The sequence below is a fragment of the Anguilla anguilla genome, chromosome 6 (genome assembly GCF_013347855.1).
Source record: "Anguilla anguilla isolate fAngAng1 chromosome 6, fAngAng1.pri, whole genome shotgun sequence".
Taxonomy (NCBI): domain Eukaryota; kingdom Metazoa; phylum Chordata; class Actinopteri; order Anguilliformes; family Anguillidae; genus Anguilla; species Anguilla anguilla.
The window spans coordinates 25706263-25777167 of NC_049206.1; the positions used below are offsets into that span (position 1 = coordinate 25706263).

Genomic DNA, 70905 nt, shown 5'->3' on the forward strand with positions numbered 1-70905 from the left:
ACTTTTAAGACAGCGACGTCTGAGGGATCACACACGTATTCAGAAGTGGTTTTCGGCCTTGCCCTTTACGCACTGAGATTTGACCGGATTCCTTGAAACTTTTGAGTATATTGTGCACTATAGAGTGTGAAATGCCCAAAATCTTACCGATATGTCTTTGGGGAACGTTGTTCTCAGAATGCTGTTGACAAATTGGCGAGCCTCGACCCCTTCTTGCCCTTTCTAGGAGGCTCCTTATATACTGTAACACGATTGCCTCACCTGTTTAACATCACCTGTATCACATCACCATGATATTTCAACTTGTCACATCATTATTAGTCCTAAACTGCCCCTGTCCAAACTTTTTTGGAACATGTTGCAGGCATAAATTTCATAATAAACGTATATCTTCAAAAAACAATGAAGTTAATTAGGTAAAACATGAAATACCTTGTGTTTATACTGTTTTTGTTTGCATACAAGTCAAAGTAAATTTACAAATTACTGCTTTCTGTATTTATTTGCATTTCATTTACCGTCCCAACTTTTTTGGAATTGGGGTTGTAAATATTTTTTGTGAACTCACAGCATGTAATGATTCCATCTTTACATTGAAGCCTTGTTACATTATGTCTGGCTCACAGAGATCTAATGTTTAAATTACATTTTATTTGGTCCAGCTACATATTCCAAGAGGATAGAAACAAGGCAAAAATGTCTCTCATTAATTAAATCTGCTGACAATAAATTCTCAATTAGAAATAGATTAAAGTCTGTAGTAGTACAGCAGTTTAGCTAGTAATTTACACAGCAGTACAGTAGAGGATATATCATGGTCATGTCTTTAATTTTGTGTCAGGTATCACAAATGCAATAGAAATGCAGAGCAGTGAAGCAATGATATCCCACACAGCTGCTGGATCAGCACTCCTTTTCCTTCACCCACCACCAACCAAGAGAAATAACAAAAAAGGGAAACAAAAAAGAAAAGAATTTTTAAAATTACCATTCACTTCGGGTAATAAATGTGACAATGGCCTGTTTTAGTGGAAAGCCCTCTCACCACGGCAAGGTACAGGCCCAAGAGAGGGATTTTTTATTTTTTATTTTTAGAAATTTCGCCTGTTTTATTTCGGCCCTTAGACCCTTCCTTCCTAGTCTTAAACGTTTGCAGTTCTGGAACCCTCAGATATAGGCTACAAACCAAAAGGGGGTTGTTGGGTTGTAATGGATTACATGTACTGTAATTAGAGCTTATTAATTAAATTTTAAACATTTGTAATATTTTCCAATTGCACAAATAATCTGCATAACCAACACCAATAGGCTAACTGAAACAGCAACATTAGTAAGGAAACAATGCCAAATTCCAAATCACTTTGTACTTACCACTATGCATATAGATTCTTGTAAATGTACTTTGGAATTGGGCATTTAGTTTGTTAGTGAAGGCTAAGAAGAAGGTACAAAGGGCCAGTAAGGAACTGGGACTTTCAACCAAATGGGTCGATTTCCAATTCATTCCAATAAATTCCAATCAATTCCAATTGAAATCTACACATAAATTCTTTACACATTTATCATAAGATAATAGATAAATAGTAGATAAAAGATATCATAACCTATTTTCTTAATAATAAATAATTATACTCATCATTTACATTTAATACAACTTTCATTTTGAAAATGAAAACAGAACTCAACACAATGAAAATTAACATGCACGAAAGATAACAGTGCATGACGGACATATATACACATCTAAGTTTTTTAAGTTGAGGCAGGACTCATGAAAGGGCCTACTGCATCTCCTGCAGAAGACCAGAGGATCCTTTCCAGTTCGGACAGTCCTTCTGCAGAGGCAGTGTATGTCCACCTCAATTGCGTGGACTGCCTTGGCTGTGGGGCACCTTACAGTACTGGGGAAGGGTGTCAGAATCCCAGCCTGAAAAGCGGCGAAGAGATGAGTCCGCATAGTTGCCTGATGGTACTGGAGCACGGAGGGATCCTCACCTCTGCAGATAGTGAGACTGTTCTAAATAGCAAACAGTCCACAATCTGAGCCACCTGCCTGCTTTTGGACATCAGGCCACTGCAGCTGGACACTCTTCCCTGGAAAGGCAAGAAGGCATGTAACCTGTGCAATAAAATCCTCTGTCTTCTGCTGCCCTAGAGAATCAAAAACATTAACTGTACCTACCTTACAGCTGACGTTACTTACCGTAACCCAGTGATTTGCAGAGACATTAAGAATCTGCACAAACCCCTGAGCTGGTGTAGGTACAGTGGACAGCAGGGCGAGGGAGGTGGTTGCATGGAGCCCTCCTATATATGGATGCTGCACCTTCATAAGAGCCTGGGCGTGGTCGATGACCTTGTAGTCCAACTATGTGTGCTGGCTGAGAACCATGGCCCCGAAGTCTTCCACCCGTCTGTTCAGCAGAGCCGCACAGGCCTTCCCCTGTTGGACACCAGTGATGACAACATCACTGTCCTGAAAGATATTTATTGAGATAAAATATATTAACCTCATGAACAAGCTGAGACAATGTGTTAGCGATTATGGATTTTCTGTTATTGAAAAGTTTACCTCCAGTGCATCCTCCTCCGACCCAGAACTCTGCATTTTGGGGTCTTCTGAATGTCCTGACTCTGGAGAGGATGCACAACTGTCCTGGAGTACAGTGCATGTCACCTGGTAGATGGATAGATAGATATGCAATCAATGGATTGAGCAATAATAAATCTATCAATTGCAACATCAACCCAAATCACAAGCATATACCACTAATAAGGGTAAAGACATGATGATTGTCTTCCATTCATCTGGGATTGATGAAAATAGGCGAGTCTGTAGCTAAAAAAAAGAAGCGGTCAAAAAAGAAGAGACAGTTATGTGAGCAATTTGACATTGTACCTGAAGTGGGTCCTCCCCCGACTCAAAGTTGTGCAATTCGGGGTCACCTGAATGCATTGACTCGGTTGGAGGGGACACAGTTTCCTTGGTTGGTCGGCCAGCTGGTGATCCTACATGTAGAATTTAAAATAATTTAATAAAACCTGCAATACTGTGGCTTTTTTACTTTTGTTGACAGATTAAATAACATGCAGTTGACATACTCATACGTAGGGGCTTCACTGACGCGTAGGGTGTTCTTGTTTTCAGCGGCTTCCCATCCATGGTCACCAGCTGCACCAGGTTGTTGTCCCCAACCTCGGTAACCCTATGAAAACACATAACCACCAAGATATTTTGTGGGTAAAATTGAATTATGACAAGGATATTCTATTGCGGTTGAAGGAAAACTCCAGGCTAAGACAATTACATCATCTGTAAACATGTTGCAGTGGTGTACAGTTCATTCCTGGTTTAATTATTGTGTGATAAATATTTTTTACTTCGCTATTCACAATTTTTCACTTGCTATCCTGTCAGGTTTCTTCTGGATCTGCTCCAGTCTGTTGTTTTCCTAAAGTACCCAAAACTACTACTCCTACTGCATCTGCACGAGTTAATCTGTGAAACACTGAAATACTACAGAAAACAGGAAAATTTAACCTAGGTTATGTTTTACATTACCAATATTCCAATTCTAAAAATATCAAAGTGTTTCAGCTCGGAGTTTTCCTTTAATTTTGTCTAACAGCAAATATTCACCTATATTCGGTTGGCCAATCAGGATCCATCGTGCACCCAGGCCTTCCACGCTTCCTGCTGTCCTTCCTCAGGACCTCCATGCCTCAGGAGATCTCGAAGCGCTTGGTCCCCTTCTTTGTCCTCCTTTGGTAGGCCTCCTTCTGTCTCTCCTGGGCCTTCTCGACATTGGCTCTCACCTTGATCGATTGATTGGTTAATTTCGGAATGTTGTGTAACATATATCTATTTTGATATATGTCATTAACAACACGTGCCTACATCATAATCACCTTGTCAAAAGCCTCTCCATCTTTCTCAGCCCTTGCCTGAACATACTTCTCCAGATCACCCTCATCTGGAGCAGCAACTTCCACCTCAGGAATGTTCCCCGTAATCTGTAAATTATGTTGAAAAAATGGAAATACAAATAAAAAAAAAACAAAAGCAAGTTTATAACAATCAAACCCATGAAATAAAGTTATGGAGTTGCTGTTCTGATGTTCAGTCCCTACTGTACTGTCTGTTCACACCAACCACCACTTCCTCCCTGAAGGATTGAAAATTTGATACTCAAATACTCAAAGCCTAAAACAGACAATCTGATTTTTACATACCTCTGACAACAGTCGTGGCTCTCGTCCATACATCAGGCGATAAGGCGAGTATCTAGTGGAGGCATGGACACAAGAGTTATGGGCAAACAAAATCTCTTTAAGTTTGTCCTCCCACCTCTCTTGGTGCCCATCAAGGGTCTTGCCAATGGCCCACTTCAGGGTCTGGTTGGTCCGCTCGTCCAGTCCATTTGTCTGGGGATGGTACGTGATGCGATGCTTCACCCCAAACTTCTCAAACAAGGTCTGGTGTTAACCTAAATAAAAAAACACAGGTGTCAACAGACTTCTTGCCAGAGTTATTTCATAAATTATTACCATAAACTGAATAGAGAATGAATTTGTGCTAACCACATAACCAAAATATATATTCGATGCAAATGATCTTATTCCAAAACTTGCGACCTTGGTCTGTCAAGACGACCTCAGGTGCACCATGGGTGTAGATGATGTCCATCAAGGCCTGTGTGGTGTCAAAATGACAATACATTTTTTTTTAAACTAATCATATGATGAGATGAGCATGTACCAACATGTATATTGCACCTGCGGTGTTGCCATTGCCGTCTTTTCTTTGATGGGTATAGCTTCCACCCACTCTGTGAAGAAATCTGTTGCTGTCAGACAGTAACGGTTCCCCTTGCTTGAGGCCTTGAACGGTCCAATGAGGTCCACACCTAGGGTCCAATTTGTCAATAATAATTACAGTTCCAATTATATTCCATTTATAAATGTTCTAAACTCTAAATTTGATCATGTTCAGTTGTTTAACAATCTCTTCTCTCATTGATTGACAATGCTTGGTGAAAACATGTCCATATGAAGATCTTTATGGATAGACAGAGTTTGTTATAATTGTTTTTAAAAATGTGACAATTAGCCACTAAATTCTAGAATTAGTCACTTGACTGTGCCATCCGAGTGCCTGCAGGGATGCCTGGAAGATAACAATTCAAATACAAGTTTAAATACCTGAGGGTCACATGATGGAAACAGGCTCTACATATAACTCACCAATCATACGCCATGGTGAAACAGGTTTGATGGGCTTCAAACTCTGGTGCTTCAGTCTTCACCTTGTCAAACCCTGGCAGGCAGTACATGTACTGATCTTAAAGCACAATGTAAAATGCATTTTGTTATGTGACCTTGTAAAATTACAGATATTCTACCCAGTCAAGAGTGTCCTGTGTAATGCCACGTCAGTAGAAGCGTTGCCTGATTTTCTCCTGCATCCGCCTCACTGCAATGGCTGGCACGGGCCTCAGTGAGCACCTCACCCCTTTCCTCTTCAGTTTCGATCACCCTTTTCAATGTCCCTCCATCTTTGTAGTACAGGATCTTGCTTAGAAAGACAGTAGAAAAACACACATCCATGTTGAACCAGGTGCATAGTGTGGCTTGATTAAGTATCCTTTACAATGATGCACAAAACAGTTTAGGAAGGAGGGGCAGTGTGTAAAACAGACGTGACAAGACAAGAGTTGTAAAAAAAAAAACCACAGCAAAAAATGGATTGTGTACCTTGAAGGCAGAATTTTTTGGCAGTTCCATGGATGAGACACTTTTCATTGTCAGAGGTCCCCTTCTCATACTGCTTATTTGCCAGTTAATGACACCATTTTATCAGTCAGTGTGTTACAGTTGGTAGTATATAAATATCTAGCTATCTAATTGTATTTCTACCTTAATTAAGATTGCTAGCTAGCTACCTTGAGCAGTTAATCTACAAAATTATATTGTTAGCTAGGCAATCTTAAAACAATATTCTATAACGACAAACAAGAACTATGGTGGTACTCCCTGCTGCCCCATCTTCTGACACCAATCTGAGGTAAATTCAAAGCAAAGCAGTCTGAGGTACGAAACGTTAACTACGTCACAATTGGAATAACAGCTGTTTTAGAATGTCATTGCGGACCATTTTTGCAGCCCGGATAAAAATTGGCGTGACAGCTGCAGTACTGCCTGCTTCGGGTTTTGATGTCCATTAGCCGTTTGTTGCTGATACTTTTCAAGAATTGTACAGCCCTGAGGATATTGATGAGGGCTTTTTTCATTTACGTTGTTGCTTTAACACCACAGAGGCCCCAGAGCTGTCTTTGCAGGACTTCGGTGTTTTAATCACCAGTCTTGTTTCAGAGACCACAGTGCTGTCTTCATTGGGCAGAGGCATTTCTTTGGCTATGGCACACTCATTAGGCCCGGCTGTCTCTTATCAGCAGAGCTTTCTGTGCTGAGCTGTGCCGTTTCTGCAAGTGAACCAATCTCTGGGCTCTACTGGGCCAATGGCGTTCTCAGTGGAGCCTACCACCTTTGACACATGCCACCTCTGCGGCATTGGTGGTCTCACCTGGTTCTACCATCTTGAGAGCATTGGTGGACTCACTTAGCTCGACCATTTCAGAGGTGGACTCACCAGGCTCTACCATCTCGGAAGCGTTAGTGATCCCCCTGGAGCTTGTCATCTCTGTTGCAACAGTGCTCACAGTGGGCTGTGCCATCTTGGGAGTGACATAATTTGTACTGTGTCCTGCTGCCTCTGGAGTGGCAATGTTCTCATTGGAGCCCACTGCTACTATGGCTCCACTACTGGGCCCTGCCACCTCTGAAGTTGGAGTTTTTTCACTGGGCTCTGCTATCCCCAAGGTAACAGTATTCCCAGTGGGCCCTGCCATCTCCGGTATGATAGTATTGCCACTGCGCTCTGCCACCTCTGGGGTGATAGTATTCCCACTAGGCTCAGCCATCTCCAAGATGATAGTATACCCACAGTGATCTGCTATCTCCTTACTGAAATTGTCAACAGCTGTGGTTGCAGGCCAGCTAAACCAGTACATCTCTGCCTGCAAATGGCGCCCTAACCACACCACCCGTCCACATGAGCCTACAGCATGACTGCTAGAACTAGAACCTGAAATTTCAGGGTCTATGCAATCAGCCCTCTTGCCTGCTGAAGGCAGACTCTTGTGATCATCATCATTTACCTCAGGGCTGATACAGCTGGTAAACAGTGTCTTCAGGCAGCACCGCATTGTCTTCTTCTTAAGTCTTTTTGCTGGTTTCTTTTCTGGCGTATGACCTCTGGGCCACCACTGGGAGAGTTTCTTTGTTCCATGTTGTCCGAACAAAACTATTGATATTATTCTTCTCGGTTCCTGGAAGACTAAACAAACCAGTCAGTTGCATCTACCGAATGATCAAAATTCTGCCAGTTGCACGATTTAAATAAAAAACGTGGCAGGGCGGACAACAGTGACATATTTCTCTTGTGACGTCACGTAAGATCGTAAGTTAACAGAGCCCTAGAGCTGCCGTCTCGTGGGTTTGGTAATCTTTAGGACATAAATAGACGCCATCTCTAAACAATAAACAAGATAGCCGACAAATTGTAGTTTTAATTTCCGGCCGCCAATTTTACATAAAATGTAAGCTTATTGACTTGAGTATTAGTTTGGAGTTTTAGCCAGAACATGTGAACTTTAAATCATCGACGAATTATCTCGATTGAAAGTAATATGCATAACACTAAATGCAGTAGATGGCACCAAAGCAAAGGTTTAAAAGACCTGGCTATGTTCAAGCAAAATAAGGTTGACAATTGACTGATGTATTCAATTTTACGTGGACAGAATTGTACCAAAACATAAGCAAAACACTAAACTATTACATGAGTCAATATTAGCGAAATTAGCATAAAACGACATGATAAAAGACAGTATATGAATAATCCAGGTCAACTAGCTAGATTCTCCAGGTCAGCTATGCTATGAATCTCCATTGACAGCTGGCAGATTTGAGAACCAATCCGGCAACATCCCAGCCAATTCTATAGCTAAAGTAATACATACATTCTTTATATTATCCTTTTACAATATCAACCTTTTGACCAGGAAGGCGCTCGGAATTCCCTCATCGCGACCATTAAGTCTAATCTAATAATTGCAAAGACGCAAACGTTCAACTTCACAGTTTCCAATTCCAACTACTTTCCCAACGGCTGTTTTGATTCCTGCGACGGTTACAACTGTGGATTGCTGATTGGGACCACTCTTTCTTATATCAACCTCAAATAAACGGCTTGCCACACAAGACTCGGATTCTGCTTCGTGGTACAGCCACCTGTAAACCCATATGTGGCATGGACATGTTGGCATAGGTGCACTCACGCTAGACTAGCTAGTAACTATTTAGTTTAGTGGAATATTTTCCCCATTTATATTAAGTTCAGATTACATTTGTCTTTCTATGTTTACTACTACCATTGATTTAACAAATTATTATTTTTGATAGCCTAATAATTATTCCATTGTTTCCATCTTTTATTATTCCATTATAAAGCAATCTATCGGTAGTAAAAAAATGTTTTATTTTTTTCCCTCGGGCTGTGCCATCTTCCTCCAAGCCCTTGCAAAAAACGAAATCACAACATTTTCGTAACTGCTTGCAAAGGTGAAAGTATTTTTTGTGGTTTTACAGCCGGTTCCCTTGACAACGGAACGCAGCCTTTTGTGTTTTCGTTCAAATTCTGTGACGTCAGCACGTTCGTTCCCAGGGTACCGTGCGACTCTGGAGATAACATTCTTGGGGTCCACCATATTGGAGGAGTCGAAAGGAAAAACCTGGAATTTTTGCTAAATCTTTCGTTGCAACGTAGTCAAAAATATTATAAAAGCAAAATCGCAATAGCTAACATTACACGCAAATTATGTGTCTGAAATAAAGCCGGTTACTTTCGTGATCAACTCGCCCCTGTCGAGGAGGTAAGAAGCTAACTTGCTATCCAAATTAGCTGTTTAGCTACACTGTCTAGGGACACCAGCCTCATCTGAATTGGCAAATATGTTTCTTAGCTAGCTAAGCTTGCATTTACACGCTAGTTAGAAATTGGCATGTAGTATGGCATTGCCTTACAGTATATTCCGCGGTTATTCATATCTGTTTGCACACCGTGGCAGGATAAAATATTTTCCTTTCATCGTGTGAATCAAGTTGCATCAAACGAGCAAAGTTAGGCTATTCTAGCTGGGTAGCTAGCCTAGCGTACTCTAGCTATCTAAATAGTAGTAGTAGCCTAATGAAATAGGTGCTAACTCTGTCTGGCAGATTTGAATTATGGCATATCGGATCACTTTGTTTAATCTTCCTTGCTCATTCATAGATAGCGACTAAACAGCCGAATTATGTAAGTAAGCTAGGTGACTGAACACAGGACACTCATGAACACACACCTATCACGACTGTCGTGTCCAAAGCCAAGGCAACATTTATTGGGAAGGTGGCACTCCGTGACTGAATTTTATTAGAATTAGTCTAGTGAGAGATGTTCTTACGAAATATTACGTTGAATTTGAAGATACAAGTAAGATTTATGCCTGCTTATGTATCATGAAATTGGAGGTTGATTTTATCTATAACAATAATTCCCTTTGAATTGTTTGTATTATTTGATTTGTTTGTAGTATTTCTTTGGCTATGTTAGATTTCACATTCGCATGTAGCTGTTGTAGATCGGTTTTGGAACAATTGAAGCCACGAATAGCAGATTGTCTTCATACAAATTTAGTTTGACTTTTGACCAACATGCAGTTTCATTTACTGACCTTAATGCTGAAAAAGGGAGGTACGCTTGGTCTCTACAGACAACTGTGTTCTGCAAGGAGACAGAATTATTTTATTACATTACATTACAACACAGGTTCGATAAAGTACAATACTTATTTTGTACAGCTATTTCTAGCCAAGAACACAGTTTAGTTCACACAGTGAACACTATTCAGGCCTAACCTCTGCAAAGCCAACTAGGCAGAAGAATAAGCTGCAGTATTAGGACAAATACAAATTACCAAAAAGTGCTGGGATGGGGCAACGTGTAACAAGTGTCATGAAAAGGGGGGGGGGGGGGGGGGGGGGTGGGGATTTAGAGTGAAATATACAGCGTGGTGATAGTTAGTCCAGGTATAGTCTGAAGAGATGAGTCTTCAGGCCACGGCGGAAGATGGATAGTGAGGGGGAGGTTCGAAGAGGGATGGGGAGTTCGTTCCGCCACTGGGGAGCTAGGGTGGAGAAGTTCTGTGATCGCTTTGGTCGGGTGGGAGGGGGTACAAGGCGCCCTGCTGCTGCAGAGCAGAGTGGTCGAGCAGGCACATAGGATCGAATCATGTCCTGCAAGTAGATGGTGGCTGTCCTGTTGGCTGCAGTGTAGGCAAGGGTCATTTGGGAATTTGTAGTTCTCGTTATGTTATCATAAAGAAAATGTGTTGTAGATTTGGCATGTGTACAGATTCAAAATATGTGTTAGAATATGTCGTGTGTAATTCTGGTTGGTTCCTTGAATCAGTTTACTTTGGCGTGTTGCCTATTCAAAGAACATGTTCCCCAAAACGTGTATTTAGTATCTGCAGATGATGGAGACACACAGAGCATGATTCATGTAATAACCTGCTTCAAAAGATAGTGCTCCTACGGTGTAGAGTCTAATTACTTTTGGTGATGTAGGTGTGAAGAGCTCCTAGTTTTTATGCAAAAAGTACAGGCCTATGCTATGTGCAAACTCTTGGCTATTTGTCAGTTACAGTTTCAAGGCAATCATCTATTCATATGTGGGTGCTCTTCCTCTGTCAGTCAATCAATTTGGTGTTATGATAATTATCCCACCTTTATATTGAAAGAGGGTGTTTGTAGCCATTTCAGATCGTTCACTCTGCATAATCATTGTCTATTAAGTATGTGATGTTGCCTTATTGCTTCAGGGAATTTATTGCAATTCCAAACTGGTACACCTGTTTTCCAAGCTTTACAGAATTTTACAAAGGTAAAACATGTAATTTATGAAAATCTGTATTTGGTTTGGCCACAAGAAACAGAAGTAGAAGAAACATTAATTTTCTTAAGTGAGGTGAGTTTTGTGAATTGCTAAGGAATTCACCAAAACATGTTATTCTTGAACATATTTGAGACACTTTAGTACCGGAATAACAGACAGATTATTTTTTGCTCTAATGGTTGAATGCTGGTTTTTCCTTCTAAACGTATCTATATAAATTGTATTTCACATTACCAAGCTTTAAACATGATGCATGGAACTTCAAGCATGTCTCAACGATAGGGTTGCTTCAGGGTTGCAACCAGAAAGGCTTACAAGTCTGGAATGTAGCATTAGAAAAAGTACTTGTGGTGTGTAGATAATTTAATTGTTCTTATTTCTTTATCTTATCTTTTCCATATGCGTGCAGACGGTGAGCCTACGTGGACCCTTGTCTGTTCTGCAGCCTTTTCCTCCCTTACCAAACAAAACCATGGACCAGGACTATGAACGCCGGCTGCTTAGGCAGATCAACATCCAGAATGAGAATGCCAGCCCTATCGTGAGTCTCTCACACAGACACCATGCCAGCGCTCACAAACGTTTTCGGCTCCATTTTGCTTTCTCAATCCTGTTTGCTATTCAGGCTCTTCGTAAAATTCCCAGTATCCTTTGTGTTCGTTAATGTTGTTATGTGTTATATTTTATTGTACTGGGTAACCACCATGCACCAACTCAATTAACACTGTTGATTTAGAATAGTCAATTTCTAAAGATAGTTAGCACAAAACAAAGCTTTCACAGTTCTATTAATTATCTTGAGTGTACAAATTTTATTTTGTCAGCGTCAGCCCTCTGTGGCATCTTAAAAATCCAAGGCTCTCTAATATGAAATGATTCATTGAGCACATAAAGCCTCTAAATGGCTAATTTTTGCTGCTGATCGCATGCATTTAAGAGAAATGTTTAGACAAGTTAAGATGTTGCACTGGCTGTAGTTGACTTCGGTTCTTTTTGGGTTTGACCTTCTTGTTGAGAGCCTAGAATCTGGAATGAGACACCTTGGAGAGTTTAACACTGTCAAGTCAAATGATCTCAAGGTCCGAAGGCAAATGTGAGAGTTCACCCCAAAATGAAACTGACACTTTTGCTTTGGGCTATAATGGAGGAAGAAAACTTGTCAAATAAGGCATCCTCACTGTTTAATGGAATAGGATTTTCCCTTGTCTACATAAAAAGGCTGTTTTGTCATTGGAAAAAGAATAAACTTGGATGTTCATTTGTGCCGCTGTCTGTCAGAGAAGGTAACTGGGTGAAAACAGCTTGCTCATTATGTTTCTACTGTTTTTCCCTGGTACTGTCTTTTCCCCAACCCCTGCAGAAAGTAACGGAGGTAATGAGAGCTTTGACTCCCACCAGCTCCCCCTTGTCTTCCCCAAGCAAGCATGGCGACCGGTTCATCCCGTCTCGTGCTGGGGCCAACTGGAGCATCAACTTCCACCGGATCAATGTGAGAGAACGCCCCTAATCGTCATCCTTCTGCATAGCAAATATGCTTGGCACATTTAACTCTTGAAAGTTTTTGAGTATTGACTCAATTCTGACTGAGGTACTTTAAGTCGTACTTTTTATTATTTATCTTGGAGAAAACTTTATTGCCCAGGTGTTGTTAATTGTGTTTTTAGAAACTGATCATAGCTCAGAAACATGGTGCTCAAAATTGACAGTTTCAGGGATAGTGAGGTCAATTTTGAATTTCTTTTTTTATGGTCTGCAAAATTTTTCATGGTGTAAAATTTTCATGGTTCTTTGACTTTTGGGGAATTTGAACAATGAACTCTGTGTTCTTTACTTTTTGCCTTCAGTGCTGTAATAGATTAATCATTGTGCACGCCTAAAAAATCTCCCAACCTTCTGAATTGCTTGTTTTTAGGAGAATGAGAAGTCACCCAGTCAAAACAGAAAGACGAAAGATGCTACATCTGACACTAACAAAGGTAACTTTGTGCACCTGAGTATGCCTTGCTGTATCAGTGACAAATACTCCAGTCCAAAGCTTAAAAGGGCTGGGTCTCTTTCTGGAGTTTTAATTATTTTTTTTATGTACACTATATGATCAAAAGTATCTGGAAACCCCTTGGTCTGGGACTGTTTTCCATGGATTTTGTCATTTTCTAACAAACTACAAACTAAAGCATTTAAACCTATTTTCAACCCAGTTATACACAAGGCAGCTTTGCTACCCATTGGGAAATGTCCACTCCATTTAAATCTGTAACATCGTTCCATTATATATAGCCTTAGACCAACTGGCCCCAGACTTTGCCCCAATGAGTTTTCACATGCAGACGTGAGGATATGCGTTGTGCTGTTCTCCTCCCAGCAGATGGGCTGGCGTATTCCGCCTTGCTGAAGAACGAGCTTCTGGGCGCCGGCATTGAGAAGGTTCAGGACCCGCAGACAGAGGACCGTCGACTGCAGCCCTCAACCCCCGAGCGGAGGAGCCTCTTTAGTGTGGGTGCTTTCATTCTGTTTCTTACGACCGTCTGGAGCGTAGCTGTTTGTCTTGGTAATAACATCTTACGCATCAGTGCGGTATAATGGTGAGGGTTTGCAATTGTATGTTCGATTCCCATGTGGAGCACGGCCATTATATCCTTGAGCAAGGTACTTAATCTGAATTGGTTTAGTATGCAGCCAGCTGTATAAGCTGAATATGTGTAAAAAATAAATGATGCATAAATTGAATATGTTTGATTAAAAAAAAAAAAAAAGGCATAGAAATGTGAGTCTTGGATAAGAGTGTCTATTAAATACCTATGAGAGTATACAAGAAGTTCATTTTTATTATTCTGGGTATATGGGAGAGTTTATTAATGCTGTCTTGAGCGTGAGTTTATCTTTATTACTCTTTTGAGTATTTGGATTTATTATTACTGTCAGGGTATATGAGTTTATTTTTATTACTCGAGTATTTGAGTTGATTTGTTTTATTGTCCGAGTTCAGCGTTGGCTCGTGTTTGACCGCTGCTCTTCTGTTGCACAGTACTCCCTCAGCGCCAAGCGGTCCACGCCAGATGACGGTAACAGCGTCTCTCCTTACTCCTTGTCCCCCGTCAGCAGCAAGAGGTACGTGGCGGGTTTTTTTTGTTTGTCATTTTTATGTTTCTTTCTAATAAGGACTGTAGACTTAACAAGAATAAAATGTGTTTTAATGTGTATCATTGTTAATACTGGTCAGATACACTCTTTCAGAATATTTTCAGCATGCTGGTGATGCAGGAATTCTAAAGATTCAAGTAGAGAAAATCTGCTTCTTTTGAAATCCATGGTGTTGAAATTGGGAGTCGGTTTGAAGGCATTACTCTGCATTGCTCTGTTCTGGCTGTCAGTCCGTTTGAAGGGCCCGCCTTTGAGTCACTGCTCTCGCCTTGCAGTCAAAAGCTGTTGCGGTCACCCCGGAAACCAACGCGTAAGATATCCAAGATTCCCTTCAAAGTGCTGGACGCCCCTGAGCTGCAGGATGACTTCTACCTGAACCTGGTGGACTGGTCCTCTCTGAACGTGCTGAGTGTGGGCCTGGGGACCTGCGTCTACCTGTGGAGTGCCTGCACCAGCCAGGTGTGTGTGTGTGTGTGTGTGTGTTGGTGCATTGGTGAGCGTGTTACTTTAACCAGATCATTTTTGGGTAGAAATGATGCCAAGTTGAGAGAAGATTCATTTCTGTTTTGGAATCGGTTATGATCAGTTCCGGTTTGTTGTGCAAAAAAGCTGTGGGTTAGATGTGGGTGCCAGGCCAAGAAAAAAGCAAAGTGGTTTCAACTGACAGTGCCCTTGCTTCACTCTTGTTAAAAATGATTTTAAACCAGCTTTGATATTCATGCGGATGTGTTTCAGCTCAGTTACTTCCTCAGAGCTCATATTTCATATCAAGAAAAAAACCTTGAATGCCATGTTTGCTTCTGATCTGAAAAATCCTTATTGAAAACCGCCAGGACATCAAGAGTACCTTGGTTAAGCTAGCTTTATTTCAAACATTTCCAGATATAAACGGTTATTTATGTGCATCTAGTTTGGTACCAAGTTTGAACCAACAGATCCTTTTCTATTAGGATATGAAACTACTGCACTGTTTTCTTTGGAAGTGCTGCCTCTTTTCCATTTCTTTAACTTGGAAGAAGGGAAAGTAATCTGGTGATAGTTTTGACAAGGCTTTATTGTCTATTGGAGACGAAACCAAATGGTCTGTGTGTATTTGGGTTTGTGTGCTAACTGAATGTAGATTTTCTGAAAAAACTTTCTTTATGCAACATCCAGTGGTTCTCAGAAGATTGTTGTGCCATTACCGATGGGAAAGATGAGCATGGCTGATGCATTTCTTTACAGGTGACACGGCTGTGCGATCTGTCGGTGGAAGGCGACTCGGTCACATCAGTGGGCTGGTCAGAAAGGGTGGGTCTCGCCTTTACCTGTCTGTGTGTGTGTTTGTGTTTGTGTGCCTGTGTGTCTGTCTGTGTCTGTATCTGTGTCTTGTGTGTGTGTCTGTCTGTCTGTCTGTCTGTCTGTCTGTCTGTGTGGTGTGCGTCTGTGTGTTTACATGTGCAGCTGCTTGACCGTGTCGATGTTTCAGGGTAATCTGGTGGCCGTGGGTACACACAAGGGCTTTGTGCAGATCTGGGATGCGGCTGCTGGTAAGAAGCTTTCCACGCTGGAGGGACACACGGCCAGAGTGGGTGAGTTACTCAGTGTGGTATGCCTGCGCCCATCTGCCTGTCTGTCAGATCAGTAGCACTATCACTCCTCCAAAATATTAAATATTAATGGTGGCACATAGAGACACATTTAGTTGTCATGTATCATTTACTAATAAAGCTAAAATACAGAGTTTGTTGTTTTCACTCATAGTTTGATGCAGGAGTGCTGAATGTCAGAGTTGAGCAATCTTAGGATGCTGTCTGTAAATTAACTACAGCGAAATTGCAGCTACATTTTAAATAAATGACGACGCGCATAACTAGTGGGTTTCAAAATTAACGCTTTATTTTAGTTAGTTAAAATAGTACAAATTCATTCTGCGTGAGATGTAACGCTCAACAATTTTTCTGCAGTGTAATGCGCTTATTATGATTTATATTTTATGTAAAGCTGATGGCAAAATATGGAATATCTGGTAAGGAGGCTATTTGGAAAAACACTGAAACAGTTTCTCTCACCCTCCATGGCTAACAAATTATTTATGGACTGATTCATAGCTATGTCCTCAAGCAGAATGTTGATTCTGTTTGCTTCAGATTACATTAGCTTGTTTGGCTTGTGCTTAGCTATTGCTGTGTGCAGTTTTAGCCTGTTTTATGCAGCAAATTGGCAGTACTCCACTTTTTTGTAGAACGGAAACCGTTTCTGCCATTATTAACTGCAATCACAAAATAACAAACAAGGCATTATGGGTATTTAGTACCATTTAATGCTACTTACAGTACGTCATTGAATGTAATTGTGTTGAAAAGATCATCTAAAAATAAAATACAACAACAAAAAATACAAAGGTATTGTCGACTTTGTCCAGCACATATTTTACGCGGTAATGGGTATTTTGGAGCGGACGATCTGTTCCCCTCTCGTTTTTTGTCATGGAATGGAATGAAACGAAGTGTTTAGTGTTAGGTCCTGAACACGGGCTCCCCCCCCCTGCACAGGTGCGCTGGCGTGGAATGCGGACCAGCTGTCGTCTGGGAGCCGGGATCGCATGATCCTGCAGCGGGACATCCGCACGCCGCCCCTGCAGTCCGAGCGCCGGCTCCAGGGGCACCGGCAGGAGGTGTGCGGCCTCAAGTGGAGCACCGACCACCAGCTGCTGGCTTCCGGGGGCAACGACAACAAGGTACCGCTGCCCATTCAGCATCACTGTGCGGGCCCATTCATGCACTTTGCTGTGGGCTCCCCTTTCGCATTACTGTTTGGCCCCTTTCATGCACTTTGCTGTGGGGCCCCCTTCACTCACATCACTGTGGGGCCCCTTTCACATTACCATTTGGCCCCTTCTATACCGTCGTGGGGCCCCTTTCACATTACCGTTTGGCCCCTTCCACATCCCTGTGGGGCCCCTTTCACATTACCGTTTGGCCCCTTCCACATCGCTGTGGGGCCCTTTTCACATTACCGTTTGGCCCCTTCCACATCACTGTGGGGACTTTTTCACGTTATTGTTTGGCCTCTTCCACAACACTCTGGGGCCCCTTTCATGCACTTTGCTGTGGGGCCCCTTCCACATTACCGCTTGGCCCCTTCCACATCGGCCCCTTTCCTTCACACTGCTATGTGGCCCCTCTCACAAGGCTGAGTGGCCCATCTCGCATCACACTAAGTTTCTAAGGCAGTAGATCTGAGGATGTTCATCCCGCGCCTTCAGTTGGAACATTGTGTGACTAAAGCGCGCTCTTCTCTTCCCTTCCCCTCGCAGCTCCTGGTGTGGAACCACTCCAGCGTGCTGCCCGTGCAGCAGTACACCGAGCACCTGGCCGCCGTCAAGGCCATCGCCTGGTCGCCCCACCAGCACGGCCTGCTGGCGTCCGGCGGGGGCACGGCCGACCGCTGCATCCGCTTCTGGAACACGCTGACGGGCCAGCCGCTGCAGTGCACCGACACCGGCTCCCAGGTCTGCAACCTGGCCTGGTCCAAGCACACCAACGAGCTGGTACGGAAGCGCACGCCAATGAACTCCCTTCTGAAAACATCCCATCCCATTCCTTTGATTTTTAGACAACACGGGGCTCGGCAGTAAGGAGTGCCCGCTGGCTTGGGGCCGCAGTGAGATTGGTTGGGGCCAATTGATTGATCTCTCGCTTGTCCAATCTGGCCAGTACCCTAAACAAGTCTTTTTCAAGTCAAAAGCCGCGTTTCCACCGCAGGAACTATACCCCGGAACTAGGAACCTTTTGAGGAACTCAGTGCGTTTCCACCGCAGGAACTAGGGTCTAAATTTAGTTCTGGGGGCTTTGTTTTACCCCCCAAAACGTTCCTGCTCGGGGGGTAGTACTTTCCGAAAGTACAGGAACCTTTTGGGTGGAGCTTGCAGCGCTGAACATTTCTGATTGGTCGAGTACTCGTAGCATTTGTGTTGTATTTATTTTCCGCCATTACCCGCCATGTTTGAAAATATGCAGCGGCAAACCAATTTATTTTCATAATAACTTCAAATCAAACTTGTATGTTATGCGGCGCAGTAGCCTACTTTTGGTTATAGCCTGTCAACGTCTTGGAATTATAACGTGTGCTCTTCTGTTCTTTTCTTGCTTTAGTATTCGTTTTATAAAATGCTAAGCATTCGTTCTGGGACAGCATATTACGTAGGCTACCAAAACATTCAAACGGATTAATTCGGTTGCTGAATATTTTCTTCCGGATTTTCTTTGTTAGCCCGTTGTAATTGACTCAAAACGTTTGATACAGTTATGTGAGGTATGCGGTAGTTCTGCATAATTAACATTGGTGAGACAGTACAAGCAAACTGGAAATCACCTTCCGCACTTTTTATCCGGGTAAAATAACAGGTTAATTCTAGTAATCTTCCCTTTAGCTTTTTCAGACTGCCGTAATTTTACTGCCATTTTTCAATTCCACGAAAAGACCAGGAAGACTATGGACTCATTTATGGTGCATGGTTCGCATCTGGAGGGCACACTTCGCTGCTCGGCTAGTAGTAACTTCGAAGAAAAGCAAACGGTGACTGTACCACTACTAATTTACATTTTCACGCAAGTCCGAGTTTTCGTTCTATTCTTGTCATTTTGCGATTAGCCTATATGGAATTGAGGACGAGAAAGTAATAAAACAGCAAATTGTTTACAACGTGTGCATGTTTTCTGCTTTTAATGAATGTGTTTGAGAGGATATATGAAAATCAATAAATACAAAAGTAACCATATATAGTCATTGTTGGTAACCCGTTGTATATAAGTGGAATAAACCCCTCCGGGCTGTCCCGGTTATTAGAAAATAATGTAGGCTACTTCGGTGGTAGTATGGTGTTACAGAAGAAATCATATGACAGAAGGACCGACGACAACGTCAGTGGGCTAATTTGCCTAATCTTCGCGGTACTTTAGACCCCGGTGGAAACGCAGACAACCATTGGCTGAAGGAACCTTTTAGTTCCTGGTAAAGTAGTTCCTGGGACTGAAAGTTCCGGGTAATTTTGGTGGAAACGCGGCTAAAGAGAACGATGGTTTTTATCATCCCGAAAACTGCTACAACTTGATCATTCTTGCTTATCATGCACGAATATTACAATTTGATTATTTATTAATATTTGTACTGAGTAATGTCTGGATTGGTTTGACATACTTATGCGCAAGATAAAACCGCTGTGTAATGAAGTAACATTAAAACGATAATGTTGCTATCTAGGTATTGCTAGAAAGCTTAGTGAACAAAGAAAATGAATTAACCAGATATTAGCTGACTATATTTTTACTATATTATACTATAATTGTTAAACTGCAAGCATCTTGCCTCAAAATTCAAAATCCCCAGGCAAAGAATGATTCCAGCATTTTGCATCTGCAATTGAACCGCTCAGAGAGACAAAGGTCATCCATTATTGGCAGATTTTCACTTTAAATGCAAATAGTCTCCTTTAAAAAGTGATTATATTTGGTAGTTGGTCCAGTGGAAAGAATCCTTAAAGTCGAGCCCTGCAAACGCATACGTATGTGTTGGTATCTAACAGCTACATATGTCCCCCAAATCCTCCCCCCTCTTTTCAGGTCAGTACCCATGGCTACTCCCAGAACCAGATCCTAGTGTGGAAGTACCCCTCGCTAACCCAAGTGGCCAAACTGACGGGGCACTCCTACAGAGTCCTGTACTTGGTATGTACTTTGCTCTGCCGCCCACTCTTCAGCTACCAGCACAACTATGAGTCGAGGCAAAACAGTCTTTTTACTGCATTGTGGGTGTTTTAAAGCCAGTCTGTCAATGGATCATTCAAAGGCGTCAAAGGTGTTAACTGCACGCACGGCCGTAAAATTAATCAGATAAGGAAATGGGGTCCTAGGTTATAAAATGTTCACACACTGGAACGGTTATTGTGCAATATTACGAATCGTACCGCTGTTGCCATTTTTTTCCTTATTTGGCATGAATGGAGGAAAATGTCATTGCAAGCATACATCACATTTAAAAATAAATGGTAGTTGGTATTACTGTCTGCTGCAAGTAGATGTGAGAGGCTCTGTGACTATTTCCCATTTCGTATTCTGAGGTAGGAATTTTCTACCTCAGAATATTCTACTGAATATGGGCTCTGATGTGCTTCAGTGAAGGGTTTTCAGTTGTAGGGAAAGGAATGTCCTACCGACTCTTTTCTGTTTTCCTCGTAGGCCATGTCGCCAGACGGGGAGGCCATCGTCACTGGAGCCGGGGACGAGACGCTGCGATTCTGGAACGTGTTCAGCAAAACGCGGTCGACTAAGGTACAGCTAGCTCTGCGGTAGAAGGCGCACGCTGACATACATACACAGCTGCGCACCGGCACATGCATGTACAGCGAGTTAGGGCAGTCGTTCCAGAAACGGTCGGCTTTTATGATCCTCGTGACCACAAACGAGTTGTATCGCACGATTCAGAGTTTTGATATTCATTTAAACTTTTGTGATTTTATTGTAAACTAATTAGAATGTGTATTGCTCTAGTGCTGTAATCTACAATTTGTTTAATTTAAAGTCTTATTATGAACTGACATTTTAACAAACCTTTTTGAAGACTGGTGTAGTGCTTGTACCCATTTCTATCCATTTGCTAAAATGAATGACTTTCTGAGTGAACATGCTACTCTCTCCTTCCCAGGAATCTGTATCAGTTCTGAACCTGTTTACTAGAATACGGTAATGCTGAGGTGCTATTCGGGGAAGAAGAAACAGTGGCTTCATCATTCAACGCACATCTCATCCTGCAAGATCCTTACTCCCGACACTGCCTTCTGACGAAGAGGAGCACAGAAAGCGAAGACACTCTTCCTCCTTCTGTTTGTTTACAAAGGGACTTGATTTTTTGGGATCGGCCAAATACAGATTTAAAGGTTTTGTCATCATTAATGTTTTTTTTTCTGCCTCATTGTACAGTTTTGTTGTAATTGTTTTTTTTTGTGTGTGTATGTGTACGTGCTTTCTTTTGTACCAGTTGTCTACAGTCACACAGTTTGTGTTAACAGCCTTAAAATTTAAACCAATGACATAACCGTAGGACTTGAACACACATGGGCACTGTTTCAGTTATTTCTGCAGTTGTAATTTATTTACCTGATGATAAAATTATTTTTAAGTTGGATTATTAGGTTGATTTCAAGAAGAATGATAATCAGGGGTGGATCTTATGGCAGAGCAATATTTGTTTTTAAATTACAGTACTACTATAAAATGTCATTTCTAGTATCGGGCAATTGCTACAAGGGACTTGATCCAAATTACTTTGTGGGACTATCAAAAAAGTTATTTTCCTTTTTTTAAGTTACATGCTTCCTTGCAGTTAAGTAACTGTAAGAAAGCAATTCATTTTTAAAACACGATGAGTATAATGGAGATGGGGTTGTTTGTCATACATTTAGGTGACCTGCTCTTCAGTACTGCCCTTCTTTCTAAGTTTTACTTATTCATAGGAAAACCCAATTTGGTTGAAGCTTCTCGGAGAGTATGATGTATATGTCTACATTACATTGTTTAATGTGGTAATTTGAATATTTTTTTAAAACCCCAATCAGTGATGCTTTCCTCCAGATCAGTCGGTGTCAGTTCCATCAAGCATGTTACACGTGACAGTACAGCTTGCCTACCAGTGTTTAAAGGGAAACGTTCCGTTTTTGAAGTACTGAAAAATTCTGTTGGAAATGATTCTACTTAATCCTTAGGTTTTTTAAAATTATGGTGAGGTTATCAGTGGGACAATAGAATATTTCTACCACCTTGTTCATGTGACTTGAACTGTATAGAACAAAGAAATCCATGTAGCTTTCTAGCAGTTGATACTTTGAAGAAAGGCTGAGTAATTATCAAGGATGAAAACTGTCCGTTTCCCCCATTGTAAAGTTTAAGGAAATCTTTTCCATTTGAGTCCCCTTGTTAAACATAGTCAGTTATTTTAGTTCAGTTCAGGTCATCTTTCTCATGGCACTTCTATAATCTCTTGTTTCAAATGACAAAGCAGGTTGTGTGGAAGAGAAAGTTTGACTTTCCTCACTTTAAAAACATAAGAATACTCTGATTGCCTGTTTTATATTCTTGAGTAGCTTGTTTATTTCTTTATCAAGGTTTGAATGTACTTTCTGTACCACTAGAGTGAATGGTATTTATTTGACTTGTGGAACGATATTATGAGTGATGTGAGTTAAACTTTATACAGGCTGAATGTGGATGACCTGTTTGTGTCCCAAGTTTTTATAGTCATTTATTTTCCATCTTCTGAGATCATAACTGCCAACTTGAAAAGCCTAAAGAATGTAAAACGAAATCAAAGAATTTATTTACTGGAGAAATTGAATAAATTCTGATTTGTGGCCCATGGTAGTGCTGACTTGTGTTTGGATATTATTTTACCTTGTTTGCTTCCCTTTGACCGTCATTTCGCCTGCGCTGTTTTCGTTTATATGGTGATGAAAGGGTTGTAATGATGCCGAATATTCGTGTTTCGAGCCCAGCAGCTCATATTAGCTTGGTAGGTTGTCAATCTCGTCGATGCTTTTTTGTGCTCAATCGCTTATAATTCTTTGAGCTCTGAAACGGGGAAATCCGCCTATACTCCGAACGCCATGCCCATATATATATAGTCACTACAAGTAAACGTGTAGTATCACCCCTTTTGTGAGCATATTAATAACAACATGTTAAAGAAAAACTATTGGGTACTTAAAGTTGACCGAGCGGCTGCAGACGGGGAGTGGTTTCTAAGTTAATGACTCGACACCTGGACCGAGAGAAGGAAACTTCAATACCCAGAAGATTTTGCTGTGCGATTCTTCACCGGAAACGATGCCCGGCGGGAGGTTGGCCCTTTTTTTACAGTCTCTGGGTTGGACCAATCAACTGGGTTGGAAACTAAACGAGTGTGAAAAGCTACTTCAAAACGCAAGGCTGGGTGTTTTCTCTCACCGCTTCTCTCGAATTGTAGATATTTACACCGGTGACAACAGCAGTAGAGTGTTTTTCACCACCACTCAACTGCCGTTGTCACTATTTTAAATGGAAACTTAAGTTTCTGTATTCCCTTGCATTGAAAATACCAAAGTAGCTAGAGTAGAACGAGTCGCATGATACTTGGTCATATGTGTATGCAGGGTCTTTCATTGCTCAAAAAAGGGCTTAGGTGGTGTCTTTGCGTGACAATGACTGCGATCGTTCCGGCTTTACATCCACTGTTAACTCGATGCGTTGTCTCCCTATATTTATCTACATTTTCAAGTATTTAAATTATTTTTATACATTCACTCAAAGAATGCTTGTCCCATTCTTTTTGTCATTGGTGTTACTTTTACCGTGTAACAACATAAAAGGTTTCTTAGAATTCTGTTTCCTCGTTCAGTCTGCACATACAGGCGAAAGCAGTGTAGGTTAAAGATTTAGTGGAATCCACTTAATTGCATAAGGATTATTTCTTATTTCGGGTATTTTCATAGAATAGCCAAATACATAACCATGTCCCATTCATTCCATTGCAAAGCGATCACAAACCATTACTGCAAATTTTGGAATTTCCATGCAATTATGTCTAATTCCATCGCACAATGATCTATAAATATACCTTAAAAGTCAGCTCATAATTAAACCGATTATTGGTATTTGTACTAGATGGTATTTGTGTGGGAGTGGTACTAGGTGGTTCTGTTTTTGTGGGAGTGGTACTAGGTGGTTCTGTTTGTGTGGCTGTGGTGCTAGGTGTGGTATCTTCTATTCTTTCTGCGGGTTGAGTGTGCACAGGGGCAGACTGAGTCAGCCAGGCAGTAGGAGATACAGAGGGAGATTGAGGAGCTGAAAGCAGAGCTGGATCAGGGGTGAGGATGAGGTGAGGCTTTCTCTGTCCTTGCACAGTTATGGGAGTGCTGGCCGCTGCCCGGCCCTGGACCAGCTCAGCAGGTTGGGGCCCCTCCCTGTTCTGCTCTCTCCCCCTTACCCACACCTCTCTTCTGCCTGCATGGGCTTGAGTGTTTAGACTTCTACATGCCTCAGTCTTTTTTGGCTGGAAAGCAGAAGTGCCGTTGGTGTTCTGCAGTGAGCCCAGTGATGGAGGCAACTCTCTGGGCCTCTTTGGTCCTGCGCCACTAGTCCTAGTACAGTAAATAGTACCCTACCCCTGGACAAACACACCTGCCACCTCAGTGCACAAATTGTTGTAAGTCTTTACATTTATTTTTGTAAAGCAAACAAAAAATAAAAAATAAATTCCCATTGCTTCAACTGAGGGTAAATGATCCAGTGGTAAGAATCTTTCCATTACCTTTTTTCTGTGTTCCTCTGTCCCTCCATCCTTCTCTTCTCAGCATGATGTGAGAGAGCTGTGTGAGGAGAGGCAGCTTTTCATCCACTCTCTGCAGCAGAGTGAGCTGACGGCTGTGAGCACCACTGGCGAACATTGAGTACAATGCAGCAGCTTAAACTCTGACCCACTGCCCTAATCTCCATCCTTATATAATAACACTCTTAGCAGAGTCTGCTAATATTACTGGATGATATACTACACAATAATACTTATTATAATCTTGAACACATTCTGTCAGTTACCAGTTTTTGTTTTTCTCTTTATCCCAAGCTTATCCAGTTGTGTTTCAGCACTGGCTCAGTGCTGTACAAGTAGGATAACTGATTGAGGGTATACAGCAAGTAGCTTATGTTCAGGGTTTCTGTGGTTCAGCAGCTAATTAAAGCCTTGAGTACAAAGTATTTTGATTTTTTAACGACTTAATCACTGGTGCTGAAACGTACCCTGTGGCCCCCCCAGGACTGTATTCTTACGCCCATGTTCTAAATGATTAGCCATTATATACATTTTATGGTAGTGTCATATGCAACTACGTTATATGATAGTGTCTGTCCTAGCAACACTAGTGCTAGCTCTTGCCACACCACACATTGCTGGTGCTGTGGGGGCAGCTCTGTCAAAACTTTCTGCCTACCTGAACTGTTTCATTTTCCATTGCTAACAGTCAGAAAAACTATATTGGGCTATTGCGAGCTAGCTAGCCAAACAAACAAACTACTAGTCCCTTATCTGAGCAGGAGATCACCAATCCCTTATCTGAGGATCGGATCATGATTCCTTATTTCAGCAGGCTTCTAAATGATAATGGATTTTTTATTTGTGATGTTTGCCTAGAGACTTGTTGCACCGTAGAATATGCGTATTTAGTAACAGCAAAAGTAATTATAAATTGTTTTTATGACCGTTAAAAAAAAACCTGGCATAATGTTAAGTGGTAGAGAATGCCATTGTACTGTAACTAATACAATGGTATGCACTACTAGTAATGTGTTGGAGGTAGTGCTACGCTGTCTCTCTTTTCATGAATGCCCCTCCACCCTTTTTATCTCTCTCCCTTCAGGAGCTGATTGGCTCACACCCTCCTAGCCATATTGTGTCTGCGCTGCAGCACCAGGCCTCCTGGCTGCAGAGCTCATTGCAGGAAAAGTTTCCCATGCTGGATGTGGAGCAAGAGGTGGCTGCTCTCCGGTAAATTCACTCTTTTGTGGTTCGTCCTGTATACTTAGCATGCGTCCCTTTATTGACTTCAGGAAGCCCATTTCCCTCTGCTTTATTGGGAGTATCCAGACTTCTCACAGGTAGTTAACAGAGTATGCCATCATAATAACATTTGTATTTGTATAACATTTGATGCACATTATGAATGTGCAACAAAGCAGAACTTATGCAGTGCCTACGAACATGGGTTTTGAAGTCCTTGGCGTGACAAGTCCCATTTTCGCTGAAAAAAGGTTTGACTAATGGAACCTGACAAATTTTTGGTGCTTTGCTTCACACCTAACTGAACAGAAGAAGGCTGCTAGAATTTAAATGGCACATGTAAATGTATGCATTGTTACACACCCTCTTGCATTGGCTATTCCCCTAGCCATAAAAGGTTAAAACAGAAGAACTGTTCATTCTTTAATTCAGCAAGGGCCTTTCCATCCTGCTCTGTGATAAGGACTTATCTATGTCTACATTGGTATATCCAGAGAAATGTGTCAGAATAACTCATTTTAAGATATTAGCACTATTTTTTTGACTCCCTGGTGTTGGTTTACTGTTTTTCTCAATGTACAATGAATCATATATCATTATGAGAATAAATACCTGTAGGACATCTTGAAAGAAGAGGAGGAACTTCCTTCAGTCAAGTCTCTTTTACAGGTACTGGTATATATAAACAGTTTGTTTTGCTATGCATTAGAATGAGTGTTTTAGCTCTGCTACAGTTAGCATGCTTTAGGTATGTACTCAAATGAGTGTTATTGCTCTCTGCTGGAGTTAGTATATTTATCAGTTTATGCAAATGAGTGTGTTTTAGTTGTGTAAATGTGGTTAGCTGTACACTGCAGTGAGATTGTGTTAGCTGTGTATTTGAGTGAGTGTGTGTTAGTGAAAAATACACTCACTCTAGCACATGGCCAGCCACACTGACTTGTGTGCATGGACACTCTCACTCCAGAAAAAGTGTTGGAGTTAGTATGGTTTAGCTACTGGTATAAATGTGTTTCTGCTCTGTGCTAGAGATAGTGTGTTTTATCTTTGCACTTAAAGGAGTGTGTTTTAACTGTGTGGATAAGTAAATGTGGTTAGCTGTGTGCTGGAGCAAGTTTGTGTTAGCTGTGTGTACTCCAACACATGACCGGCCTGCATTCACTTGTGTACAAGGCTAACGCACACGTGTTGCAGCTGCGTCCTGGAGCCTGCTTTGGTTGCGTGCTTGAGTGAGCACGTTTCCGCCCTTAATCTCCCTGCAGAGGGGCTGGGAGGAGGTGGAGCAGGCTCTGGTGCAGCTGGCCTGGGTTTGACAGCACCAGGACCAGCTGAAGGCCAACCGGAAGGAAGTGTATCTGGAACTGCCCCTTGTGAGGTATATGTACTTCATGACATGGCACAGAGAAAGGGAGAAAGGGGTACAAGGCAACTGCAGCCAATGTCATCCCCGAGGAACTTTCCATTCAGTTAAATAAGCAGACATTTGTTGATTATGGTGAAGTCAAGGACATTCAGGCTCTATAATGTGTCCCTTCAGGCCACCGGGCTGCAGTGTCTGCTGGCTTTCGCTATTTTTCAGCTCCAGTGATTCAGTCTTTGATTGGCTGAAGAGTCATGCACCTTGTTCTCCAGGCCTTCATTGGCCGCTGGCTGAAAGGCAACCGCAAATACCAGTGAACACTGTGGCTCTCCAGACCTGGAGTTTGACACCCTGTCAAACCTGTGTCCCTGTTGTGATTTTATAAGCTTAGTGTACAATCGAGAGGATGTGAGTGGCCAGTGAATTGAGACGACACTTGAGGCTTATTGAGACAGGAAGCTTTCATGTTCAGTCATGAGAGAATACTCTTTTAGAATAGGATAAGATTACGCTCCATTAAAAGGCACAGTTGTATCACTCATTCCGTTAAATGTGATTATTTGTTTCAGGCCTCTCCACAGCTGTCTTCCTGGTCTGAATTGTTGTTGAAAAAAACCAAAGTCACCACACCCGGTTTTAAACAGATGTCTGTCTACTCTACAGTGTCATCTCTCTCTCTGTTTTTCTCTGTCTCTCTCTCGGTCTCTCTCTGCCTCTCATTCTTTCTCTCTCTCTCTTTCTCTCTCTCTCTCTCTCTCTCTCTCTCTCGCTCATTAACGTGTTTGTGTTTGCGCAGGGCAGTGTTTGAGCTGTAGCTGCAGTGTGTGCTCCAGGCTGCTCTGACAGACAGCGCGCAGCATCGCTGCGTGTGCAGGAACAGCGTCGCCCCCGGGTCCATCCCGCGCCTGAAGTCGGCGTGCACCAGCTGCCCGTGAACCGTATCCCGACGCCGCAAATTTATTTTAAAATTTTATTCTGTGTTTTTTTGCAAGCTACCAAGCAGGAGCAAATCCGTGGGCTAATTAAGGCTAATTATCGCGAATGCCAAGAGTGAGCTTCCGACATACGAACATTCCGATGTTCACAACGACATATCCCACACACAGAGCCGTATAAAATGGATGCCACATGGACGTCTGACACTCTGCTTGTTTATTTTTTATTGAATGTCCCTTCTTGTGTAGGTTTCAGCCTATGAGAATACTGTATATTGTTCTTGAGATTAAGACCAGAGAATCATGTCGCCTACAGGGGACAGAAATGAATTGCCTGCTCAGAATAGGAGGATATGTTACTGTATGTGACATGCTTCTCCTAATAGAATTGCGTTGTGCTCTCACGGTTTTGTTTCCGTTTTTGAGGTTTATTTGGCTAAATTAATGTATTTTCAGTGATGGAAGCTGTTAATTTGTCTCAGTTTGTTTTTTATTTCTCTGCAATATTCTGCCCAAACATGCTTTGTCAGTCAGTCAGGCGAACTTACACTGATAGTGGCTGGTGTGAATGCCAGATAGTATGCGTACACTGCCACCCATTGACTGGGCCCTTGTGCACTTAAATTTGCAAAATCATTCAGAAGTTTATGCCCCCTCCTTTTTTTTGTCCCTCTGACTCCTGTACATCCTCGACTGGACTCTAAGCCAGATGAGGCAGTCTGCGGAGGGGAGACTGGGGCCTTGGTGCGGGGCGGCGGTGGAAGTGACATCAGCACTGCGCAACACCGTGTCCCAGGAGGTCAGACTGATGGGCTCCATGTCACTGGCTGCCCTCAATCGCAGAGTTATCAAATGGGACGCAGGAAATAGGAAGGGCAAATTGAGAGTGAATGTATCCTGTTAATAGTTCCTTCTTAGTGTGTTTCTCTTAATCGTAGCCCTCTGTGGGTTGTTTTTCTGTTCCTTAACAAGCAGTCAAGAGGAAGAAGTTGACTATTTTTTTTGCTTGTTTTTTTTTGTTTGTGAAGATGTGTTCTTAGTGACCTCATGCCGGACTGAGACCTGCTTTCTGTGTGTTTGCCTCAGTGTCCAGCGAGTCCCTGCTGAATGTCTGTCCATCTACCTCCTGCGCTCCTTCCACAACCTGTGTGAGAGCTTGGCCTTTCCCATGTACAGGGTTAGTGAGCACACAAACAAACACACACACACACACACATGCTCGCGCACACAAGACGTGTCTGAGTTCGCCATGTACAGGGTAAATGAGCATCTTCTCGCACGCAGAAATAAATGAACATACAGACACTCACCCATAAACACACACACACACTGTGTTGCTCTTCCCCACCTCATCTCCGATGTGCCTGTTCTCATTTCTGACCCTGTGCTCCTCTCAGGCACCAGTGCAGCTGACTGCGCAGGCAGCGTCCCAGCAGTTGGAGCTGCATTTCCTGCGTAGGCTGCTGCGGCTGCAGCTGTACACTCTCTCATAGGACAACCTGCAGGGCCAGAGGACGCTGTTACCCGCCCTGGCCCAGAAGAGTACAACTGCTCTGTACCTCACTATGCACTCAGTCTCAACAGCGACTGCCACTTTCTTTTACAGCTACTTCCCATAGATAATAATAACTGCCTTCCTCTTTACTCTGCTGTACGTCTTGTCAAGCTCCCACTCCGGTCCTCACCGTGCTGTTCCACTGTACTGGCCCTCTGAGAGTGAACATGCGTGAGGTGAAGGAAGAGCTGCTGCAGTGTTTGCTGCTCTGGGTTAGAGAGCTGAGGCGGCGCACTTCCCAGGGTCTACTGTACGGGGCTCAGACTAAGATCGGCATCTCGCACTGGTGAGCGCCGCACTTGGGCTCAGACACGAGCCGGGAGCTATACAGCGTGCACTCGTTGCATATGCTCTAACACTAGTGCTCAACGGCTGTGTGATACTCAGCTGAAGGTGTTGCATGATTTACTGTACATGCAGCATGCATGTTGTGCACATGCACTCATAGTTGTACTTAGTACTTGTATTGTTATGTTGTATTCTCACATGGGCAGAGTGATATATTTTGGCTCTGTAAATGCTCTCTGCTTCTGATTTCTCAGTTTTATTCTCTTTCAGTGTCCCACTCTCTGTCTCTCTCTGGCTGTCTCCTTCCTCTCTCTGCAGGTGGAAGCTGACTGCTCAGTTTGTTCTGCCAGAGTAGCAATAGTGCAGACTGACTCTGCAGAAGTGGCTGCATGCAGAGATGGAGGCTGCAGCCAAGGCCCTGGAATGAACACAGGACAACCAGCACACACTTACAGACACATATACATACCTTCATATGACCAGCACACACTTACAGACACACATACATACCTTCATATGACCAGCACACTTACAGACACAGGTACATACCTTCATATGACCAGCACACTTACAGACACAGATACATACCTTTACATGACCAGCACACACTTACAGACACAGATACATACCTTCATATGATCAGCACACACTTACAGACTCACATACATACCTTCATGTGACCAGAACACACTTACAGACACACATACATACCTTCATATGACAGCACACACTAACGGACACAGATACATACCTTTACATGACCAGCACACACTTACAGGCACAGATACATACCTTCATGTGACCAGAACACACTTACAGACACAGATACATACCTTCATATGATCAGCACACACTTACAGACACAGATACATACCTTCATTTGCCTAGCACACATTTACAGACACAGATACATACCTTCATATGACCAGCACACACTTACAGACACAGGTCCATACTTCATATGACCAGCACACACTTACAGACACAGATACATACCTTCATATCACATATAGCTCTACAGAGGAAAATTACTTTTGTTTAGCTATTAAGTTTGTGAATTTACCTACTGGAGATACGACATACTGCTTCCATTTCTGTTTTACAGTCTTTCATTGTAATCCTTGCCATTGGCATGACGTTTTTTCTGTATTTTTATTTGAGGATAAGGTTCATTTTGAAAGTGATCATGTGTTATAGTAATTTGAATGATATGTTTTGTACTAAACTGTATGTTAGATAATTTTTTTCCGTAATATGTAAGCCACTGTAACAATGGAAATAGCTGGTGTGTTTCCACTCTGCATTGATTCACTATTCTGAAAATATGTTTAAATAACTTTTTGTGTGATGATGAGTTAGTACATTACTGAAAAATTTAAGGCAGTCACTGTGCCATACCATCAAACAAAGACTATAATAAAGAGTGCCTCTATTTTCACTAAGGATACCTTGTATGCAGTTGAGCTATGACAGTTATGACAATATAATATGTTCAGAAATATTTTTTGTTCAAACAGTAGCTAAGTTCTTCGAAAGTTTGTGAATAAAATTGTAAAAGTGTGCTGCGTACAGGTCATGAAAAAATGAAAATACTTAATGGGGAGCAAGCATTGTCACTGAATAGTGTTGAGTCACCATAAGGGGTCAGTTCAACCGGTATGTGTCATGTAATAGAGGCTACTGTGATCTGGAATTCTGACAGAGGAATGCATCACTTTTCTACTTCCACAAGACAATCGACTCGAGCTTAGTTAATGGAAGCTGAAAAGGGTCTCAGGCACTGCTCCAAAATGCCCCATAAATGCTTGATTGATTCAGCTCTACACAGTGAAATGTTCAGTGTTAAATCAACTCTTACGAAGTGCATATGGTCGCAATTAGACTCATGTACTGTGTTGGAGTTGAAATAACACTGGACATTTTACTGTAGACAGAGAAGGTTCTGACATCGATAATGTCAATGTATCTGCCAAATATACAGTGCATAATATTTAAATGTAGCTGAGTAATACACAATCACAAAAAGGGATCGGAAGTAAAATTTTTTAAAGTTTGGAGCATTTTCCACTTACCGGTGAGTTGAATAGTTGCTGATTGCAACAATTATCTTGTTTCAATGAAGTAATGCAAATTCAATGGCCTACAGCAGTGGAAAGCCCAAATAAGAACTTGAGTTTCCCAACTAAGTTTTTTTTTTATCACGTTTTTAAAAACATGTTTTTTTCAATGCCATTCAATGCTGCTTCAATAAGTACAAAAATACATTTAAAAAAATTATTTTTCACATCTCTGGCAGTTCATGCAATCGCTAAAGTACAGTATTTATAATGCACTGAAATGGTGAAAAAGAATTGGACACTTCAATATTGGGGTTACAATGAATGCTTGTAATTCCAGGAATAAGAAAATGCCAGAAACATGTTAGATTTACATCTTTATACATTTGGCAGTGATCCCTGTACTGCCCTACAGGTGTAAGAAAGGCCCATTTCCTGCAATAGAAGAACACTATCCAAGAGACTACAAATACTGCACTATCAACAGCGCACTTCTAAATTAAAATCAACTTTAATAACCAGGAATGAGAATATGCAATGGAATGTGGAATATATTAAACCATTGGGGAGGGGACCAGTGTTTTGACGAACCACCAAAGAGTCTGATGAGGCCATTTCCAGTAATGAATCTCTGTACAGGACACTGCAGCCTGAATGCTGAAATAACTTGAAATAAGTCTTGTGCCCCTTCAATAAAAAGGGTTGAATTGAATTTATTTAACCTTCATTTGTCCAAGTTGAAAAACATGAGAGGAATACAAAAATTTGGAAACTTAGATAAAATTAATGAATAAGAAGAAAAAGAGATTGCCTAGAAAAATGTTTGTTTCATGTATTGTAGGTGGGGCAGGGCCCATACCACGTAGTAACTTCCATGTATTTGTATCAACAAAGTATCTGAGGAATTTGCAACATGCAACATCAGTGCTCTGACACAAATGTTATCTTCTAAATGTTTTGACAGAGAACCTGAACAGGGCACAATCAACATTTTAGTAATCTGAATTTTTATTCTCCAAAAGAAAGTGATTTAGCCTCCTAAAAAACAGCAATTAGTGTTTGTCCTTTGCAGAGGACACGAGTCCCTGATCTTAATCCCAAGAACCATATATTCTAATATACTGAAACTTACAAGAGACATACTATGAAAAATAAAATAATGTTTTCAAAAATATTTACACTGCAACTTTTTTTCTGCCAGGTCTCAATGTGATTTCCCTGTATAAATAAAAGTTTGAGGTCTCAGGAGGCTATGGATCTTTAAAATTAACGGCCACGAAATTTAGATTTTTTTTTTGTATTCAGTTGCTTAGCTTTTTACTCATGATTCATTACATTACATTACATTACAGGCATTTAGCAGACGCTCTTATCCAGAGCGACTTACACAACTTTTACATGGCATTTTTTACATTGTATCCATTTATACAGCTGGATATATACTGAAGCAATTTCAGTTAAGTACCTTGCTCAAGGGTACAACGGCAGTGTCCTACCCGGGAATCGGACCTGCGACCTTTCGGTTACAAGCCCAGTTCCTTACCCACTGTGCTACACTCCATATTCATACCTTAATACTGTTGGCTTGCTTTTAATTAACCAGATAAATTAATTTAACCCAACTGAAATATTGATTTAAAAATATCACATTCTGAATTATATCTAGTCATTTGTGCAATGTCTCAGTATCAAAGGAGCCACATCTTAAAGATGTGAAGTAATGAAAAAGGGTTTCTTTCTAAGCAAAGGTAATGATAGCATTCCACAAGTATATAGTCATGCCTAATATGGAATGTATCTAGAGCTTAGGTGATTTGTGCCCTTATATATATTTTTTTTTCAGTGGGCTCAAACACTGGGAAGGGCCATACTGTAGTACATAGGGCCTCTCCAATGTTAGAGTCACAGGGGCAGCTTTCTGTTCAGCTCACCAAATGCTTCAGCAAAGAGGGCAGGACCACGGACAGCACTTTCCCAATTGCACCTACTACCTATTGCGTTACCGGAGGGAACATGTAACGACTAAATGTGTTGGCTTTCGGATACGCAAACTCTTGATTTTCATCAAAAAGGATGCCACGGTCCTTCGCCAAGTACACCAGTGAGTGTCTGAGTGGCTCACATGAAGGCCTTATCCTATATTCTTTTGATGCAATGTGCTTTATTATGTTATTTTATTCTTTAGTTTGGTCATTGTGGAAGTATTCATAATTGCTTTGCTTATTTGTCCATTTTAATTAAATAAATGTATGCTGCTTCACAGATAAATGAGGTTGTAAAATTGAAGATCTGACAAAATTAAACAGACCTTTTATTTAAATCCAAAATGCCATCGACCTTGAGGTTTAACACTTGTTATTACTAGTAAATATCATAAGTATCATATATTTGACATTGCTTGCTCATGACGAGCATGCTATTCTTCATAACCTGACACTGTGTACAGTAAGTGTGTGTGTGTGTGTCTATATATATAATCATTTATAGTTGTAATACTAACATGAACGATATAAGCCTATAATAATATACTTGTGCAAACACATACAGTATGTATATTGTCAAGTACAGCAAGTAGTAATTTCTTACTCTGCTTGTGATTTATGATGACTGCAACTACAACAGTGACAAAAACTTTTGTATTGTGGTACACAAACTTTTATTGGTGCTACCCTTGTTCTACCAGACCTTGAGTGGCTGGGAGAGCATCAACTAGGTGGATATTCAGTTCATGAGAACTAGAAGCTTACACACAGAAAGTGGTATTCTGGTTTGAGTAGAAATCAATGGGATCTTTTCCCACATCATAGGCATAAATTGGGTGATATAGCTGAAAACAGTGTTTATGGAGGCCAACCAGTCTTAGCCACAATAAAGTCAATGACAGATGTTGTAAAACAAGACAATCAATATAGAACAGTAGCTGCATGTCAGTTTGTAGTCCATCAGGGAACTTACCTAATTTATTGTGACTAATAAATCTTAATATATGATTATTGTATGAATATTCTAGTAGACCACCTAGGTATTAATAATGAATAATTTAAAAAAATGTGGCTTCTTAAGTTTGTGATTTAAAAAAAACTCACTTGTGACAATGCTGGAAAAATGCCACTTATTGCCATTCAAATCACAATACTACTTACTCTGCATGTTGTAGTTTGAGCAGAAAAAATAAAAAAAATATTTTTTAAAATACAGTAGCTTGCCTATCTTGTTAGTTCCTCCATGCTCCTGGGCTGAATCTCTTGACATTCAGTAATCTTTGGTTGTACTTCTGGTTTTCATTTCCCGGTCTAATCAGACTGGTTTAGACCTGGGACAGCAGGTGAATTAAATTTCCAGTCAGTCAGTAACATTAATCAATCAATTAAAATACTGAGGGGAAAAAATAACAGATTGACTAGGGAAAAAAGACAAACAACAGTTCTTCTGGGATCAATGACAAGATTTCTCTGGTCTCTGTGTGCAACAAAATATTCTGATGAAAATTCAAATGTGACTACTATCTTTTATCCGTTCATATTTTTTGCAGAACAATTTTTTACTACAGTGTTGCCACTCTACGCGATTCTTACTCTTGCATATTTATGAACTAGGTCTGTTCGGGAAGTTACTTCAATATAGTTACCATATTGAATAACTTAACGAATGTGTTCCAATGCATGTAAAATAAATTCACCGATGGACTACAATCTGACTACAATTTAGGGACACCCATTCTCCCTTGACTTGCATTATAGCACGTCTTCTTGTCATTTCCTCCACCATCTTTGACAGTATGATGGTGTGTTGTGCGCAATCGCGCAAAGGAATGCCTCCGCCTCCTCGAATTGTTTGCGCCTGCGCATTACAATCTCTTGTTTTAGTGTATTTCCGGACGCCAAGTCTGCACAGCTGCCGCCGAATTTAAAGAGACAGGGGGAGGTAGTTGTTTAATTTTAATTTTAAACCTTTGTCTTGAACCTCGTTTGCTATTGCTTTTTATGAGAGTGATCTACATGTAGCGACAAGATAACTAGCTAGCTCCTAAATGAAAGGATGTTTTTTTAAACTAAAAGTCACCTCGCACACACTAATTTCCCCTCATCTCTCGGCCCCCAGCTAACGTTAGCTAGCAAGCTGGCTAGCTAGCTTGCTAGCTTGGTACGCGGAGACCAAGATTTCTTTCAACTAGCAAATCTGGGACAGCGGACAATGGCGAAAATTCAGGCGCACGGTAACATGAAACAAATAAGCCAAATGCAAGACAAGGCCTACGTCGTGCAGAAACAAGTACAACAGCAACACTTTCAAAAACTGAAGGTAAGAAATGACAGCAGCAAAGAAAGAAAAGAAAAAGTCCTCCAGTCCAGTGCCATTTTGTGTTTGCGTTTCGATACGAGAAGCCAATAGCTAGTAAGATGAGAAAAGAACTGGATGTACCGTACCCCTATTCGCTTGCTAGTTAACGTTGGCTAAGCTGCATCTGGTTATCCAGTAACTGCTAGTCTTAAACTTGTTAGCTGTGCTGCGTGATTAATAGATATTGAGCAAGGTTAACATAGCTAGCAAGCTATATATCTTATAGTTACTAACGTTAGTTTGCGTTCTTTCGGATAATATCTGCATAGCTAACGTTACTTACTTTGTCTCTCTTAGCCTGCTGAGTTATCTAAATTGTTTTTAGACGTTTCAGATGGCTGTATGACTAGTTCGCTAGCCATTTAGCTACTACAGATGTTCGCAGTGTCTTGGAGGCTTTAGTGTGTGTGTTGCAGTTAGCTGTAGGCAGTTAGCGAGCTACACCTCGGTGTCGCTTTTTTCTTTGTTAGTCTAACGTTAGCTACCTTGGAACTAGCTTGCCCGCCAGACAGAAACAAACCGCTAGTTAGCTATGACACGGCGGTGCCAAAACAACGTAGTTAACGTTAGTTACCGTCAGAAGGTTTCGTTGTTAATGTTTAACTCGCCCTTTCCATTTCGCTAGAATACTTAGATTATCTCTACGCTGTAGTTAGTTGTCTTGCGAGCTTTTTGTCTTGTCATGCTTTGTTAAACATTAGTATTTTGAACGGGTTGGTTAACATTAACATTATGATTTGTATTTGGATAACTACCACTGATACACATTGTCATTGAACACTGCTTTCCATGTGTTTACATACGAAGCGGATGTTGCCTGTGATGGCTACACGTAGTGGCATTTTAGAGAATACAAATCAAAATCAAGAGTCTGCTGCATTGTCAAATTTCAAATGGAAAATTCTTCGCGTGGTCAACAACCGCAGTGCACTTCGCGAGCTAGTTGGCTAACTAGGTAAGGTATTATGGCAGTCTGAAAATGTCATTGTTTTCTGTGACCAAGCAGCCTTATTAGAAATAGCTCGGCAGCTTTACAGATAGACGAAAATGCTCGCTACTCAACTGCACTTCGTTTAATTGTGGAATTGTATGTACACTGAGCTTCGTAGAGTCGTTTTTTGTTTTCTTGCATTACAGAAGTAATGTTTTTTTCCCCCTTCACTACAGTTGCTTTTGTGAAATAAAAAACGGGTATTGCATTTACGTTTTCTTTCATTCATTTTCAACCTCAGGTAGAAGATGCTCTATCGTACCTTGATCAGGTGAAAATACGCTTCGGGAATGACCCTGGGATATACAACAAATTCCTGGACATTATGAAAGAATTCAAGTCGCAAAGGTTTGTAAATGGATTCCTGCTATTTTCTCTGGCTAAACATGCTGTGTACTTTGATAGGGGACAGCAGAGTGCATACACCTTTCTTGTAGACATGTCAAACAAAAGATGCTTGTCTACTTAGAAGCAGTTTTAAGACCCGCAAACTGAACCATGGTCAGGCATTCTTAAAATTAGCTTGATATGGCTAAGCTCTGTAAGGAAACTCAGGATATCAATTTTGTGTCCCATTTTAATTCCAAAGTTTCCTTCCTCCCTCTCTGACAGCATTGACACACCTGGGGTCATTAATCGAGTGTCCCAGCTGTTCCATGGTCATCCAGACCTGGTCTTGGGGTTCAATGCCTTCTTACCCCCAGGATACCGGATAGAGATTCCCAAGAATGGGGTGGTGTCCCTTCAATCGCCACTGTCTGCCCAGGTGAAGCATCTCATCTTGTCTCTCACACTTTTGGTGCTTTCCTTGTTTGCTTGTTTGTAGCCGTGGACCATGTACCTTCCTCAGTAATTGCAGAGGTGTTGCTATCTGTCTGATCACCGTTTCTAACACTGCTTCTCTAGAGAGAGACAGTAATGCTGCTTCTGTAGGGAGGTAGTAACGCTGCTTCCGTAGAGAGTGGCAGTGACACTACTTCTGTAGAGAGAGGCAGTAACACTGCTTCTGTAGAGAGGCAGTAACGCTGCTTCTGTAGAGAGAGGCAGTAAGGCTGCTTCTGTAGAGAGAGGCAGTAACGCTGCTTCTGTAGAGAGAGGCAGTGACACTACTTCTGTATAGAAAGGCAGTAACACTGCTTTTGTAGAGAGAGGCAGTAAAGCTACTTCTGTAGAGAGAGGCTGTAAAGCTGCTTCTGTAGAGAGAGGCAGTGACACTGCTTCTGTAGAGAGAGGCAGTAACGCTGCTTCTGTAGAGAGGCAGTAACGCTGCTTCTGTAGAGAGGCAGTAACGCTGCTTCTGTAGAGAGAGGCAGTAATGCTGCTTCTGTAGAGAGGCAGTAACGCTGCTTCTGTAGAGAGGCAGTAACGTTGCTTCTGTAGAGAGAGGCAGTGACACTACTTCTGTATAGAAAGGCAGTAACACTGCTTCTGTAGAGAGAGGCTGTAACGCTGCTTCTGTAGAGAGAGGCAATGACGCTGCTTCTGTAGAGAGAGGCAGTGACACTGCTTCTGTAGAGAGAGGCAGTAACACTGCTTCTGTAGAGAGAGGCAGTAACGCTTCTTCTGTAGAGAGGGGCAGTAACGCTGCTTCTGTAGAGAGGGGCAGTAATGCTGCTTCTGTAGAGAGGGGCAGTAATGCTGCTTCTGTAGAGAGGGGCAGTAATGCTGCTTCTGTAGAGAGGGGCAGTAATGCTGCTTCTGTAGAGAGGGGCAGTAATGCTGCTTCTGTAGAGAGAGGCAGTAACGCTTCTTCTGTAGAGAGGGGCAGTAATGCTGCTTCTGTAGAGAGGGGCAGTAATGCTGCTTCTGTAGAGAGGGGCAGTAATGCTGCTTCTGTAGAGAGGGGCAGGAATGCTGCTTCCGTAGAGGGAGGCAGTGACGCTGCTTTAGGATATTAGTATTGGTAATGACAGAATGCCACAGTGTTGTATGTCTCCTTTGCTTTATGAACTGAGAAGCTAAATTGCTGCTGTTTAAAACTCTGCTAATTGCCCAAGGGTATTGGGGATCATATTCTGCAGTGAAGCATTTTCAGTGTGTACAAGATGGGCAGCAGTGTAGTATAATGGGCAAGGAGCTTGGCTTCAGTTTCAGGTCCTAGGTAAGACAATGCTCTTATACCCTTGAGCACGGTACTTAACCTGATTTGTTTCAGTATATATCCAGCTGTTAAAATGGATGCTATGTAAACAAGCTCTCGACAAGAGCATCTGCTAAATGCCCGTAATATAATGTTTAGCAGTTGTTTTTCATGTGACTAATGGAGTCTTTTCCCCTGACAGGTGTCCCCTGGCCAGACCAGGAGCGTGGCGACCGTTGCAGTGGGTGTGGCTGGGGGAATCTCTGCCTCGCCCCCAGCAGGTGCTGGCTGCACTCAGGATGAGGCGGCAGCCTCGCTGGACTCTGCCCCTTCGTCCTCTGGCATCCCCGAACCGCCCAATAGGCTTTCCTTGGCCCTGCCCAGCCAGGAAGGGCAGTCCGGGCCCCTCCCTTCCTCCTCGTCCCCGCTGTGTTCAGAGCCCAGTCCCGTGGAGTTTGACAGTGCAATCAGCTATGTGAACAAGATCAAAAACCGCTTCCTAGACCATCCAGAAATTTACAGATCCTTCCTGGAGATACTACACACTTACCAGGTACCTTTTTTCTATTCCATCTAATATGGGATCTGGACAGAGCTTGTCTGAAATGTAGTGCATGTATGTGTTCCAGTAAGAACAGATCTGAAATATGGTGCATGTGCATTCCAGACAGAGCAGGCCTGAACTGCGGTGTGTTTTCCTGAAAGAGCATGTCTGAAATGCAGTGCATGCCTGAGTTCCAGAAAGAGCTGGTCTAAAATGCAGTGCTTGCCTGAGTTCCAGGAAGAGCAGGTCTGAAATGTGCATGCGTGCATTCAAAGAGAAAGCAGGTTTAAAATGCAGTGCATACGCGTGTTCCTGAAAGAGCAGGTCTGAAATGCCGTGTATGTGTGTGTTCTAAAAAGAGCAGCTTTGAAATGTTGTGCGTACGTTCTAGAAAGAGCAGGTCTGAAATGTGCATGTGTGTGTGTTCCAGGAAGAACAGGTCTGAAATGTGCATGCGTGCGTTCCAGAGAAAGTAGGTCTAAAATGCAGTGCATACGTGTGTTCCTGAAAGAGCAGGTCTGAAATGCGGTGTATGTGTCTGTTCTAAAAAGAGCAGCTTTGAAATGTTGTGCGTGCGTTCTAGAAAGATCAGGTCTGAATTGCAGTGTGTGCTTGTGTTCCAGATAAAGTAGCTCTGAAATGTGGTGCTTGCTGGCTTTTCTGAAGGAGCAACTCTGAAATGCAGTGCATGCATGTGTTCCTGAAAGAGCTGGTCTGAAATGCAGTTCGTGCCTGAGTTTCAGAAAGAGCAGGTCTGAAATGTGGTGCGTGTGTGTGTTACAGAGAGAGTAGGTCTGAAATGCAGTATGTGCATGTGTTCTAGAAAGAGCAGCTCTTGAAATCTGGTGCTTGCGTGTGTTCCAGAAAGAGCAGCTTTGAACTGTGGTGCGAGCATGTGTTCCAGAAAGAGCAGGTCTGAACTGTTATGTGTGTGTTCTTGACAAAGCAAGTCTGAAATGTGCTACGTGTGTGTATTCCAGAAAGAACAGCTTTGAAATGTGGTACATATGTGTGTTCCAGAAAGACCAGGTCTGAAATGCGATGTGTGTGTTCCTGAAAGAGCAGGTCTGAAATGTGGTACGTGTGTGTTCCTGAAAGAGCAGGTCTGAAATGTGGTACGTGTGTGTTCCAGAAAGAACAGCTTTGAAATGTGGTACATGTGTGTGCCTGAAAGAGCAGGTCTGAGATGCGGTGCGAGCGTGTGTTCCAGAAAGACTAGGTCTGAAAAGTGGAGGGAGACGAGATTATCACACTTCATCATTGCAGTCTGTACTTTTTGTGTGTGTTCTAGAAAGAGCAACTGGAGATGAAGGAAACGCGGGGTCGTGGAGGAGGGGGCATGACTGAGGATGAGGTCTTCTCAAAGGTGGCGAGCCTCTTCAAGGGCCAGGAGGATCTGCTGGCCGAATTTGGACAGTTCTTGCCAGACGCCAAGAGATCATTGGTTAGGAGCTTCTTCATGCTTTAATGTCGCTATCAAGCATCTATCAATCTGTCTATGAATTTTTATTTAGCCTTTAACCAGTAGGTTCTGGCCAGGGTCTTTTGAGATGTGTCTTGTTTCATTAGAATGGCTTCCATTGTAATATGCTAATTGGGCTATATTTTATATGCTGCCTACTCTATTACAGTTCACGGGCAGTTCGCTAACGGGGAAAGACCACCTCAAGAAGATGGAAGACGAGGACTTGGCCAAACAGAGCAAGAAGAGGTCCCGGCCTATGCTGATGCCCCACATGACTCCACTGCTAAAGGTTTCTGCTTCCAAATGCTTTTCTTGGCTTAGTAACTTCCTGTTGGTTTGATATGTCGTGCCCACTCTGGGCCTCACCCAAAAGTAGTTTCTGCAAGTGAGAGTAACGGTTATTATATTGAGGACCTGTGCCCTCCTCAGTCTTGTGCATGTTCTCTCTCGAGCCGTTCAGGAGGACATTTGAAGGGGAGACCATTTCGGTCTATGCTTTTATGTAAATGCGTGATTGTAGTGAAGTGCCTAGGTAACCCACAGATATGTATTCAGACGCCATAATGCAGCGGTTCTCAAACTCGGTCCCGGGGGACCTCTGTTTACGCTTGTTTTTGTTACAGCCAATCTCTTGCTCAATTATGGTTGTTGGAAGTTCCTCGTTATTTATCTAGAGGCTAGTTTTAGTTTCCATGTGTCCACATTTTCATCAGTTTGGTATTTATTGATTCACCTCAGTCCTTAATTTGTTCTATTAATAAATGTTTCTTTTTTAACCTCTCTTTATGTAATTGTTATTCTGTTGTTAGCTATTTCAGATATAATGTGGCTTAAGAAGGTAAACAATCCTTCAGAACATACAGTGTAATTAAGAAAAATTTAGTTAACTCTGGGATTTAAAGTGTGGCTGGAACATAAACCAACATACACAGGGGTCACCCAGGACCAAAGTCATGAAGCACTGCCCTGATGAATGGGTTGTGACCCCCCCGCCCCCCCCCCTTTTTTTTGGGAGGTATTACAGTCCCCACCAAATGTCTGTCTCTTTGGACATTAAAGTGCTGTGTATCCACATGTTCACCTGTGTCCATAAAATTTACCATGGAACATAAACCAGCAGCATCTTTTTAAAGTCTTGGATAAGATTGCCTGTTAAAAAAAATATTTAAAATCAGTTTTTATATTTGGCTGCTCATGGATCAAATATCTCAAGGTGATTTATTTTTTGCTCAGTAGCAGTGTAAATTTAATTATTCGCCTACATGGCTGGGTGGCCTCGATGCCTTGGACTTGTTAACATAGCTGTGCTTCTTAAGAGCTCAAGTTTTAATGTTAATGCAAAAAATATGTATCGGCTGTATAACATGAATACAGCTTGATCTATTTTGGTATTTGAAAATGGTACTTCATAGCACGATTTAATGAATTGCTGGTAGGTGTCTTCAGCTTTAAATGAAAAGTCCAGAACTCCCTACAAGTAGATCTCAGGGGGTTTGTGTTGATATTCATTTTGTGTAAGTTTAGAAGCTCTTTCAATATGGTCTTCTATTAAAATGCCATGTTAGTTGTTCTGTTAACATAATTTTAACATTCAAGACATTCTGAAAGGTTTAAATTAACAAGAGTAATGTATTCTTGTTTTTATTCTGGTGTTTTATTATTTGAATTACGTCATTGGTTTTACTTTTTTTGTTTTTTTTTTTAGAAAAAAATGAAGCTGTCGTGTTCGAAAGACCAGTCCTTTGCTGCTGTTGGAAAGCATGGAGTTTTACGGGAGTTCACATTTTTCGACAAGGTATGGAAGAAATGTCTAAAATGAAATCGGGTAATTCTGCTTCGTGTCTGTGTAATGGACCGACACATCAGAGCCCATGGACTCTTCGATGGCCCGTGGCCTTCAGGTGCTCAGTCGTTGTCTTGTCTTCAGGTCCGGCGCTTGTTCAAGAGCCAGGAGGTTTACGAGAACTTCCTGCGCTGCATTGCCCTCTTCAACCAGGAGGTGGTGTCGGGCGCCGAGCTGCTGCAACTGGTCACGCCGTTCCTGGGGTGAGTTTGTCGGTGCAAAGACTGGAGGGCTCTCGTAATGGAATAGAATAGCTTATCTTTCCCAGGGGGAAATAACTTAGTTGGGCTTCAGGAAAGCGAACTGATGTGGAGAACAGAACTTTATTGTCCGTAGAAGTGTGCCTTGGAGAGCCCGACATGTCTTCAAATGACTCGCTTGATTTTTTTGTTTTTTTAGGAAGTTTCCGGAGCTGTACACCCAGTTCAAGTCCTTTCTTGGGGACAAAGAGCTCTCTCACTCCTTGTCCGGGCTGTCGGACCGCTACATGGAGGGCGGCGGCCGGGAGATCGATTACGCCTCCTGCAAACGCCTGGGCTCCAGCTACAGGGCGCTGCCCAAGACCTACCAGCAGCCCAAGTGTAGCGGACGCACTGCCATCTGCAAGGAGGTACGGTGTAGCACTGCAGAGCCACACTTTAACACTGCAGTCTGCACTGCAGTCACACTTTATCACTGCATCTGTACTGCAGTCACACTTTTTATCACTGCAGTCACACTTTATCACTGCAGTCTGCACTGCAAGCACACTTTATCACTGCAGTCACACTTTATCACTGCATCTGCACTGCAGAGCCACACTTTATCACTGCATCTGCACTGCAGTCACACTTTATCACTGCATCTGCACTGCAGAGTCACACTTTATCACTGCAGTCTGCACTGCAGTCACACTTTATCACTGCATCTGCACTGCAGAGCCACACTTTATCACTGCATCTGCACTGCAGAGTCACACTTTATCACTGCAGTCTGCACTGCAGTCACACTTTATCACTGCATCTGCACTGCAGAGTCACACTTTATCACTGCAGTCTGTACTGCAGTCACACTTTATCACTGCATCTGCACTGCAGTCACACTTTATCACTGCAGTCTGTACTGCAGTCACACTTTATCACTGCATCTGCACTGCAGTCATACTTTATCACTGCATCTGCACTGCAGTCACACTTTATCACTGCAGTCTGCACTGCAGAGTCACACCTTTATCACTGCAGTCTGCACTGCAAGCACATTTTATCACTGCAGTCTGCACTGCTGTCACACTTTATCACTCCAGTCTGAAGTGCAGAGTCACACCTTTATCACTCCAGTCTGAAGTGCAGTCACAATTTATCACTCCAGTCTGCACTGCAGTCACAATTTATCACTGCAGTCTGCGCTGCAGTCATAATTTATCACTGCATCTGCACTGCAGAGTCACACTTTATCACTGCAGTCTGAACTGCAGTCACACTTTATCACTGCAGTCTGCACTGCAGAGTCACATTTTATTATCACTGCAGTCTCTCTCCTCCTTGGGCATGTGCATTACTAAAGCTGTGCGTCTCTCTTTCTCTCTCTCTCTCTCGATCCCGAATGGCTAGGTGCTGAACGACACGTGGGTGTCGTTTCCCTCGTGGTCAGAGGACTCCACCTTCGTCAGCTCCAAGAAGACGCCGTACGAGGAACAGCTCCACCGCTGCGAGGACGAGAGGTTCGAGGTAACGTGAGCCGAGTTTCCATCTGCCTTACAATTACATAAAGCAGTGAAGAGCAGTGCGCCATCTTCCCTCTTCCACGAGGTTCATCAGGTAAGCCTAATTTATACTTTGCCAAATTTAATTTTTGGGGAAAAAAAGGGTCGCATTTCCTCAATGTCACGCTCCTCAGTGTTGCAGTCCCTTTAGAATACTGTTGTCGCGGACAACGTCATACTGCAGCGTGATTGGTCAGTTTACAAATATAAACCAACGGTCATGAAATTGGCTTTTTGTTACCGTAGACGCAATAGATCCCTCCCTGCCGGCCTTCGCAAAGTATAAATGGCAAACGCGGTGCGACGGCTTCATTTTTGTCGCCACGCCTTTGTTTTTGGCGCACGACACTTGTCTGAAGTCTTGCGCCGGATTATAGATTGGGCTTCACTGTTGAAAGTTTGTCGGTCTGTTTCAGCAGCTCGATGGCCTTGCTTTGCTGTTTATTTGGCCCCGTGTGTGCTGTTAATGCACCACCCCTTGCTGCCTAAGACACCGGGCATTACTGTGGGCCCTTCCCCTCCCCTCCCCTCTGATTACACCCATCTACCGCGATCGCTCCCACGCGGGAGGTTAACGTTTCCCCCCCTCCCCTCCAGCTGGACGTGGTCCTGGAGACCAACCTGGCCACCATCCGGGTGCTGGAGAGCGTGCAGAAGAAGCTGTCGCGCCTCTCCCCGGAGGACCAGGACCGCTTCCGGCTGGACGACTGCCTGGGCGGCACCTCCGAGGTCATCCAGCGCCGCGCCGTCTACCGCATCTACGGCGACAAGGCGCCCGAGGTCATCGAGGGCCTGAAGAGGAACCCCGTCACCGCCGTGCCGCTGGTGCTCAAGAGGTCAGAGCGGGGTCGCTGGCGCGCACACGCGCAGACGCACACGCGCAGACGCACACTCGGGCTGCACCAAATGAATACTTCGATTGATTATTCGACTGATAACTACAGCGATTGATTGATTAGTCGTCTTTGGCGCGAATTATGGCTTGTACGCGTATTTTACTCACTAGTCACGCTAGCTGCCAATCGTGGCAATAATTATTTGAATAACGATCAACTACCGAAAAGAAAAATAACTGACCTTGAAAAAAATGTGGGCTTAATAGTTGGATCGTATTTATAATTAGCGATGAAGTCTATGCAGTATACTAGGCTCCATGGCAACCGTATCAATGGCGATGGTCGTCTTGGTGGCTGATTGTACTCATAGCCAGCCTGATACTTGAAGAAACCTTCATAACGACGCTAGGTGGGTCACATGTAAGAGACTGTCTTCACTACTGCATGACACTTTTTTCAACCAGTTCAGCTCACCAATAGTCTGTCTAGTTGCTTAGTAATAAAAAAAGTTGTGAATTGAGTAGCCTTTTTGCACAAATGTTAATCGCTAACCTGCCTATCAGTATCCAATGCTGCAATTACCCCGGTGGCTAACTACAGGACGGGAAGGCGAACTAGTTCTGCTATCGTGCAATGGTGGTTTTGTCCACATCGTGGTGTTTCCTTTCTAGATGCTTAAGCATGCAAGTTGTACTACCATGGCATGTTATTGTTTTCTGTTCTTCTACCTGTTCCATAGGTTAGAAGCTGCAGCATCAATGCTTCTGCCTTGAGGTTTGAGTAATTCATTCTCTGGTGTTTGGAGGCCCTTTGTAAATGACAAATCTACCGCAGAAATATTTGTCGATTAATTTTTAGTCGAAATTGTCGATAACGTCGAGCAGTTGTTTCAGCCCTGATACGCGCTTGCGCAAACGCCACAGGCGCGTGCTTCCTGAAAGCCTTGGGCCGCCACTTAACCCAGGTATTATCTCTGCCACAAGTTTCTAGTTCAGTAGAAATGATGTGGTCCGAGTCTATGGTTAGCATATTTAAATGGCCGAGCAGGCCTTTCATAATCTGATCTGTGAAAGGTTAGGCGGTTTGCGCTGGACGAACGGCTTAATCGCGGCCGTCGCGCGGCGATAAACGCGCGAAACGCCCGCGCTTGGAGGACTCAGCGTCTCTGCCCCCCCCCCCCGCCCGTGTCCGCAGGCTGAAGGCCAAGGAGGAGGAGTGGCGGGAGGCCCAGCAGGGCTTCAACAAGATCTGGCGGGAGCAGTACGAGAAGGCCTACCTCAAGTCCCTGGACCACCAGGGCGTCAACTTCAAGCAGAACGACATCAAGGCTCTGCGGTCCAAGAGCCTGCTCAACGAGATCGAGAGCGTCTACGACGAGGTGGGCCCCACCCCCCCCCGGCTCCATTCCCTCATAGACTCCGCCCCGTATACATTTCCGGCCTCGTCATTCGACGAGGCCTGTGACTGGCGTTTCGGGCCTCGAGGCATCGCCGTAGATACAATAATCTCTGAAATGATTACAGTGTATGACAGATTATAGCTGCGCAGATTCTCATTGCCCGTCCAATTACGCCGTCAAGTCAATATTACGACGCAGCTAAAGGGCAGTGTCACCAGAGTGAAGCATGGAATGCGCTAACAGCTTCTTGAGAAACGGTTGTAACCGATGGCAATATCCGTCTGGTTCACTGCACACCAGTGGACGTTATTTGTTTTACACATCACCCATTGTTAGACCGTAGCCGAAAGACAATAGAAGACCAGAATTTCAGATCTCAGAAATACTGTTTCTGAGGGAAAACCAGGGTGGGACAAACGGGGTTTGGAACTCTGGGGGGAAAAAAACAGAAGCAAATGACGGGGAACACAACCGGAATGACGTTATTCACAAGTTGCTGGAGTCATTTATCATTTTTCCAGAGGCGTTTAGCTAATATTTCCTTGGTGTAATGGCACAATGAATAACAAATTACCCGTTGTCCTTTTAATTAATCGTGCATCGTTAACTTCACTTGCAAATTGGGAAGAAAAAAACATTCACCGACTCGGTGTCTTTCCATAAAGTTACTTTGAAGTTACATTTCTGTGTTGTAACACGGAGTGGAAAACACAATTTGCATGCACTAATACCTTTCGCTGCATTTATCTGCATTAAAAGCACTTTTACTGGGTGATAAATTGTCTGTGTAAATGCTTTCGGGGAAATTGCTGAAAAAACTCGCTTCATACTTGTGACCCTGTTCGGGTTTGTTTGGGCCAACTTTAACACGTCACTCCAAAGAAACTCTTAACTTGACTGGTAACAATTAAATCACTGCACCCACATCACTTAAGTAAATATGACATTCAAGTTGCATGCTCACATTCTTTTTGCATCATTTTTTTTTTACAGTTAGTGTATCTTAGAAACAGCAAAATTTTTGCTGTCTCGGTTTTTGATCGTGTTGCCGAGGCGAATTATTGAGGTGATTAATGTACCGCATCGGTGCGATTGTTTAACAAGCGGCTTGAAGCGAGGCTGGGGGTGGCCTCACGCCACCTCCTTTCCACAGGCCCCGCCCGTAAAAAAAAAACCCGCTTCCTGTTTTCCCGCCACCTCAAAACCCGCTTCCTGTTGCGCTCTCCCCGCAGAGGCAAGAGCAGAGCACGGAGGAGGGGGGCGTGGGCCAGCAGGGCCGCGACGGCGGCGGCGGCTCCGGGGGGGCCGTCAGCGAGCCCCACATGGTCTTCACCTACGAGGACAAGCAGATCCTGGAGGACGCCGCCTCGCTGATCATCTACCACGTCAAGCGCCAGCCCACCATCCACAAGGACGACAAGGACCACATCAAGCGCATCGTGCAGCACTTCGTCCCCGACCTCTTCTTCGCCCGCCGCGGGGAGCTGAGCGAGACCGAGGAGTGGACGGACGAGGAGGCCGACGCCGAGGAGGGGGTCGGAGCGGGTGGAGGTGGAGGTGGAGGAGGAGTCGGAGTCGGAATCGGAGGGGGCGGCGGCGGCGGCAGCGGAGGGCCGGGGGCGGGGGGACCGCCGGGAGGAGGAGGAGGAGGAGGAGGAGGCCCGCAGCTGAACGGGGAGTCCAGGAGGAGGCGCTGCGTCTCGCCCCACAACGCGGAGCCCAGCCCCCCCGGCAGCCTGGCGCTGGGCGGGGAGAAGCTGGACCTGCGCGACCCCGAGGCCGAGCACCAGAAGGAGCTGGACGACGTCTACAACCTCTTCTTCCTCAACAACAACTGGTACTTCTTCCTGCGGCTGCACCAGACGCTGTGCGCGCGGCTGCTGCGGGTCTACCGCCAGGCCGAGAGGCAGCTGCTGGAGCGGCGGGCCGAGCAGGACCGGGAGAGGATCCTCCAGGCCGAGGGCCGCCGGGACAAAGCCAGCGACCTGGCCATGGAGCTGCGACTCAAACAGCCCAGTAAGAGAAGAGCCAGCCAGCCTCGCAGTGACCAGGCTCCTGAGCCGCATCTGCTAGCCGAGAGGCACATAATAAGAGCTATAGCTGTAGAGGGCAGGTGTCTGAGAAAGTGTAGGGACTGCTGAAGAGATAAAGCCAACCTACTTTGGGAGCATGTGCGCTTATCAGCAAAGTTTAATGACTATGTTTATAAGTTTTTACTACTACACTGTGTCTAATCATCTTGAACTTTAGCAAATGATTAGAGAGCTACAGTAGTAGTAGTAAAGTCAACTCATTGGCAGATTTGCTAAACTTTACTAGTTTGTGCCATTTTTGTCGTTAAATGTCGGTGACTAGCTCGTGAGAAAGCTGTTGAGGCTAGATTGCTTTTGAAAACCTTTGACAAGTGAACAAAAATAAAAGCAGTGAGATAGCAAGCATGCTGTTGAATGAATGTGTATGTGTGCATGAATGTGTGTGTGTCTAATCAACATCCTTGTTGAGCCCTCCGGAATGTTTTTGTTCAGATTGTCGTGTGTGTCTGTGTGTCTGTCTGTGTGTCTGTGTGTGTGTGTGTGTGTGTGTGTCTGTATCTGTGTCTGTGTGTGGGGGTGTGTGTGTGTGTGTGTGTGTGTGTGTGTTTGTCTGTGTGTCTGAGTCTGTGAGTCTGTGTGCGTGTGTGTGTCTGTGTGTGTGTTTTTGTCTGAGTCTGTGTGTGTCTGTCTGTGTCTGTGTGTATGTGTGTGTGTTTTTCTGTGTGTCTGTGTGTGTCTGTGTCTGTGTGTGTGTGTGCGTGTGTGTCTATGTCTGTGCCTGTGCCTGTGCGTGTGTGTGTCTGTGTGTGTGTGTGTGTGTGTATGTGTTTTTCTGTGTGTCTGAGTCTGTGAGTCTGTGTGTGTGTGAGTCTGCGTGTACATGCGCGTTTGTGTGGGTAACCGCCGTCCTGCTTTCGCAGGCGAAGTCGAGCTGGAGGAGTACTACCCGGCCTTCCTGGACATGGTCCGTAACCTCCTGGACGGGAACCTGGACTCCACGCAGTACGAGGACACGCTGCGAGAGATGTTCACCATCCACGCCTACATCGGCTTCACCATCGACAAGCTCATCCAGAACATCATCAGACAGGTGAGAGGTGCACGGCGCCCCGCCGCTCTTCACACGCGCGTTCGCGTCAAACGGTAAACGGAAATGCCTACGTCAAGGCACTCGTCAGGTGTTGGGCTCCACGTAGGGCTGTATCGTGGTGAAGTCGCGAAACATTTCACAGCGCTTCTAATTCTGTTCGCGCAACAGAACATTTGAACATTTCAATGAAAGGTTTTCATTGGGAGATGCAAAAAGCCTCTGGAAATTGATGGTTCGCAAATATTTTTTACCAAGCTAGCTTAATGACAGAAATCAAAATTCTACCTGAGGTTGGATGCACTTACCGGTGCGCACGCGGGCGGTAGTCCGTAATAGTCTGCAGTTATAACACAGGCTCCATCCAACAGGATCCTTTCATCCTTTTTCTTCACTTTTAAAAAATCCTGCTCCCCTTGAAGTTTTCGTGTCCCTTGTTTTAGTTCTCCTCCGGTTGCTCCACTCAAATCTCAGTGGGGCTGAATTTTGTTTTAAGATACTCGAGGCCAGGCTGTGTGCATAAGTATCTTATATCCTTCTCCTCAAAGTGCAAAGCACACACTGAAGGAGGCAGGAGTTACTGCAAGCTTGGACTCCCACAACCACAGGTCCGTAGTCAGCCGCCTGTAGCGAGAGGACCCTCCCAGTGCTACCGTGCTGAAACGCTAATATTTATTAGTTCTCTCTGCATTGTAATGAGGGCATCCGCGCACTACGGGGTAGTGGCAGGTAAAATTGAGAACCTGGAGCTGAGTCCTTCAGCTTGCTGGCAGAAGCAAGAAGCCGCTGATATCCCAGCCCAGCTCGCCAGTTTGAATCTTTAATTTGCAGGTGAGAAATGTTCCGCAAGCACTCAGTAACCTAGCTAAAATGCAGGAATTATTGTAAAAACGTGTTTTCGTACATTATCAAAAGTTTAGCTGTCATCCTAGCGTTAGCGTTAATCATTAGCATGTTCATTTGCAAGTGAATCCTGTTACAGTTTTGTTTCATAATTATTTGGAGTCGAGTAACATTTGCTTTACTTTCATGATACTTGGGCATTTGAACATATGTATATTTGTAAGTATTGTCAAACAATTTAAATTACGGTCAAAAATGTCAGCCTGGCTAATTTAATGTTGGCTAACCAGTGACAGGTTGATTCTGTTCGCTCAACCTCATTAATTAAAATGGTGAAGTGGTGTTTCATTAAGTATGACTGTTATAGCCAAAGAAAAACGGAAGATAAAACATACAAATAGCCATTTATACATGGTTTTGTTACTTTCTCGGCCTAAATTGAAATACTGTCTTTGCATTTATTGCTGTAATGAGTATTACTTTAAAAGCAGTTGAATGTAATATTTGAGTTTTCCATATGATTAAATGCATTTCCTTTTAAAGCAATTATTTGCCTTTTAAAATTGTATGTCATATCTTAAGGCTTCTGATGCTTGTCGTTGGTGAGCTGCGTGGCTGCAGCGAACTAAGATTGCTCTGCCCTTTTTTACTACAAACCCCTCTCCATCATCTCTGCTCATAGCCATTATCCATAATTTTCTTTGGTGTTCGTGGGCAAGGAACGAATGAAAGGACAAAATGGGGTTGTTTTCCTCCTTGAGATGGAGCAGCAAGGAACATCGCAAGCTTTTGTTTGCTTCTGAATCACCGTTCCGTGTTTCTGAGCTCACCCATTTTCCACGAAGAACTACGCAGAACTAAGCTGCCGGAAGAAAGTTAGTCCCCCTTCCTGTTTGCCTATCCGGAAATGTGAGATGGGCGGGTCGCTGTATCGCACACGTAAACTACACCAGGAAAATGTGCCCTCACACCATTATGCAACCCCCGGAATAACTTGCGTTTTGTATCCATGAGCTCAGGGAAAATTCCTTTTTCGTTAAACATACTAGCTATCGAACGGGTTAATCTGCGTTTACATCAAAATATCAACATCATATCTGTAAATTTCAAGCAAATGCCATCTTTGTTTACATAATTGTCTGCATAGCTCACGTTCCATAAACACACTGTATTTGCATAAGAACTGTGGCGTTCTTACCGTGGCGCCACAGAGGAGCGCATCGCGGGAGCTCCGGCGTGCGCTCGAGCGGTCCGGTGGTGATGGAGTCTCCTCTCTATGCCCCCCCCCCCTCACCCCCCCCAGCTGCAGCACCTGGTGAGCGACGAGGTGTGCCTGCAGGTGGCCGAGCTCTACCTGGCCGAGCGCAAGAGGGGCGCGGCCGGGGGGAACCTGTCCTCGCAGTGCGTGCGCGCCGCCTGGGAGACCAGCTACCAGTGGAAGGCCGAGAGGGTCATGGCCGACGAGAACTGCTTCAAGGTAAAGGCGGGGGGGGGGGGGGGGGTTAACGAATGACGACGGGCAGGACGCGTGGCGCAGGCGGTCCGTGGGGCGTGGAGCCGGATGTGACTCGTCCCGTCTGGGTGGGGGTTCAGTGCTCACCATGGCACTTTATCAGCTGTGTTTCCTTCTCTGTCTGTTGCCATCTCTGCTTTCCACTTGTCTGAATAAAGCAAAAAAAATTCTATGTGAAAGGAGGGCAAAAGTCAGGACTGATCGATGTATCCACCCTGTGGTATTATATCAGGGTTTGTAAAATAGCCGTGTGGGGGGAAAACGGTGTTTAGGACCAATATGTGAACACGTCTGTCCTGACCCTGTCTTATTGGTTCTGACCGAGAACGTAAGTGTGTCCTGACCCTATTTTATCAGTACTGAGGAAAAACCGCAGTCTGTCCTGAACCAGGGAGGATCTGTCCCAGGCTTGTTTAACACTTGATGTTGAGGCTACATGACACGGTGAAAGATGTTAAGTGTGGGGAGATAGGAATTGGTGCAGCAGACAGGGTGTTAAACCTCCATTCAGGGCAGCTCATGATGTTTCTGAAATGATGAAATGCATCAGTAGGCATGCTTTCTCCTTGACCGTGCAGGTGATGTTCATCCAGAGGAAAGGTCAGGTGACTATGACAATCGAGCTGCTGGACACCGAGGAAGCACAAGCCGACGACCCGCTGGACGTCCAGGTTCCTTCACCCTGATATTTCTGTTCTGATTAGAAACACACTGATGGCTCTGAGTAGTATCACACACTGATAGCTCTGAGTAGTATCACACACTGATGGCTCTGAGTAGTATCACACACTGATAGCTCTGAGTAGTATCACACACTGATAGCTCTGAGTAGTATCACACACTGATGGCTCTGAGTAGTATCACACACTGATGGCTCTGAGTAGTATCACACACTGATAGCTCTGAGTAGTATCACACACTGATAGCTCTGAGTAGTATCACACACTGATAGCTCTGAGTAGTAATTCCCTGATATTTATGTTAAACAGTAACACACTGATACACTATATGGCCAAAAGTGTCTGGACACTGCTTGGTCTGGGGCTGTTTTTCATGGTTTGGGCCTATGACCCTGAGTTCCAGTGAAGGTGAATCTTAATGCTACAGCATACAATCACATTCTGGACGATTATGTGCTTCCCCAACAGTTTTGGGAAGGCCCTTTTCATGCTGAAACAGGAAATGCCGCCAGACACACAGCAAAGTCTATATAGAAATGGTTTTGTTGAGAACTGTGTGGAAGAACTTGACTGGCCTGCACTGAGCCCTGACCTCAACTCCATCCCACATCTTTGGGATCAATTGGAAAGTGAACTGCAAGCCAGCCCTTACACCCAACATTACATTACATTACATTACATTATAGGCATTTAGCAGACGCTCTTATCCAGAGCGACTTACACAACTTTTTTTTACATAGCACTTTACATTGTATCCATTTATACAGCTGGATATATACTGAAGCAACGCAGGTTAAGTACCTTGCTCAAGGGTACAACGGCAGTGTCCTTACCCGGGATTCGAACCTACGACCTTTCGGTTACGAGCGCAGTTCCTTACCCACTGTGCCACACTCAGTGCCCGACCTCACTAATGTTCTTCTAGTTGAGTGAAAGCAAATCCCTGCAGCAATGCGCCAACATCTAGTATATAACCTTCACAGAAGAGCAGAAAAGGACGGAACAACTTGATATTATTTCCCATAATTCTGGCTAATTCAGGTCTTCATATACTTTTGGCCATATAGTGTATCTCAGAGTTCTAATTCCCTGATGTTTCTGTGGAGTACTAACACACTGATCTTTGTTGAAGTAACACCCGCTACTATTTTTGAGTAGTGACAGACACTTATTTCTGTGTAATAGTAACATACTGCTATTTCTGAGTAGTGACGCACACTGTTGTTTCTGTTGAATTGTGACACGCACTGACATTTCTATTGGGGTAGTAACACACTGACGCTTCTGCTAGGTAGTAACACAAAGATGTATCTGTTAAGTAGCAACAATATTTCTGAGTGCTGCTTACATTGCAGAGGCCTAAGGACTAGGCCCTGAGCAGGGGCATCGATTCCTGTTTTCCATTGGGAGAAGTGCACTAAACGGGGAAGAGTCGGTCTTTAATGATCTCTGTGGTCTTCTCCATGCAGTACCTGTCCAGTTACATTGAGCAGTTTGTTGGGACGGAGTCGGCACTGTGCGCTCAGTCAGAGGGATTCTGCTTCAAACCAGTCTTCCTGCCCAGGTGAACACTGCCCTACAGCTGCTGTCTCCTCATGCTTTTCCCTTTTGGCTGTTCTCCTGCTCTAAGCAGTTTGAAAACTACATTTGTTTGGTAACCTTCACATAGAGCAGTGGTGTCAAACTCGTGCCATGGAGGGCCGTGTGTATGCAGGTTTTCATTCCAACCAATTAATGCTGCCTTAATTGAGTCCAATTACTCATTCAGCCATATGCGTTTAACTGCATTGAAGCACAGAATATAAGAAAATTTTTATTTAGACAATGCGGGTCACCATAGACGTTGGGTCACCATTGTGCACAAACCTGCATCCCTAATTCAGCAAATAATTTAACTAATTATATAATCAAGATCTGAGGCTGGAATGAAAACCTGCATACACACGGCCCTCCATGGCACGAGTTTGACACCACTGACATAGAGCTTTACATTTTTCTCCAAAGGACACGCACTGTAATCCTTTTTGTTTAAAAAAAAAAAAAAGTAATAATTGTATTGTCTTGAGTGGAGCACCTCCTTAATCTGCGAGTCTACCTCAGTCTGCTGTGACAGGCACCTGTATGCCCCCAGTCACACACCGGGACCCCCCACTCCCCATTCTGTCCCTCATTAAACCCTGAGACACAGGTCTGTCCCCAGCCAGCGTCCCACATTAAAACACTGAGTCACCTGACCCCCCACTCCCCATTCTGTCCCTCATTAAACCCTGAGAGACAGGTCTGTCCCCAGCCAGCGTCCCACATTAAAACATTGAGTCACCTGACCCCCCCCCCTCCCCCCCAGCCAGTGTCCCACATTAAAACACTGAGTCACCTGACCCCCCCCCCCCTCCCCCCCAGCCAGCGTCCCACATTAAAACACTGAGTCACCTGACCCCCCCCCCCCCCAGCCAGCGTCCCACATTAAAACACTGAGTCACCTGACCCCCCACTCCCCACTCCCCCTCTCATTAAACCCTGAGAGACAGGTCTGTCCCCAGCCAGCGTCCCACATTAAAACACTGAGTCACCTGACCACCCCACTCCCCACTCTGTCCCTTATTAAACCCACACAGGCACAGGTCTGTCCCCAGTAAGTATCCCACATTAAAACACTGAGTCGCCTCCCCCAGGAACCTGCGGCGTTTCCGGCGCTGGCAGCTGCGGCAGATGGAGGCCATGCGCTGTCGCCGGGAGTGGCGCCGGCAGCTGGGCGTGGAGACGGCCGGCAGCCTGGACTGCCGCTTCAAGCTGCACTCCCACAAGATGGTGTTCGTCATGAACTCCGAGGACTACATGTACCGCCGGGGGGCCCTCGTCAAAGCCAGGAAGGTACGTGGAGCCGAACCCCTCGCGCGGCCAGGAATCGGTTTGCGCATTTAGCCTGCGCACGTTCTGCGGGAAGTATCCGCCGCAGGGGGAAAGAAACGCACACGTTTGGCTGGAGAGCAAAGCCTAGTGTTGGGGTCAGATATCCTGCAGCAGACTGGCTGAGTTCCTGAAGGGAAATAAATGCTAACCAGGGCTCTATGCTAACATGTTTTTCCAAGGAGCACATTTGCTCCTTAGCTGAAATATGTAGGAGCACACTAATGCATCGCAATTAGTAGACGTGCTATTACCAGTTAGCGCACATCAGTTTTCAAGCGTGAATGCTCCTAAGATGGGAGCACTGTGGAGCACTGTGATGCCCTGCTAACGCCGCTCGGGCGGGTGTCTCCCTCAGGCCCAGCACGCCGTGGCGCGGGCGCAGCACGAGCGCTTCGACCGGTGGCACCAGGGCTGGCTGGCGGAGCACGTGCCCCCATCGGCGGAGCGAGCCGTGCAGGACTGGCTCATGGGCGAGGAGGAGGAGGAGATGATCCCCTGCAAGACCACCTGCCTCACCAGGCAGGTCAACGGCCTGCCCGTCAACCGGTACCAGGTCCGCTACAGCAGCAAGCCCCCCGCCTCGCCCTAAACAGCCACCGCCCCCCCTCCGCCAACCGCCCCTGAAACAACCGCCCCCCACCCGCCCCTTTCACACACGTACAGAAGAGACCGTGCACATGAACCGACACACAGACACGCACGCACAAGATGGAGCAGGAGAGGCCGAGGAGGCGGGCCCCAGAGGTGCCGGGGGGGGCCGCGTGGCCGGCGCCAAGACGCGGAGCCGGAACCCGGACCCGGACCGGGAGTGAAACTCGGAAGAAAGGCAAAAGCCGCCCCAGCTTTCAGGAAGCCCCTCATCTTCCGCCCCCACCGCTTCTCTCATCTCTCCTGAAATCGACCTGCGAACAGCCGCACAAAAAAAAAACTCATCCAGTTTGTTCGAGGAATGTGAAGAATCTTTTTAAATGTAGTTTTTAGCTTCACGAGCCTGAGTGTGTGTTGTTTATATTTGTATATGTTTCTACTGGAAGAGACAGATAAGATGAAAGAGTACAGCTGGTGTTTGTACAGGATACTAATTCAAGCATACTTATATAAATATATGTATACATGCATATATACAGTATAGATACATAAGGAAATAACGTGATACTGTGGCATTTTTGCTGGCAGCCAGTTCCTTAATACATCCATTACTTTGTTTTCCTTGTAACTGAATAATCATATCCCAGGCTGTGTCCATCATGTGACGACTTTTCAAGGCATTTGTTTGTACTTCAGCTGTGTTAAACCTCCAAATTATGTACATCCGTGATTTCATCAGGTCCTGCTTGAAGGATGCTGTCATTTTTACACATTAAAGCTGAAAATGAACAAAAAAAATCAGTGGTGGAAAAGAATGTAAACCATTTCCTTACCCTGTTGAAGTTTATCATGAAATAAACCACATAGGTGTAAACTTCTAAACCCAAGGCATTGTGTCTTCCTTTGATTTTGATCTCGATCTCATGGACGTTTGAAATGCTGTCCTTTAGAGGTTCTCAAAATGGCATGTCAACATAGATCATAAAATATGCCGAGAAATGTCGGACTGCTTTCTTAATTGACAATGCTGGTTTGTCTTTGTGTTGATTTAGGTTATCGAGCAATTCAATTTAAGGTTAAGAAGTGTTTTGTTGAATTGCTGGATTTCTGTTTCTAATGAACCGCCACTGGATGACTGAATATTATGATATATTGGGATTTATTGCGTACAGTCTTTTCACTGTAATAATGTGAGTACAAGATCATTTTTTCCCGCATGGCCTCGTACGTTGCCTGGTCTCCGAAAATAATAGAACTGGGGTGGTAATTCCGGTCCTGGAGGGCCGGTTGGTGCAAGTTTTTGTGTCCACCAATTATCCTGACTAAATGTTGGTCCCAGTAGAAGGCTTCATAAAGGGACAAGAACAGTCTTCGGCTGTCATGCGTGCACTTAGAAAGAAATGTAGCTGGAATCTCATGGCGTAAATGTTGAGGCTACTGAAGTAATCCAGGCCAGAAGTTTTCTTGAAAATCAGAAACTGGTGCCGGCCTTGTTGCCCACCTCTGGTTTTTCCTTTGCTTAGCGAGGAGCTAATGTATGGGGACATCATTCACTAACGTTGCCTCAAATTGGTATTGAACATATAACTACAAATACAGTATTTTTATGGAACGTGAGCTATGCAGACAATTATGTAAACAATGATGTTTGCTACAGATCTTTGATATCTTGGTGTAAAAGCCGATTTACCTGTTCGATAGCTAGTATGTTTAACGAAATAGGAATTTGCAATCAGTGGACTGAAAACAACAGAAACTAGCAAGCTTACTAGCTATAACTCGTGTTTGTTATTTCTAGAATATATTTAGGTTTAAGACCTTATGTTAAGCACGTGTGTAACCCTAAATGTGAAAATTACTTGTTACGGGCGAAAATTACTTGCGTGCGTTGCAATTACAGATGCCCCATTGCTTCCTATGACCATTTTTTGCTTATTTGTAGACCGAAGACGATGATTTGTTCCTACCGGGGAGTTAATGTATGTCATATATATGTTTTAGCGTTTTCTCTCTATCGGAGATTTTTTTCTTTTTTTAGGTTTTGGGTTTCCGGTATTTTATGAATAGCGTTTATGACAATATTGCAGAGGGGCTTTTATTCGTCAAGCGTTGGTGGTATAGTGGTTAGCATAGCTGCCTTCCAAGCAGTTGACCCGGGTTCGATTCCCGGCCAACGCAGACCTCCTTTTTTTCATTGATTACTCAATGTTTTTTCTCAAATAGCCTCTGAATCAGTCAGACAATGAAACCATTTAGAATCTCGACCATTCAGTTGCGTGATTTAGGCCAATAATACGTTCGGAATCTGATGATTAATGACAGTCTTCAAAAAATCAAGACAATTAAACTTTAAATACTCATATTTTTCAAATAAATTCATGTATAGCTAAGTATTGCCTTTTTGTGGGAGAAAAAAATTGCTTGGTCATGTTTGAGTGCTGAGACTGTACTTTTAAAAAGACCACATGGTGTCAGTGTTGTGTTTCTTTTTTCCCCACAACACGGAAGAGTGCCATTCTAGTTTGTAGGCCTACTACGGAAACATAAATGACTCTTTAGCTGCTACAGTGAGAAAGCTACACCAGGGGTTAAACATTTTAAATTTCAAAACTTTAATTACTATTAGTTACATAGTGTAGATTTACAATACAACAGCCAGGCCAATGCCCCCTTCCCTCAAAACCTTCATTGCTGTTGTGCATCATGCAGGAGTGATGTTGATGCGCGATTGAAAAAGGAAAACAGAACAAAGCTTATAACTGTCAGTAGTGCTTATAGCTTTGGAATGACGTCTTCCTCAGATCGTGCAGGAAGCAGGAACTATTTTTGGTCTTTAATCACTATCCTATCATCAAAATCTATGCCCATTTGATAGGGGTGGAGCGCAAGTTTTAGAAGAAGGAGCTGGAGGAAAAAATAGTGAAGAGCTATAAAATTCCTGTGAATATTGTGCACTGGCTCAGCAGATGCACAGCTTTGACAAAACAACGAATCACTAATTTATCAAAAGCATTCAGTGAAGTTGCATTAAAAACTCACAATGTTCCAACCCATTGCTCAAAAATAAAGTAACTCAAAAAATAAGCAACCACCTGTCAGCCAGCTTACAGATGTCCTCAAGCTGTCAGGATTTTTTTTCATCTCAGTCAAGTCTCCCAAGTAGGCTTGACTTCACAACAAACTCAACATCCAACTCAATTCCTAGTTTCAATAGAAGGTGTAGATCTGAGCTGCAAAATGACAAACTATTTGCAGGGAAAAACAGCACCGTAATGTCACTGTGTGAATTCTGGGATACAACTGAAGAAATATTTTCTTATCAATGTCAATTGATAATGCAGAAATATACATCTTTTCACATAGACATGTTTTCACGAAGCATCCTCAATCAGACATACGAGACAGTTGTGGTCCAGTTTAATCACATAATTTAGAACCTTTAATTTGCATTTGAAGTGCGTACATGACATTCACCCCTTTTATTACATTATATTTTAATTTGCAAATTATTTTATTGTTTTAATGCTATTCAATTAAATGTTTCTCAGCAAGTTAAATATCATGTAACTGCTCTAATTTTAGCTGTATTTCCCATCACTAACAAAAACTAACATTCCCTGACTTCTCAGACTGAATTTAACATGTGGGTTTCACTTGTTACCATCAGTGTCAATAATCATCTGTGCTTAATTAGTGGTAATTACTTTGTCAAGGTAAATGATTGAGGTGATGCTGTAAGGATAATTGTTTGACATGTAGCTTGATAAGAAGGCTATTAACCTCTTGTTGGTGGAGGATTGAAGTACATGTGCGAAAACAAGTGGAGACAAACTGGTGACCCTAGTCGTACCCTATAAAATCCACAGGATGGGGGGGCCATCTGTTGTGATAGCATGTCCATGCAAGTTGGTGTGGTAGATGTGTCCATACTGGCTGGTGTGGTTGATATATACATGCTGGTTGGTATGAGAGACATGTTCGTGCTGGCTGGTGTGATTGACATGTCCATGCTGGGCGTTGTGATAGCCATGCTGGCTGGTATGATGTCAATGCTAATACGTGCCTCTAGAAAGAGCAGCTCTGAATGATCAGCATGGGCACTTATACATCCCTGCAAAAGGGGAACCATGGTGACCATAAGCCACTTCTTTGAGCTGTGCAAATTAAGGTTATTATGGAAATGCATTCCCTGGATTATAATGACATGCTAGAAGGGGATTATAAATAAGGAGGAAAGCATGCTTGACAAAAGAATTTTGTATACACTTCACCTATAGCTTTCCTAGGAAATTATATTTTTTTGACTGAATAATGTCCAACCTAACAGTGACCCAATCTATTTTTAGAGTATACATATAGCAAATTTTTTCTAGCAATACATCTTGGTAAATCCCCATGTGTATTCTTTGTGTTTTACAATATAGGGAGAATGTAAGATATGGACATAAGGAATATTCTTCTTGCACGTGGCACCAAGCTATACATTCCACACATTTCTTTCATGTCTGAAATGAAGAAGCTCAAATATTTCTAAACAGTGGACATGCTCTTGCTTCCATGAGGTAAAGGTTCACTTTAGTACACTTAAATCTATACTGTCTGTCCTAAACTTCAGATACTTTGTGAAAATACACTACATGTACTCTCCAAACACTGAACCTGATTGCCTGAGGCATTTGTTAATTAATTCTGAAGTTCCTGTCCTACAGTATATATAATGCTACCACATGGCATGAAGACATAACATAATGCTTTGTCTGCTACAACAAGGGTGGCATTTATTCAATGCCAAGGCAGATCTAGTTTAAATTAAAAGGGTGATCCCTATTTGTGTACAGCCAGCTACGTGTGCACAACATCATTACTGTCTCAGCACTCCCTTACAGCATTTATATTTAAAAGAGGGATTGAGAATAGGAGAGATGTGTTCATTTGCCTAATCCTCCCATCTACCCCTCTTTTTTTGTTCACAGTAGTATAGCGTGGCACGCAGAGATCCCCACCTGACATCCCCTTTTCTGTCGAAGGTGTTCGGGCTGCGTGGAATTTTACATTTGGGTGGCCATTGTGTCTGCAGCATGCGCTCCACAGGCTTATGTTTTCTCAAAGGAGGCTCGCAGTGGGTAATTTTCATTTGCAAATGTACCATTCCCCTCACCCTGTATGCTCGCACCGCATCGGAAATGCCTCTTGAGAATAAAGCAGGGAAATCTCAATTCTCTGTGTTTTGTTAAACATACACAGTGGCCGGAGTAAATATTCAACCCTTCAGAGCTTGAAATCAGGCCACTGTTAAACAGGAATCGTTATTTCTGATCTGCACAAACTACACCGTGCGGAAACTATTCCATCAAAAATAAAAAACTGATTTCTTAATTGGTAGCCATACCCATTGAAATCTATGCCAGTCTGTGACAAACATAAATTGATTCAGGTACAAAAAATGATTGTCAATGTCACGCAGTTGAATGACCTCTCTCTCTCTGCAATAATGCTGGTTCACAAGGTTGATCAGGTCAAGGTTGATCAGTTAGGTAGACCCAACCTTACTGACCAAAGTGCATTCAAAACAAGCTGGCTAAAGTTGCAGAAATGTAGTTGCACTGTGCAGATTATGTAGATCAGAAATATTATGTTAATTACTATTTCAGTAGAATAAATTTCCTTACAACAGGTTTGCATTTGAGATGGGTTTTATGAACTGCATTTGTTAAAAACCTGGGCTAGGAGTCCGAGGATGGGATCAGACCTGGCTATTGGACAACGTTTTTGACCCCCATCTTGGTCATCATTGATAATGGGATGGAAGACTCATTGAAACAATAAAAACATGGAAAAAAGATGGAGATGGGGAGCGGGATGTATGCTTGAAACAGCTAATACGAGAGGGAGGAGGTGCCTAGCTACTTATACCTGTTGAAACTTGTGATTGCATTAGGGGTTATCTGAAAATGTATCTCCTTGACCTTTGTTTCATTTTTGTTTAAACTCCAGTCAGGTATTCTGTGTTGGTTGATCCTACCATCTGACCTGGAATCCATAGACAGTTCTACTTTCAGGTTAAAAAGAACCACATGGGGGCTGCTGGTTGGCTAATTAATTTTAGGCGCCATGCTGGGCTGCATGGACGAGCCTCATGGTGTTGGATTGAATCCGTACTGTGCCAGTGTGAAGTGCAGTTGGTGATTGTGTTGCCCAGGGTATGGGAGGCTTCAGTCAGTTAGGGGTCCACGTTCATCACTCTCTATCATCCCCTGCAGGCGCTCCTGGACCTCACACGAAAGGTCTTCCTCCGCCTCTGCTCTATGGAGCCTTAGCTGTAGTTTGGAGTGTGAAAAGTAGCAGCTGGCAACAAGTGTTTCAGAGGAGAACTGCGAATGGCTACACTCTCCCCGATCAGCAGTGGCATTTGCGCATGAATGCAGCTGCGGTTGCAGATGATTGGCCATTCCAAATTGGGGTGGGAATTGGACATTCTAAGCCCCACGTTGGACGCCGAAAAAAAAAGAACCACATGAACGAGAACAAAAGACGTGGGAGCTATACCTGTTTCACATCACTCCGAGGTAAAGACCCTCCACCAATAGCTTAATGCTACATCTGTTCATATCATACAAAACCCTCCCCAAAGTTCTTAGGCTTTGATTTGAAGCCATATGACAAGACTGAGCGTTATTATTTTGAGGTTCTTTCCTTGTATTTATATTTTCTGTATCGCTATTGCCTTCTCTGTTTTTTTAAGTAATAGCACTATCATGATATCTTGATTTATACTGTCTTGTCTGCCTTGTGTCTTCTTGTCTTATCCAGACTGGCTCCATCCTGTCCCATCCATGACATGTTTGTAGATGGAGTGTCTAGGTTCTTGGACTGGGACTTATAGGGTGGATGGAAAGGTAGGAGGGTGAGCTCTTGTTCACTGCAAACCTGATGGATAGAATTTGTTGAGTATTATAATTATCATTATCGTAATGACAACAAAAGACCTCTGGAATTTAACTGTTCTAAAATATCACAGCCAAAAAGTGAAAATTTACCGCAGTGCGTATTATTAATATGACATTTGAACATAATTTAAATAAATTGAATATAATCATTTAATCTGGAAAATGTAATTAAATATCTTGTTATGTTGTTATGTTCGTGCAAAACTCAGCCTAAATATACTCTGAATAGACCATAAAAAAGATTGCGTATTTTTGGCAAATTTCATGCCCCTGTCAATGGAGATAATGGTATAAATTATAAATAGGAAACATAGTATTTCAAATGAGCTTAATGTGCATATTGCCCATATATCATAATTGTCAACCTCATTATAATGAGCATTCTGCATTCCAATATAGTATAAATGTATTGCAGCAGGGTAGTCAAATCAAGCCAAGTATCATTAGATCATCAAGTTTTGTAATTATGACAAAAGTTTAACAAATATGCATAGTAATTAGAAAAATGGTTGACCCAGGTCTGGTCATTAGGAAAAGCAGAAAAATGTTCTCAAAAACGGTTTGTGTCATGTAGTTAGCTGTTATTATTATTATTCAAGGGAAGCAAGCATGAGCACTGTCATGCTTTGGTCTCCATTTTAAACATTATATATTCATACAGTATGTGAATGATTTGCTTCTCAAAAATTACTTGTGTCATGAGCACATAGTAATCAAAGATGGAATGGAGTGTGTAGGGTTAAAACTAAACAAGACCCCTTTTACCTCAAACCCAGAGCTCAATTATGAAGATGCCCTTTACAGACAATGCCCATATAATATTGAAAGGAGTGGCGATGCAGTTGGGGGACTAGAAGACTCTCCAGGGCTTTCAAATTAATGTTAAATCATATTTTTATCTCAAGCTATGGGCCTGGAAACGTCCTCTACAATAAAGGACAGTTAATTAGATTATTAATTTGCTGGCATGGAGATGTGCTGTCTACGCCTCTGTTGAAAGACCCTTCTCTGTGTGTGTAGCAGTGAGGTATTGTGTTAAGTTGGGAGGGATGGGGCGCAATGCATGGTCTACAGCTCTATTCAGATGCAAACAAGCCTCCTTCAGTGTTTAAAATAGGAATGGGATGGAGAAGAGTAAATGCAACAGATGGTTCAGTCCCGTCTATAAAAAAAAAAAAGCCTGGAAATGAAAGTTTCGCTGAAGTACCTGGGCAGGGTGACAGTTTTACGACTTGTGGATATTTTAAACTCATGCGCGTATAAAAGTGGAAATATACCTTCAGTGAGAGTTCTCCATTAAATGTGTGTCAGAAAGCTTGTCGTCACATTTTCCTGTTTCTTTTTATAGGATCCGTATGAAACCTAATGAAGCTCCGTGATTATCAGTCTGAGATGCTTGTGTGAGTGGTCAGCAATGCTGCAAGGGCACAGTGTCCACCCAAGGTAAGAGTGGTCGGCTGATTCACGTTGTATTTCATAAAATACATTTTTCCAGAATATTAAGATAATCTTAACTGGTTTAAACTATTAGACTAAATCAGATCACCTTTGTATTTTTGAAAAATGTATTTCTATGAGGTATGAGTGAAATAAGTCTACCTCTCTTACCTGGGGCTTAACTATTAATAGCCGCCCAAGTACGTTCTTTTCCTTTCTCATCCCTTCCTTGCTCTTCTTTCCTTTGAAAGTGACCTTTTTTGTGTTGCCCCGTACTACCAGCCCTTGTTCCTCCTCTTCAGCATCATTAAAGACAAAGTGCTGCACTGTAGTAACCTTGGCCCATCTGCACCTCGCTGCTGCACTTCAGAAACCAGATGTTGATTTTTCAATATTTATGCTGCTGCAAAGTGCAACGGAGTAGTGAAATGTAGCTTTGAGCTAGTGCATGTAGCTAGTCGTGCATTTACTTTTATTGGTGCTGGTTTAATGATCCAACTTTTAACATTTCAATAAAGGCAATTCGTTTTTGTGCCATTCGACATGCTGAGACATTTGAATACTCCTGGTTTTTTAGTCAGTCAGTCTCACTCACCTCTTGACGTTGCAGGGATGAGGGGAATCACAAATAATGATCCCAGCTCTTCCAAGCTCCTTTCTGTCCACCTGGTTTAGGTGGCTGGGCAAAGACACATACATGTTTCGTCTTTGTCTAAATTATTACTTGACAAATGTTTTTGTAAAAAAATATACTGTAAAACTGTGTATCACACTGATACTGTTTAAGACATGATATATATATATATGTGTGTGTGTGTGTGTGTGTGTGTGTGTGTGCTTGTTTATATATATATATATATATATATATATATATATATATATATATATATATATATATATATATGTCAAATAAAATAAAATGATTGTCATTTATTTGTATTAAAATACATATGCAGCTAATATTTTGATTTCTCCTTGCTTCCTCGCCTGCTCCTTGGTGACAATGAGGTAGGCCATCTGTGGAAAATAAAATCGAAATCCTATTGGTTGTTTTTTCAAATCGTCATCGATAACAACCCTTCCCTCTCTTGTGTTTGGCCGCTATATAAACACATACAAAATCTCGTTTGTCTTCAAGGCACCCAGTAACATCGTTGGTGCTGCTACGTGTTTCTATGTGGGAGGGTTTTGAGCAAAAGATTGACGTTTGATTCAATGGCAGATGGAGAAGAGAGAGTGAAAAGGAATGGACACAGTCATGTTAAAATGGTTTCAGATTCACCTGTTGATCCGTTCACAGAGAGATGGTGAGTCGGAGCGACCTTGTGTTTTTATATAGCAACGTTGTTTTGTAATGATAAACTGAATATAATGTATAATTATCTATTTTTGCTTTTACCAGAGATTCTAACAGGATGCTTTTGGTCTGTTGTTCACGAAAACGGAAAATGGAGATTGTTTTCCGAGTGATTTTTGAATTGTGATTAGTACATCTGAATTTAGGTTTTGACATATCCTCTTGATGCATTTTCAGTTAGGATCCTATCCTGTCCTATCATATTTGATAGATTTTCTTTTTTTACAGTCCTAACGATCAGATCAGGTTTACAGTGTGAATAAAAGCCATTGTTTGAAACGTTGAAAAAAGAATACTGTTATTTCGTATTATGTATAATTATAGATGCAAAACTTTCCTGCAACAGGTGTCAAGTTTCAAATCCAGTGGCTGAAAGACCAGCGATAAAGTGACGAGCCTGGTCGCGTTTCAGCACTACAGTAGAGGACAGCTCCCACAACCGAGTTCAGCGCTGATTATGGGTCAGTCAATGTTAATAATTGTAACATTTCGTTGTACGGAAACTGCAGTTATGTTTACAACCATGTCGACACATTCCGATCAGCATCATAGTCAAATAAAAAACAGAAAGAATGTAAAATAAAGTGTAACATCAAATTTCACTGCTTTACAAAATAGATCTGATGTTTGTAAAAAATATGGGCTTCTGAACAGGACTATTCATGCCAGAAGGACTACTTTATATGAAAATAATTCTAATATACACAAAGACAGTGAAGGTAAAAGCTAAAGACTGTGTCAAGATGAGATGTATTTCTGAAATTAGATGCATATCATTTGTGAGGCACAATATTGCTATCATAAAAGTGAAAACGCAAAGGGCACAATGTAATGGGTGCCTGTAGTTCCCCTTCTGGTTCTGGGATATCAACAGACAGCATCTAAGAGGTGGTGTGATTAGATAGGCAAACAGAACCAGAAAGGCAGATTGATAACAATTACACAGGATTCCAATATTGAGCCATTCATCGTCAATTCTTCAGATTGAACAGCCCTTTGGTTCAAAGGTCCAGTTTATTTCCTTTGATGGTGGAAGAATCATGGAATGAATCACCACAATATCTGTCCACAACCCCACCCCCTTCATTCTTTCTCTCTAACTGCCATTGCTCCCTCCTTTTTTCCCTGCTTCAGTCTTGTTGCATAGCTACCAGCTCTGAAAAAAAACAACACTGGAGATGAATGACAGTCATTAAAGCAATGCATGTGTCTAGTACACTGGAGTGGAAGTGGGCAACAAGCTAATGAACCTCAATATTACTACTACTGTAATTGCTACTACAGCTTTGACCACCTCTAATATCATTCCTACCACCAGCACAGTAGGTATTTGGCAATGAAATAGTACCCATTGCTTTATCATATTTTTATTTTTCCACCTCAGCACTTGAAAAGCTGAATTTGGAGTGCAACTGGCAGGAAAAAGCAGACTGCATTTAGCAGACAATCTATCATATCTTATTCTGAACACAGGTAGAGCTATCGCACAGACAGCCCCCATTACTGCCATCGGTGCTCCCCTCCCCCATCTCCTCCTCCCCCTCCAGCTGAAAGCTCAACTGCTCTTTGAAAAGGCTGAAGAGCTTGCGTAGAGGCAGAGGGGGTGGGGGTGCGGCTGCTGAGGTGGTGCGAATGTCACTGGGGCTTGTGTAAGCCAAAGAGATGGGCCGTAGGCAAGAAAAAGTGAGCAGCTGTGACAGAGATAGAAAAAGGTAGAGACAGACAGACAGAGAGAGAGAGAGAGAGAGAGAGAGAGAGAGAGAGAGAGAGACAAGCTGACTGTCCTCTGGATTGCTTGTTGGGTCCCAGTCAGTTCCTGCCTGAAAGTATTGAGTGTTATATTGAGGTGGGTTGCAGTACCAGTATCAGATATCAAAGGAAAACATGTATTGTTTGTTTGTACCCGCCAAATGAAATAAAAAGACATTGTTATTAGTAAAAAAACATTATTTTTCTTACAGACTGTCATAAATTAAATGTTCTGCTACAAATACTACTACTGTTAATACTAATATTTTTACAAGAAATTGCCTCACATGGGCCCAGATGCCCAGATGAGGGAGAGTAAGAAAGAAAAGTTTTGTTTATTCCATATATTAATTCCTCTGTAATTGATTGAAAAGGAATTGATTGAGAAACCAAAATGTGTAAGACCTTGCTTACCAAATGTGGTTCCTTGACATTTATACTTCCTTATCCCCTTCCGCTTTCCTATGCATGAATAATTACAAATAATTGCAAATCCAGTATGGCATTTGGACTATAATGTGCAAATCTTACATAGGCTTAAGTGTCGTGCATGAAGTACACTAGAAGGGAAGTATCAATATATTTTCATAGATATTCATAGGTGTTACATTCACAAGATTGCATTACACAGTGTTCACACTGTATGATGATGATGATGATGATGGTGGTGATGTACTAATATGATTTTATCTTCAATTAATTAACTTGTAAGCCCTTATTCAGTGTCTTTCAGAGCATGTGAAGATAAAATGCTGAATACAAACAACACATGAGCAGGTGCAAGTACTGCAAACACGGTATTTCACAATAATTAGCGACTGCCTAAGTGACAATTTTCCGAGGAAACTGCAATACCTATGTAACTGGGTGTCATGTTTTGCTGTCACAGCCAAGGATTCAGCCACATCCTGTGAGGGAGGTGCTAGCCTACAGTGAAGAGGGGAGACAAGCCCAAGGTGCTGAGTGGAAGACTAGTGATTTTGTTGTGATGGTGAACAAAGACAACAAATCCCAGTCTGCCTCCCAGCATGGGACTCAGAGCAGCAAAGTCCTCTACAGTGTGTGCATTTGTCTGCGTGTTTGAGAAGGTATTCTTCTTATACAGTTAAATGTCGGGAAAAAAAATCACCCAGCACCAGCCAAAGGCACAAAAAGGGCCACGGCTTTTATTCCTTCCTTGGATTGTTTATCTATGAAAGGATTTTTGTTCACAATTGAATGGGGTCTTTTGTAACTGTGGCATGGATTAGTGATGACAATGATAATTAAGTGCCAAAAAGCCTTAACAATTTAAGATTTTACATCATTGCAATTAAGAATTTAATCTTTCTTTTCAGACCTTCAGTGTTTTATAAGACCAATTGACCTTTTCTTGGCAGTACTGAATTACACAGATAAAATTTCTTGACATAAATGCAATCAATGGATGAAGATCCTATGGCTACACATGTTGAATGAAAACAAAATCTAAAATAAATACATTAATGCAAGAAATTATAAATAAAGAAAGCTAGTATGGTCAACGTCTGTCTGTGTTTATTTTTTTCTGGAGAGGTGGGGAATGATTGTTTGACATGGTACATGAACAAATCATTAAGGCTGGGGAAAGGAATGGATATTTTTGAACATGGTGTCTTAAAATTATATTTCATTATGGTAAATCAAATCTCTGATAATAGAACCATAAATGCTGTTGTTGCATAATTCCAAGCATGTGAGGATATCCTTGCTGACTAAAAGACTTCATTAAAGGCAGGTTTTTGCTGTAAAGTTTATTTTACCTCAACTATCTACTCAAGTCTATAAACTCTGGTTACAAACTTGCATGACCAAACAGGCTAACTACATATTTAGATAATAATGGGCCATCAGAATGGAGAAATGTGTTAAACTGAAGGATACTATGCGTTACTAGTATATACACGCATTAAACTACTGGCTGAATACTTACCAATTTTACTATATAAACCTAAATAACCAGATTCAAATGCATTTTAAGACCATATAGAACACGCTGATCACACTAATTGACTACTGTAGAAAGCTAGCTATGAAGAAGCAGAGCCCACTGACTGAACATGTTTCCAGGTATAAAATTATTATTATTATATTGTACTGCGTGAAGAAAGTATGAAATTCGTAACTTGACTAATCGATAGGCAGAAGGGTAAATAGATAACCTGGAAGGAGGAAATGGGTTAATCACCAAAGACTGTAAGTTAGCTTCTCAGATTACATATTATTATTTAAAGCCCCACTTGCTTGCAGTACAGTTCTGTATTCTTTTACCGAGATAAATTTTACTTTCACTGTACATTCCACGACGTGTTCAGATGTGGTTAAATGTGTTGGCTTTAAAGCCCAACAAATGTTTTTATTATCGAGGCGGTTCCACTGCATTCCATGCGCGGTGCAGACCGGGGACTGTAGTTGAAACTACAACGAAGCTAGCCTGCAAAATAAACAATCGGTCCATTAACAAACTACACGTGCCTACAAGCCCCGAAACGTTTTCTATCTGGGTAATTTCTGTAGCTTGCAGTTCTTTGTGGGAATTGTATTTCTTA

At 42.8% G+C, this 70905-nt stretch overlaps 2 protein-coding genes, 2 long non-coding RNA genes and 1 other non-coding gene across 10 annotated transcripts; all 5 read left to right on the plus strand.

Moving 5' to 3' along the window:
* The first annotated feature begins 8790 nt into the window (after nt 1-8790).
* LOC118230609 (fizzy-related protein homolog) lies at nt 8791-22593 on the plus strand. 2 transcript variants are annotated; one of them, XM_035423761.1, is made up of 14 exons: nt 8791-8993; nt 11466-11597; nt 12417-12545; nt 12969-13032; nt 13419-13549; nt 14082-14164; nt 14473-14656; nt 15422-15487; nt 15666-15768; nt 16732-16916; nt 17496-17729; nt 19801-19905; nt 20416-20508; nt 20882-22593. In XM_035423761.1, exons 2-14 carry the CDS (start codon nt 11529-11531, stop codon nt 20921-20923), a joined length of 1488 nt encoding a protein of 495 aa, XP_035279652.1. In that variant the 5' UTR covers nt 8791-8993; nt 11466-11528; the 3' UTR covers nt 20924-22593. The 2 variants fall into 2 exon arrangements, with proteins under 2 accessions (XP_035279652.1, XP_035279653.1); XM_035423762.1 differs by having other exon boundaries at nt 13422-13549.
* A 555-nt stretch (nt 22594-23148) lies between these two features.
* LOC118229365 lies at nt 23149-31342 on the plus strand. 2 transcript variants are annotated; one of them, XR_004765658.1, is made up of 8 exons: nt 23149-24085; nt 25620-25747; nt 26378-26428; nt 27022-27134; nt 27916-28853; nt 29141-29231; nt 29452-29895; nt 30216-31342. It is a non-coding gene; the product is annotated as an uncharacterized LOC118229365 (long non-coding RNA). The 2 variants fall into 2 exon arrangements; XR_004765657.1 differs by having other exon boundaries at nt 25620-26428.
* Nucleotides 31343-35773: 4431 nt separating this feature from the next.
* Nucleotides 35774-57735, plus strand: sin3b (SIN3 transcription regulator family member B). 4 transcript variants are annotated; one of them, XM_035422419.1, is made up of 20 exons: nt 35774-35878; nt 36056-36256; nt 37528-37634; nt 37899-38052; nt 39569-39919; nt 41202-41354; nt 41542-41664; nt 43081-43170; nt 43303-43421; nt 43618-43828; nt 44808-44924; nt 45557-45795; nt 46990-47173; nt 48427-49210; nt 50148-50317; nt 52461-52634; nt 53249-53341; nt 54820-54914; nt 56023-56221; nt 56616-57735. In XM_035422419.1, the coding sequence occupies exons 2-20, from the start codon at nt 36149-36151 to the stop codon at nt 56847-56849; spliced, it is 3705 nt and encodes a 1234-aa protein (XP_035278310.1). In that variant the 5' UTR covers nt 35774-35878; nt 36056-36148; the 3' UTR covers nt 56850-57735. The 4 variants fall into 4 exon arrangements, 3 of the variants coding, with proteins under 3 accessions (XP_035278310.1, XP_035278311.1, XP_035278312.1); XM_035422420.1 differs by lacking the exons at nt 35774-35878; nt 36056-36256 and adding an exon at nt 36384-37250; XR_004765768.1 differs by lacking the exons at nt 56023-56221; nt 56616-57735 and adding an exon at nt 55329-55394 and having other exon boundaries at nt 35812-36256; nt 54820-55015.
* Nucleotides 57736-58954: 1219 nt separating this feature from the next.
* trnag-ucc lies at nt 58955-59026 on the plus strand. Its single transcript has one exon. It is a non-coding gene; the product is annotated as a tRNA-Gly (tRNA).
* A 7361-nt stretch (nt 59027-66387) lies between these two features.
* Nucleotides 66388-69861, plus strand: LOC118230500. Its single transcript, XR_004765856.1, has 3 exons — nt 66388-66539; nt 66936-67050; nt 69228-69861. It is a non-coding gene; the product is annotated as an uncharacterized LOC118230500 (long non-coding RNA).
* Nucleotides 69862-70905: the final 1044 nt, after the last annotated feature.

What these genes read in the sequence shown, in the direction of transcription:
- LOC118230609 (XM_035423761.1), top strand. Translation starts at nt 11,529, where the DNA reads ATGGACCAGGACTATGAACGCCGGCTGCTTAGGCAGATCAACATCCAG. An exon ending in ATGAGAATGCCAGCCCTATC is followed by an intron (nt 11,598 to 12,416) that starts GTGAGTCTCTCA and finishes CAACCCCTGCAG; the next exon opens with AAAGTAACGGAGGTAATGAG. An exon ending in CCTACAGAGTCCTGTACTTG is followed by an intron (nt 19,906 to 20,415) that starts GTATGTACTTTG and finishes TTTTCCTCGTAG; the next exon opens with GCCATGTCGCCAGACGGGGA.
- sin3b (XM_035422419.1), top strand. Translation starts at nt 36,149, where the DNA reads ATGGCGAAAATTCAGGCGCACGGTAACATGAAACAAATAAGCCAAATG. An exon ending in AATCGCCACTGTCTGCCCAG is followed by an intron (nt 38,053 to 39,568) that starts GTGAAGCATCTC and finishes TTCCCCTGACAG; the next exon opens with GTGTCCCCTGGCCAGACCAG. An exon ending in AGATACTACACACTTACCAG is followed by an intron (nt 39,920 to 41,201) that starts GTACCTTTTTTC and finishes TGTGTGTTCTAG; the next exon opens with AAAGAGCAACTGGAGATGAA.